The sequence below is a fragment of the Ochotona curzoniae genome, unplaced genomic scaffold (genome assembly GCF_017591425.1).
Source record: "Ochotona curzoniae isolate NIBS_2020 unplaced genomic scaffold, NIBS_Ocur_1.0 scaffold_3835, whole genome shotgun sequence".
NCBI classification, from domain to species: domain Eukaryota; kingdom Metazoa; phylum Chordata; class Mammalia; order Lagomorpha; family Ochotonidae; genus Ochotona; species Ochotona curzoniae.
The window spans coordinates 36,991,327-37,054,509 of record NW_024467114.1 but is presented as its reverse complement, the minus strand read 5'-3'; the positions used below and the strand labels follow the sequence as shown (position 1 = coordinate 37,054,509).

Below are 63,183 nucleotides of genomic sequence, written 5' to 3'. Positions count from 1 at the left end.
TAAAAAAATAATGCAGAGAGAGTGTGTGTGTGTGTGTGTAAGAGCGGTTGAGAGAGAGAGAGTATGTGAAATTTGCAACTCTATCTGAGGTACCACTTTTTTGCATGGCTTTCCTGCCCAGATGTCCATAGATTTTATATTGTCTGCTCTCAATTTACGTTTCTAATTTTTTATTGAGATTCAGGGAAAACAATAAAACTCTCAAAAATCTGGTTATAGGAATCCTTTAGCTTTTGCAGCATTGTTTTATCCTAGTTTTATCCTAGTTTTTAATATTTTTTATAACTATTTAGGACCCAAATGTTTTTTTGAATGTATTGTAAATCTTACTGGATCATTTTAGTGTGGGGAAAGTTCTTGAATTTCCATAGTACTTCTTGGTTTCAACAAACTTGTAGAGTTTTCTGGACCTTTGTACCAGGATGACCTGTAGAATATTCTAGATGGTTTGCATTTTTCTCATTGGAATTAGCCACTCCCAGTAGATTGAATGTATGTTCCCTCTAATATAGCAAAACCTTCACGCAAAATACAAAATCAATATATATTCATGTAAATGTGGATATACATATATTTGTCCTGAGAAGTTCTATAATTATGGTATCAAATATACTCTGAATGTATGTTTCAGGATCCATTTCTAATCTTGAATGAAAGATTGACGCCAAATATAACTGTTAAAAATATCTTGGCAGTAAAATGTTCGATAGTATACCATTATCTATACCTACAATTTCACAATACGCTTAAAAAGTGAATGACAGGAGACTGTTTTTGAATGATTATACTGTGGTTATACTATAGTAGAAAGATGCCATGGGAGAGGAATGAAGATATGGAAGGGGACATTCCTGAGCCTAAGTAGCTGTAACATGAAAATTAAAGATTAAACAAAGATCCATCCCTGAGACAACTCCACAATGCAAATTTATTTTTCAGTAACACTCAGTATAACTTCTCATTCATAAAAACAAGGACAATACATACCACCCAGAGATACCCTAGCATGTTGCTTATCCAAACATTCCAGAAACACAAAATTAGTGTTCATGTGGCTGAACACAACTGTGTTCAGAAGTGACTAAAACACAGCATTTCATATAGCTTTCAAAGGGACAAGCTTTGATATTCTCTTAGCGTGAAAATTTATATGACACAAAATACTTCCTTTAGTTTCAAAATTGCTTTAGAATTTGGTTTCAAAACTGATGTTTTGTGGGTTGCAAATCAATCTAGGTTTTAAGAAATGGTACAACTCCCTCAACCATATGAATGACACATGAAGTCCATTCTGCAGTGTTCATTTTAATGCTGCATAAAGATCTAAAGCTTCGTGGTAGAGAATCTACACTGAATAAATAGCTTGTGAAATCACCAATGAAATGCAACGTGAATGAAATTTGTGCCGTTTCCATGACAGACAATTCCTTTTCATCCACCTTTCTGGGGAGTGTGTCTGGTGAACACAATTTAAATTGTTCACTGTAGGCAACCATTTTGAAAATAAGCATGTTCGGTGCTCTGGGTAACAGAAGGTTGAGCACTTTTTGGAGACTCATCATAAATGGCATGTGCAGGGAACATTGTACATCCCGGATGATTTTACAGTAAAACTCAGTGCAACTGTGCTTTCATGAAGTAACGTTAAACATGTATTATCAGAGAAAACCAAGAATGTGGGTGAACCTAACATTTCAAATACACTTTGTACTTGTTTTTCTTACAGAATTCCGCCTTTTATCTGAAGTAAATTGAGACTCAAACAGGGTTTGGAATGGTGTTCAATGGAACACTTCTTGCCAACTCATATATTGAGGAAAATTAAGAAGCAAAATGCTTCTTAATTCATGTTTAGTGATAGATTGAAAATTGATGGTTTTGGGGCAAATAAGATTCCTGTACTTATTAAACTATAGACTTTACTAAGCCTTACAAATGGTACACAGAGTCCCTCATGCACCTTATTTCAGTATTTTAGCAAGATTTAAAACTTTAAGAATCCATTGGTGAACATACCAAAGGGGAAAAAAAAGAAAAGATTGATGAACTTGCTAACAGGCTGAAAATCAACTGAAATGCCTGCAGTTACCATGACTGATACATTTCACAACTAAGTTTCATTTAAATCATGTGGTATGGGTACAATTGTCAGTGTCATTTAAGGAAATCTAGCATGAAAGTAAGTAAGTTCAGTGCATTGAGAAACAAAATCTGACAGGCTCTCAAGAGGCATGTCTTAAGCTACACCTCCAGAGACAACTGCACAGCCCAAGTATTTCCCTGTGACTTTTAGTACAATTGTTCTTTAACAAAGTAAACCTGAATATGCATTACACACAGAGAACTCAGAAGGCTGGTGCACCTAAGACAGTACAGAATTATTATTATTATTATATTTTTATTATTAATATCATTAGCTATTGTTGTTACTATTATTTTTTTGCCAAAAGGCTGTGTTTTCAGAAGTAAGTTTATGGATAAACAGTTCTTTTAAAAAACATGTATTTCCTTATTTGGAAAGGCAGACTTATAGAAAGAAGTACAGACAGAAAGAAGGATCTTCTGTTTGCTGGATCTCACTGTAAGTAGGCACCATGTTTGGATCTGAGTTCATCTGAAGCTACAGGCTAGTTTTTCCAGGTATGCCCTATGTGTGCTGGGTTCCAAAGATTTCAAGGATCCTTCACTATTTCCCAGGTCAAAACAGGGAGCTGTCGAGAAGCTGAGACATGAACCAGCATCATATTTCAATTTAGCATTGTAGGTAGAACATTAGGTAGATGAGACATCCCACAACCCCACCTCCCAAATAGGTTTTCAAACACTTTGTGTCATATTAATATGGACTTGCTAAGAAGCACCGTGTTGTTGAGAGTTCATAGACAACTTCACAGCCTGGATGTTGCTTGAGACAGAAGCTGAGATCCTTGGGCCTCTCCACAAATGGAGAGACTTTGAGATAGCTCTGCCCTCACCCCCAGGCTGGCCCACTGCCAGATGCTGAAGAAACTGGGGACTAAGAAAGATAACAGAGGGGATTCTTCTCTGTCTCTTCTTGTCTTTCTGCAAATCAGTCTTTCATATAAATTTCAAAAATAAATAAATATTTGTAAAAAGATACGTTGTATTAGAGAAGCAGTTCACCTTTCCAAAACAATTTACTACAGGAAGTGCTGTGTCTCTCTCCTCATCATTGACTTCTTCTATGAGTTATGTGACATACTATGTAAAACCAACACCTGTGAGAGTGACATCCCTTCTTGAAATCCAGTTCATGTTCTGGTTGCTTCACTTCTGATCCAGCTCTCTGCTACTGTGCCTGCTGTAGCACTAGTCCTTGGCCCCTTGCATCTTTCTTTTTATGTTAAAGATTGATTTTATTTTTATTGGAAAATCAGACATTTGAAACTAAGAGAGAGAGAGGAAGACCTTCCATCAGTTGATTAATTCCATCAAGAGGCCGCAATGGCTAGAGTTACCCCAATACAAAGCCATGAGTTCTGGGCCTCTTTCTGATCTCACATGCAGTTCTGGGTCCCAAGGTATTGTTTCATCCTGTACTGCTTTCCCAGGCCACAAGTAGGGTGTTGGATGGGAAGTAGGGTGTTGGATGGGAAGCTGGGCTGCCATTCATGAAGTGGCATCCGTATGGGATCCTGACATGCAAAGTAAGGACTCTAGCTGCTGGGCTACTCTGCTGGGCCCAATCCCCTATTTCATAGTGGAAAACTTAGAATAAGATTTTGAGTCATGGCTTTTCATCCTCCCAATTCTGGCAGTGGCAGTCATTTTCATAGTGAACAGCAGTGTAGATGATCACTCTGCTCTCTCTCTCTCAGTTCACTGATAGCCCACATCATTTTTGGCATTGATTAAGTCCACTAGCCACCCATTTTTTGCAAAAGACAATTTTTCATTTTATATGGGTAAATAATATTCATCCATTGGTGGACATCTAGATTAATTGCTTATCTTAGATATTGTAAATTGAGCTACAGATGTCATTTTCTTTGTGGAAATTTGCTGGAGTGGCTTAGTTACCAACAATACCTGAATAGATTGCCCTTTGCCCGATATCCTAATAAGCAATTTGTTAAATGTGTTTATTTAATTACTTCTTTACCTTTTTATTGTTTCTGAATGATGCCCATTCTAACTATGGAGAGGTGAAAACTCATTGTGGTTTTATTTGCATTTTCCTCAGAGTTCATTCTGAGCATGTTTTTCATTTGTCTATTCAACTTCATGCTTGAGAACTACCCATCCTTTGCCTAACACTTAACTCAATGGTTTGCTTTGCTGTTTAGATTTTGAGCTCTTTAAATCGTAGTTATTGGTTTTCTGTAAGTTGCATCCTTTGTAAATTTTTCCTCCCATTCAATTGTGAATTGAAGGCCTACTTGTTTATTCTGTTCCATTAGTCATCATGGTAAGTAGCAGTGTGTTTCAATTACAATTGCCCTGTGGCAAATTTTGAAATTATTAGTGCAATTCCCATTGTATAATCTTACTTTATGTTTTATTTTTAGCTTATGATATGTTTTTGAGTAATATCACAGATACCACATGCATACAAATAAGCATCATTAGTTACTACCAAAAAATCTAGAATAAATGAATAGGTTTATTGACACATTAATCCAGCATAACTGAAGAATGGTGTCAGAGAACAACAGCTAAGATGAAAATTGAATCATTAATTTTGATGCTCCAAAAACCAAGTTTGCATACGAGATGGCTTCACTGCTAAATTCTTCCAAGCTTTCAGGGGGACTTAATCCTGACTCTGCTCAAACTCTTCATAACAGTTGAAACATACTTTGTGAGGACCCTACCCTTTTGCGGGAAACTGTAAAATGATACACCAAAGAATGATATCTATGGATCAATATCCTTGACAAACATAGATCAACCATTACCAATTAGATGCTTTGAAAATGAATCAGAACAAATCAGAAAATTGATTCATCTGAATCATGTGAGATTTATGCCTGGAATACAGGTGTATTTTAACAAACTGAAGAATAAAAGCCAGCGGGGGGTTTAAGATGGCCAAAGTAGGAGGAAAGCTGTGAGGGAGAGCCCAGTGAGAGAGGGATAGAATGCTACAGAAGCAGCAAAGAGGAACAGCAAAGAACCACAGGGAGAGGTGCGTGAAGTTCCCTTGACAGTGTGGAGCCAAAAAGATCCACACAACTCGGAAGAACAATGAGAACAAACCAAAACAAAAGGCAGGGAAGATGGCGTCCCGCTCCAGACCTGCTGAGTCACCTTTAAGAGCAGCCAACAAGAGACGCAGCTGACCCAGAGACAAGGAAACCGGGAGGGATCGTCACCGGCAAAGGTCTTCAACAGCAGCAGAGGCAGACTGCAAAAGCCTGAGGTTCGGGTGAGCCAGGGAAGCGTTAACAGCTTCTGGAGCCCGCCTTCCAGGGGCAGGCACAAAGCCCAAGCCTCTTGGGTGCTCCTTTTACCCTCCCTTCCTGCAGAGGTTCCAGCCTCTGAGAACACAGGGCAAGCGCCTTGAAACTGCCAAAACTGTGCCTTGGAAGTGGCGCACAGTAGTCCTGGGTGCTGAGAAGGCACAAAGAAAGTGCCCCAAATATTCCTGCACTGTGTGGGCCAGTGCATCTCAGTGCGCAGAAACTACCAGAGAGGGTCTAGAATCCCCCACACCCTGATACCCTGTGGGTGGGCGACACACCAGGAGGGCTCTGAACACCGTGCCAAGCTGGGCAGTCCCGCCTGCAGAAGCCACCTCCGCAGCACAGGGGCTACACCAGGAGGGCTCTGAGCACTGGGACGTGCAGTGCTGTGTGACCCTGGCATGCAGGAGCCACTATCATAGGGTGACTTGCCCACTCCTCGCCTCTCACCCCGCAGTTCTGAGCATGGGCGACCCACCAAGAGAGCTCTGAAAACTCCTGCGCCACACTGGCACTGTGCGAACCCGCTGCAAAGTCAATTTAACAGGGCGCCTGGGTCACTCCTCCACTGCAGTCCTGTGTGAGGGAGTCACACCGAGAGTGCTCTGAACACCCACACACCACGAGTGGTGGAATCACTGCACAAGAGACACGCCCAGAAAGTGCCTCACCCACAGTCCCATGTGTGGGCGACACACCAGGTGGGTTCTGAAAAACCCTGCAGTCCCTGGCATGGAGAACGCACGGAGAAAGCACATAAAACCTTCCACGTCCTGTGGATTCCCGTGCAGGGGGCACACCCAGAGAGCGCCTTCATCCCTCCACGCCCTGGGGTGCCACACCTATAGAAGAGGTGCCCAGAGTGTGCCTGGAATCCACAGGGCCCCCAAGGTGGTGCCCTACAGTCCCGGGCACTGAGGACACACCAAAGGTGCCTTGAAAATTCCCACGCTCTGCAACACCACACCAGAAAAAGTTGTGCTCCAGATGAAAGAGCCAGCACCCCACCAAATAAGGGCCAAAAGCCATTATCAATATCGGAGATGCAAGATGAAGGCATGGAAGAGTTACCAGACAAGGAATTTAAAAAAATAATGCTAAAATTTATCAGAGACGAGGAGAAGAAGCTGGAAGACTTCAGGAACCGCATAGTCTCCGAAATACAACAAATCAAAACCAAAATGGATGACTAGGAACTCAAAATTGAAAGCCTGATCAACAGAATAAATACGGCAGAGGAAAGGATCTCTGAAACAGAAGACACGCAAAATGAAGGTGCCCAGCTAGTTAAACAGCTGGAGACAAGCCTCAGCAAAACTAATAAAGTGATACAAGAAATGAAAGATCACCTTAGAAAATTGAATATTCGGATCATCAGGCTCCCCGAAGGAGTAGAAAGAGAATCAGGAATGCAAGCAGTGCTTGACGAAATTATACAGGAAAACTTCCAAAACACTTGGAACATGAATCCACCCCGCATATAGGATGGACAGAGAACTCCCAACAGACATGATCCAAAGAGATCTTCACCCAGACACACGGTGCTCAAGTTCTACTCCAACGAAGACAAAGAAAGAATCCTGAGACAAGTACGAAGTAGAGAAAAGATCATATACAGGGGAAAACCCATCAGAATCACTGCTGACTTCTCCGAAGAGACCCTACAAGCAAGGAGAGAATGGACAAAGATCTTCCAAGTCCTGAAACAAAACAACTGTCAACTAAGAATAATGTACCCAGCAAAGATCTCATTTGTATATGAGAATGAAATCAGATGCTTCCATAGCAAAGAAAAACTAGAAGAGTAGGTTTACATAAAACCAGCTCTGCAAAGTCTCCTTAGAAATGCGCTAGTCCCAGAAAAAAGGGAGGCAAACCACAAACAAAGATGGCAAATAGGAAGGTCTCCAAACTAAAGCCCACACAAAGAAGGCAATTACACAGACAACAACTCACACAAAACACAATCACATGGCAGGCCAAAATTGCAACCTCTCAGTTTTAACTCTCAACACAAATGGTCTAAATTCACCAATCAAAAGACAGAGATTAATAGAATGGATCATCAAACAAGACCCAACCATCTGTTGCCTACAAGAAACACGTCTAACCAGAAAAGATGCAAAGAAACTGAAAGTGAAGGGATGGAAAAAGATATTTCACGCCAATGGACGAGAAAAAAAAGCTGGGGTAGCTGTCCTAATTTCAGATGAGATAGATTTCAATCTAACTAACATCAAAAGAGACAGGGAAGGCGATTTTATACTGGTGAAAGGAATGATCCATCAAGAAGCAATCACCATCATTAATGTTTATGCACCAAATCTCAATGTGCCTAGTTATGTAAAGCAATTACTTACAGACTTATGGGAAGACATAGATACCCACACAATTCTTGTAGGTGATCTCAACACGCCTTTCACATCAATGGACCGGTCTATGAAACAAAAACTCAACAAAGAAACAACAGAGCTCACACAAACAATAGAACAACTGGACTTAGTAGACATATATAGAACTTTTTATCCTAAGGCCACAGACTATACATTCTTCTCAGCGGTGCATGGCACCTTCTCCAGAATCGACCACATGATAGGACATAAAGCAAATCTAAATAACTTCCAAAACATTAGTATCATACCATGTACCCTCTCAGACCACCATGGGATGAAACTGGAAATCAACAACTCAAAACTCCCCAGGAAATATAGACACTCTTGGAAGTTGAACAATATGCTATTAAACGAACAATGGGTCAGAGAAGAAATTAAAGATGAGATCAAAAAATTTATGGAAACCAATGAAAACTCTGATACAATATTCCAAAACTCTGGTACACCACCAAAGCAGTGCTACGAGGTAAATTCATCGCAATCAGAGCCCATGTCAAGGCCCAAGAAAGACGCCAAATACAGGAACTAACCACACACCTCCAGGATCTGGAAAAACAGCAGCAGAAGAGCCCCACACACAATAGGAAACAAGAAATCATCAAAACAAGGGAGGAGATAAACCAAATTGAAATAAAAAAAAAACTATACATAAAATCAACAAATCAAAAAGTTGGTTTTTTGAGAAAATAAACAAAATAGACACTCCACTGGCCCGAATGACCAAAAAAAAAAAAAACCAAGAGAAAGCGAGAATCAATAGCATTAAAGATGAAAAAGGCAACATAACAACAGACACTGCAATCATTAAGAAAATAATTAGAAATTACTACAAAGAACTGTACTCCCACAAATTTGAGGATCACCAAGAAATAGAAAAGTTCTTGGACTCCCAACAGTTACCAAAACTTAGCCCAGAGGCAACTGAAGAATTAAATAAACCCATAACCGAGGCAGAGATTGAAGCAGTCATCAGTGATCTCCCAACAAAAAAAAGCCCAGGCCCAGATGGCTTCACTACAGAATTCTACAAAACATTCCGAACAGAACTAACCCCAATCCTCTACAAGCTCTTCAAAACAATAGAGAAGGAAGCAACCCTTCCAAACTCATTCTATGAAGCCAACATCACCTTAATCCCAAAACCGGACAGAGAACCATCAGAGAAGGAAAACTACAGACCTATTTCTCTGATGAACATTGATGCTAAAATTCTCAACAAAATCCTAGCCAATAGAATTCAAAAAATCATCAGACAGATCATTCATCCGGATCAAGTAGGATTCATCCCTGGAATGCAGGGATGGTTCAACATTCGGAAATCCATAAATGTTATAAACCACATACAAAAACTGCAAAACAAGAACCACATAATAGTTTCAATAGATGCAGAAAAAGCTTTCGACAAAATCCAACACCTCTTCATGCTAAAAACTCTAGCCAAAGTAGGCATAGATGGGAAAATCCACAACATAATCAAAGCAATTTATGAAAAACCCAACGCCAGTATCATACTGAATGGAGAAAAGCTAGAACCCTTCCCACTGAGATCTGGAACAAGACAAGGAAGCCCACTATCACCACTGTTATTCAACATAGTCCTAGAGGTACTTGCAGAGGCCATAAGACAAGAAAAAGAAATCAAAGGCATACGAATAGGAAACAAAGAAGTCAAGCTTTCACTAGATGACATAATCCTATACATAGAAAAACCAGGAGACTCAATACAGAAACTACTAGAACTTATACGAGAGTTTGGCAGAGTGGCAGGGTACAAAATTAATGAACAAAAATCAACAGCCATAGTGTACGCAAATAATACCAAGATGGAAGAAGATCTAACCAACAGGATACCATTCAAAACAACAGAGAGAAGTATGAAGTATTTGGGAATAAATCTAACCAAAAGTGTAGGAGACCTATTCGAAGAAAACTACAAACTATTCAAAAAAGAAATTGAACAAGACCTCAAAAGATGGAATAACATGCCATGCTCCTGGATAGGCAAAATCAATATCATTAAAATGCCTGAACTACCACAAGCAATATATATTTTCAACGCAATTCCAATCAAATTGCCAACACATTCTTCACGGAACTGGATACAATGATTCAAAACTTCATCTGGAAGCACAAAAAAACACGAATAGCTAGAACCATCCTGAAGAATAAGAAGTTAGCAGGGGGGATCACAATCCCGGACCTCTGGACATACTATAGAGCAGTGGTTACCAAAACAGCCTGGTACTGGCACAAAGATATAAAGGAAGATCAATGGAATAGAATAGAAGCACCAAAAGGGAACCCACACAGATACAGCCAATTGATCTTTGACAAAAAGACCAATGACAGTCCAAGCAAATGGGAAGGCCTCTTTAGTAAATGTTGTTGGGACAACTGGCTGATAGCCTGTAGAAACAAAAAGACCCACATCTATTACCATACACTAAGATCCAATCTACATGGATAAAAGACCTATACCTACATCCAGAAACCTTCAAACTCTTACAAGAAAATGTAGGAAATATCCTGCAAGACCTAGGAGTAGGTCCTGACTTTCTAAGAAAGACACCAAAAGCAATAGCAGTTGAGAACAGAATAAACAAATGGGACCTCATCAAACTAAGAAGCTTCTGTACAGCAAGGGAAACAATCAACAAAGTAAAAAAGCAACCCACAGAGTGGGAGAAGATCTTTGCACACTACATAGGCGATATGGGACTAATCTCAAGGATATACAAAGAACTTCAAAACAACCAAAAAACCATGGCTGTATACAAAGAAAACCATATCCAAACACATACAGCGTGGGGAAATGTTGCAAATGTTTACACTAAGATAGAACAGGAGACAAGGATGCCCACTCCCACCCCTGCGGTAGTCTTAGGAGTTCTATTTCACTTGTAGCATCTCAATTTGATTTTCGTTCAAAATGTCAATTGCTTTACACAGTTTATCATTCATATCAGGTATGAATTTCTTTAGTTGTGTAATTTGCCTCTGTGTGCGTCTAGTAGTCATCTTCCCATCCATTTTTAAGCATTTCATCAACCTCTACATGTTCACATGTAATTCTGAAGAGTTGTGTTCCTTTGGTGGCGTCATAATGTCTTCCTTAATGTTCTGTTCATTTAATCTCAGCCTGAATGTGCACAAAATGCTGCTAGGACACAATTTGGGCAGGGTCTGGTATCTCTTATCTCTCATGTCAGGCACATTGAATGTCCAGATTCCTAGCTACATATGCTTGCTTGTACATCCACAGAATTTCCGCAGTCTTTGCACTTAGTCCTGTCACAATCTTCAAAGCCTGATGATGTACTGAGCACTAGGAGTTTGCTCTGTCAATGGAGAAAGCTGCTGTATTTCCATCTTGAGCTAGTAATGAGTGCTGCTTGTGCCCAATGGCTATGTGACCTGCTGTTGGGAGCCATACATTATAGCCATACTAAAGCAATTTTTGAATATAGATCTAGGTCAGGGGAAAGTACCAGTTAGCAAAGTTCAAGAGAAACCAAGTTTTAAGACACCCTGTGGTTTACAAGTCATCTAGCAACTCACCCAGGTCTGACCACCCTTGGTGCTCATGACAGGATGTTGGCTTGTGCCATACCTGCCAGCATTCTCTTGTGAGCATAAGGGAGCTTCGGGAAATAGCTACCCAGAAAGAGTTGTGAAACCATGACCACCTCTTGCAAGCTTAAAGGATTTTAGAGATAGCTATCCAGAAAGATCTGTGAAACTATATCCCTGACCCTATTTCCTCTTTCCGCTCACCCATAGATCCTGTTTTACAGACTGTAAGAGCTTGTGTGTGAAAATACAATTTGGTCAGCTTGATCAGACATAGTGTTTTGCTGTTTGTTCCTTGTGTCTCTTGTCCCCCATTCTCTCCTAGGTTAGCTGAGACCCCCGTTGACTGTCCTGCTGGATGGGACAACCTGCCATGAAGGTACAGGCATAGACACAAATCTCATGGGGAACACCATTTTGTTCCTCTTAGAATTCCTCAGCACACAATGAACAAATGCTACAGTTGTCACCTGCCTTCACTGATATTTAAATAGGGTTATAGCCTAATCGCTCTGGTCTTCCATTTGGTTGGCTACAGGAACCATGGGAGCCTTCCCCTATGATTTGTGAACTCCCCTTGCCCTTTCGTGGTACCATTCAGAGCCTGAAGTCACTGTGGTCCATAGGAGTCTGTGTTGAAAATGCTGCCCACAGCATTAGGATTCATATTCAGTACATAAATGCTCTTCTACCCTTCTCTATCTTCAAAATGTGACTCCTACCTGGTGTGTGTTCTCAGGTTGGTTCACAGGGAAAAATACGTCATCCACCCTCACCATGATCAGGAGACACCCTTCTCTCTGCTCTAGCGTCCATTCAAGCCTAGAATTGCTTCTTTCCACTAGATTCTATACCAGAAAATATCACTAGGAATCCTGGCCATGAATCCCTGTCCTCACCTTACTTAGCATGCAGCTTTCTCCTTGAGCCTTCTTCATGTATCTTGAAACCCACTAGGTGATTTTGATTTCAGCTGCCCTGTAGTAAGTCTTGAAGTCTGATAATTTTGTTTTCTGCTTAGTTGTTGGGGGTCTCTAGTATTTCCATATACACTTTGCAATCAATTTTTCTATGTCTGAAAAGAAAGTCATAGGTGTTTCAACTGGGATGGCACTGAATGTACAGTTTGTTCTTGACTCTACAGACATTTCTTTTCATATGAAGATAATCCCATTTTCATTAAGTCAGCATATAGTTCAAACAGAAACAAACTTGTGTATACAATAAACGTAAAGGTATATGTATGTGTTTTGGTATGATTACAGTATATTGGAGAAATGTGGAAAATAATTCATGGCAGGCTGTAACCCTGAGGGCAGCTGACAGGAAATTAAACAAACATCACAGTATTTTATGAAGCAAGGTGTACTTAGAATGACATTCTTGAAGTTAGCTTATTTTTTGTGTTTTAGCTATTGTCTATATAATTAAGAGGTGTGACACAGTTGTGGATCTCTGCTTAGGGAAAATAAAGTTACGAAGGAAGGAGGATTGGACAAACATTTCAATATCTTTTCCTCCTGTGTCCACAGGTCAAATAGTGGAAGGGTCTGTTCCTTGCTGTCAAATTACAGCAGAGGAAATATTTGGGGTGATTATTGGCCATGGAGCCCTTTATGAAGCAGCGTGTTCTGGGGGTGTAACCTCCGTGATGATGGTGATGATGATGATGATTGCTATTTTGTTTTTGATGATGCTTACATAGTTGACCAGGCCTACTTCCAGTGATGGCGCTTGGGTTGGAGGCTCAGGAGGCCATATGCTTGACAATTCTGAGATGTCATCAGCTTCTTTGCACCATGGTTGAGAAAATCATCCCAAGTTCTAGGAGCTGACCAAGTTCATCATAGACCCAGGAGCATGTTGCAAAGCTCAGTCAGGAGAACAGTCCAACCTATTCTGCTTTTCAACTACTGACTCCCTTGCTGGTCTAGATGAGCTGGCTGTCATGACCCTCATGAGCTTTTTGGCTACACTGGCATCAGCAACTGAGGATTCCCTATCCTGACACGCAAGATTGCAGTCTGAAGTCACCTCAGTTGAGAATTCTTAGTTGACTCCCCAAATTGATGGTTATATATTTTGTTGATAGTCATTTTATAAATTCATGAACATGGAAGAGTGTTTCAATTTCTTTTAGTGATTTTTTTTTTTATTTCTTGTATCTTGTGTAATTTGCGTCATGCAGAACCCTCATCTCTTTTTGTTAAATTAGTTTACAATTATTGTAAATCTGATTGACTGCTATTGTGAGTGATGCTGATAGTACAGTTTCTTTCTAGCATAGAAAGAATGATCACAAGCCTCAATTACAGGTTTGGGGAAGCAGAGGAAAGATGTAAAAGACTTTGAGTGTGACCTTGGAATTATCTCAGTTCAACAAGAATGAAACTACAAAACTGAAATCAGTGTTCAAACTATATGGGACATTATCATATGAGCAAACATGTATCTTAGGAGGTTTTTTTTTTAAATTATTGAAAGAAAATTAATTAGAAGGTCTTTTCAGTGAAAAAAATAAAAACAACTTTCCTAGTTGTAGATAGCAAGACCCACACATGCATAAGACATGCATAGAACTCCTCATAGGCATGATCAGAAAATATCTTCTCATTGACACATATGGTTGACTTCCAACATTAAAAAGATTGTCAAGTGTGCAGGAGAGAAGCAACAGATTCCATTTTGAATGTGTTAAGTCAAAGTTGAAATTTATTTCTTGTCAGAAACCCAACAATCTAGGAGAGAATGGAAAGGCATAGACAAGTTCCAAAGAGAAAGAAATTGTGAACCCTGAACAATATATACAGGAAAGCCCTCATTTATTCATAAAAGTAAAATAAAGATCTTTTCAAATAAGCAGAAAGTGAATGAATTTGCCCACACCTTTCCAGTTTTGAGCATGCTGCTTCAGGATGTAATACATAGAGAAATACAGATGGATAATTACTATAATGAAAGAATGTGCAAGTAGAAAATTCTTGTAGCAAATGAATAAAGGATATGAAAAACAACAATGAGAATGTGGAAACATAGTAGCATCAAACAGCTGTTTTATGTGTCAGCCTAACTCTCAGATCAAATTACAAGATTGTATTCATTAAGGAAAAATCATTATCTATGAGAAACACAACTCATCGACAATCAGAGACTGAATGTGTAAGGACGGAGTAGACATTCCATGGAAATGAAAAAAAAAAAATAATAAGCAGGTGCGACCATTCTACTATCACAAAAAATTGGATTTTAACACAAACATTTTCAAAAGAGACCTAAGAATGTCATTACATAATGATCAAGAAATCTATTTCACATTATGTTCTAATGATTGTGAATGTATATGCACTCAACAACAGAGCACTGGGCTATTTAAAAACAGTTGTTAATGGAGCTAACAGAACATACAAAGTTTAGTAACATAATAATGAGTGATTTCAACATCCATTTATCATTAATGGATGGATCATCTGTATAGAAAACCAATAAGCCAACACAGAGATAGCCTTCAGTATGCATCAAATGGACCTAATTGATACCTAAGAACATTTTATCTCACAGATACAGATTGCATACTTTATCAGGGTACTGTTGAACACAAGACATGGTAGGCCATGTAACAGTCAAGAAATTGTTAACAACTTTAAAAAATTATATCATATGATGTATCTTTCCAGATCATCCTGGAACCAACCTGGAAATGAACAACTTAGTACTTTAGAAAGCATTTGTAAGTGTGCCAATACGTAGCGACAGAATAACAGAATATCGATGAGTAATAGAAGAAATGAAAAAGGCACATAACAATATCCTTGAAAATGAATGAGGATGACAGAACATACAACTTTTTGACAAAGCAAAACTTGGTGTTAAGAAATACATTAATATCAATTAATGCCTTTATCAACAAATCAAAATGAGTATCATCTGAATGATCCATTTTTATATCCAAAGGGTCTATAAAAACAGAAACAGACCAAAACCGAACTTATTAGAAAGAGTACTTAAAATTAAAGGATAAATAAATAACCTGTGCAAATCAAGTTCAAATGTGTACATTAGATCATTAATGTTACAACCTGGGTTTTGAAAAGTAAACAACATTGATACACAAATGGCCGAAAAATAGGGAAAAAACACAAATCCATAAGTAAGATGAAAAAAAGACAATGTAACAATGAACACCACAGACATGCAAATAATTATCCAGCCTTATCATAAGCAACTATATGCCACCAAATTGGAACATCAAGTAGAAATGGAGTTAGGAAATAAAGCTGTGATCACATTTGCTCATTGGACAGAGACAGAGAAAAGTCAAATAGATCAAGAAGAGATAGCTGTTGAATCAGTATTAAGGATGCTTCCAAAATGAAAATCCCAACACAAGCAAAGCAATAAAGGAAAGACACATAGAGAGTCACTCTATACAATGGCCTTCCCAACTGTTCCTGAAACTTCCAGAAATGTCCAGGACTTTCCAGAATCTCCCATGGCATTTCTTAACATTTCAAAACATTCCAGGGCTTTCCAGAACATTTCAGTATCTTCCAGAGTATCTCAGAACTGTTCTTTATATTACAGAACATTATGAAGTTTATCAGAACCTTCCAGAACCTACTTCAGTTGTCATTAACTTCCCCAAACTTTCCCATTCTGCAAAGATCAGAGGTTCTCGGCTTTGGGTAAGAATGATGCCATTCTGTTTGCTTTTGGGATTTCACACAGGTAGCCCTGGAGGAACAGCTTCCAGAATGTTCTCAGGGTGGTTTGTCCCCATCAGTCAGAGCCAGTCTTCTGCCACTTTTGTCTTTAAAATATCTTGAAATAAACACGACTATCCATCACCTGTCAGTCAACATCCCCATTTGTCACAGGCTCTAGTCTCCTCAGGGTGGTCATGGTTCCCAAACCACTGCTTGTCAGACACAGAGAGATGACTAGAACCAGTTTGGTGGGTTTCTAGGTCCTGCTCAGATCCATCCCTTGATAATCAGGAAAACTGGGTGAACTTTTTTTTTTTTGATTTGCAGTTCTGGCACCCAAAACAAGCACACTAAAAGGTGTGTGAAAGGGCAAACTCCACTCACATAGATGTTGACCAAATTGATCTGCCAATATTTGTAATTTAACATTAATGATATATATAGATGAAGATATGTACCTCTTTTATCTATATTTTGATATCTATATGTACATATAGACATGTAGATATTGATACATAGATATAACATGGAAACATGGAAAATCCAGTTAACAAATATATTTTAACTTGAACATGATTTAATTTTATATCATCATAATCCAGTGTATCAAAAATTTGATCAAATTTAACATTTAAATATATATATCAATAAATATCAACATAATTCTAATATCTTTAGAATGGTTGATATATTTATTAGATAAATACATTTAAATATATACTAAAATATATGGAACATGTAAAATACAGAGTATATTCATTTACACCAATCTATAGAATGCAATATATGCAAAATAGGATTTTAACAGACATATAATTCAATTTTATATGCTGGTAAAATTTAATGTTTTAATATACATGATTAATTAATAACAATAATCCAAGACTTAAATATATATCAATTAAATCCAATCTAAAATTAGACAGTATTCAGCATATGAGTATAAAAATAAGTACAGACAGAATTTTGGAGAATCAAGATGGCAGAATAAAGTAAGAACACGTTTAAATGGACAGAAAAACATTTCATCAGGATGAAGCTGAGAGGACATATTTCAGGAAATAGGAGAGGACAGAACAACAGCAGAGAGGTACCTGGAGACTGACAGACAGAGGAAAGCAGTGAGCACAGCAGTGTGGTGTTGCAGTGACTGACACTCCAGCGGCATTCAGCTAACGGCAATCTGAACTCCATCAGCAGCCAGAACTCCACCAGCAACCAGGTGGGAAGGGACTTCCACTGGGAACTTGGGAGGTGAACCCAGACAAAGAACTGTTCATCCTGCTGGTCAATTTGATTTGACCAGGAGCCAAGACACAGCTGCAGATCTCAGATGGGCAGTGCGAGAACAGGGTGGATTTCATAGCCCAGTCAGGCCACTAGAGCTGAATTGGGTGCCATTTTGCATAAGGAGGAAGGGGCAAGGGAAAGGTTGAGCATACGCTGAGCTGGGAGTGAGCTCATTTCTGACTCAGTGAACTGCAACAAGGTGGCATTCTACAGGTTCCACCCGGAGCAGGTCTGGGTAGCCATTGGATCTTACAGCCAGTAGATCAAGAACTGTAGTGGTGGTATGTCAGGCACCATTTTGCGCACCGTAGCAATAACTTTGGGACTGTAGGGAGCAACAGTGAACTGCACATGGACTGAACTCATGAGACCCCCGCTAAGTTCTGGGGATTGCACTGGTCACACAGGAAGATAATGCCAATTGTGGCATTGTACGGGTCAAAATAGCTTAGTGTGGCACCCACGGTCCAACAGGTTCTGAAAAGATCAGCACCAACAACAACCTAATTATATGGGACATCTAGTGTCTCTCTAATCCTAGGACCTGCTCTAACCAGAAGTGGGAGAAAGGTTGCTGAGACAACAATGCAGCTTCAGCACGATATCACAGGAGGTGGAGAGTGGTGAGCCAAGAGCTGGGGCTGTGGAGACCACAGTGGAAATCTAACATAAGAACCCAGACCTGGAACTTGCTGGAGGGAGTGGCACAAGTGACTGCAAGCAAAATGTTGTGTACCAACTACAATAAGTAAAATTGCATTGTAGACCTGTGCATGGCACAGCTTAGAAACCTGCCCCAAGAAGAAGATTCTGCTAACCAGAAGTATGATGACCAAGAGCAAAAGAGACAAAGGCACAATGAATATTACTGAAAACTCCCCTGCAAAGGAGCAAACTCAGAGTTAACTGAGGAAGACATTGAGAAAATGGGTGACACAGAATCCCTAAGACTCATTTTACAGCTTCTCATCAATAATGAGAAGCTCCTGCAAGAATTCAAAGAATTTAAGGAAGCAATAAAGCAAATCAAAGCTGATATATCAGAAATTAAAGACACAGTAGAGAAAAATTAAAAGTACAGTGGGGAGTCTCCAAAATAGAATGAAGCAAGCAGAAGAGAGAATCTCAGAATTGGAAAATGTTTCCTGTCATCAGGGGGAAACAAACAAAAAGCTGGAAGCAGAACTGGATCAGGCCAAAAAAGTATTCAAGAATTGAAAGACACAATTAAGAAGCCAAATATTAGAGTTATGGAAGTAATGGTGCAGAAAGAGAAGCTGAGTTTGCAAATGTATTTAATGAAATTATCAAGGAAAATTTCATTAATCTGGAGAAATGTCGGGGTCCATTGGCCGGCAAGTCAAACCCAGACACTCGTTGTCTTTGTGGAACCTTTATTGTAGAGATGGCACAGAAAAACCGGTGCACAGCGGCTGCACAGCGGCCCCCGTGAGGCGCCGCCATGCAGCCACATTGCAAGGCGCGCAGCAGCTACATCTTGGCGAGGCTCGCTCTCTCCCTCTCTCTCTCTCTTCGAGGCACGCTCTCTCTCCCCCCTCCCCGGTTCTCTGGCTCCCTTATATATTGGGTAACCCGGCCAATCAACGTAAAGGTCACCTGTGCACGCAGCGGGCAGGCCAATCATCACACAGATCACGCGCTGTCCACGCGCCATCCACGCACCCCTGAGCCAATCACAGAAGAGTTCCTGAGACTTGTTTTTTCTACCACAGCAGGAAGCAGCAGTTCGGTGCCCATCTGTCTAGGGTGTGAGCTGCAGGCTCTCTATAGCTCCCCACAGAGAAAGAATTGGGAAACAATTTCCAGGAGGGGCACAGAACTCCCAAGAGGCTTGATCAAAAGTGATCTTCACCAAGACACATGATTATCAAGCTCTCTTCAATTGAACATAAGGAAAAGTTCCTCAAATGTGCACGTGAAAAAAAAATGAATTGACATAGAAAGGAATGCCAATTAGGCTCACAGGAGATCTCTCACAGGAAACTCTACAGGCAAGAAGAGAATGGAATGACATATTCTAGATTCTAAAATAAAAAATTGTCGGCCTAGGATAACATATCCAGCAAAGCTTTCTTTTGTCTTTGAAAATGAAATAAAATTCTTCCAGAGTAAAGAAAAGTTAAAAGAATTTGCCACTTTCAAACCTGCCCTACAAATGATACTTCAAGATGTTCTCCTGACAGAGGAATAGAACCCACCAAAACCAAAAGCAAACGGGAAGAACATCCCAGTAATATGACCTCAGAAGACTAAACCAATGACAGGAAAAAGTATCACCCGTATATATTAAACTCTGAATGTAAATGGCTTAAGCTCAATCAAACATCATAGATTAGTAGACTGGATTAAAAAACAAAAACAATCTGTTTATTGTCTGTAGGAGACACATTTCATCAAAGATCAACGGAAACTTTATCACATGGGTTTTGTTGTTTTGTGTTGGTTTCATCTTTTCAAAACTCTTTCTTCTGATTAAATCATTCAATGACTCATAAATCATACAGTGGCATCATTTTCTTCAAGAAGGTTCTTGATATTCATTTCTTCAGCTACACATTAGTTATTTAATACCATGTTGTTTAACTTCCTGGTGTTGTTAATTTCTTTTTTCTCCCCCTGATGTTGATTTTGTTTTGTGGCTCTTCATTTAAGGGGATGTATAGTAGCTGTGTAATGGAGACTGTCATATCTAGTAACATGTCATTTAACTTCATGGCATTGTAAATTCCTATTTTTTCTTTCTATTGTTGATTTTGCATCATGACTTTTCATTTAAGGGGATATACAGTAGCTGTGAAATGGAAACTAACATCCAGATGTGAGGATGTAGTGTGGCATGCATTTCTGCTTCCAGACAAAGTTGGACTTACAATGAAACTGTTTACTATCTCTTGACAAGAGGATTCAGGATTCTCTGCCATTGTCCATGCCCACAATGATGGACATATGACTGAGTACAAAAAACTATATGTTAATAATGATATAGAGAATCTAGGTGGGGGGGAGGGAATTGGGATGAGGAAAAGGGAATATGGAACTGTATCATAAAATGATATTAGTAAAATGTAAAAAAAAATAAATACAGAGAGAATTTTGAAAAATTATCTATGTGATATCACACAAAATATATTGGAATCTAGATGCAAAATTTAGTATATTTTTGATAAAAATCAATTTCCAAATTCTTATGAGATATCAATAAACTATTAATATAATTAAATATCTCTAAAAAGGGGTAATTTCAATGATCAACATCTACATAGATCTTAAATGTACACAAGCTTTAATACAAGAAAAAATTTGTTAAAGTTAAATTTATAAACATGTATTATTCACTTCATTTTTCTTTTTTGTTCTATTTTGATAATATATTTGATTAAGAAAAAGAGGATCAAGAAATACTGAAAAATGGATAAGAGCATTGTTTCCAATCTATTTTTTTCCTATATCTGGGGAAAGGGGAGAGATAAGGGGAGAAGCCAAAATTAACATTACACCCATCCAAGGATTCCAAACATTGGGAATGATTCGAGGGCACTGTTCAAGTGGTTTTGATAGACACACAGTTCTGAATTGCTGCATATTGTACAACCCAAAATAAGGGGAAATCTCTCCACGATTCACTGATCGACACATTCGAAATTAGAATTGCCGTTTACCAAGATTTCACCGACAACACAGCCTGGGTACTTACTCGATGCATTCTGCAATCTATTCTATATTATGGTAACAGCAATACTCTGCAGGTTACGATGCACTGTCATATCCTTCATGTAGCCTTACACCTTTGTCAGCCACGGCAGAATATAAAGGTCATTGTCGCTCACTCGGCTGTGCATGAAGCCAACTCGTCCAAACAGTCACGCAGCAAGCAGATGGGGCAGCCATCACCCCAGAAGAGCCAGTGTCTGCAATTGTTTCTGGACCTGTCCACAGCAGAGCCTTGGTCTGATGTGGTCACAGCACTGGTCATGAGGAAGTCAGTGTGGAGCCAGTGAGGGGAAGGCTGGGTACCCAGGGCGCAAATCAAGGTCCCAGAAAGCAGCAAATCTTTCAGAATGTTCCAGGAGAGAAAGACTCTTTCCCAATGTCCTGGAAAACAGAGAATCTTTCAGAATGTTCTGAACTACAGAGACTGTGGAAGCATGTCTGGGAAGAGAAAGACTTTCTCAGAATGTTCTTTCAGAATGTTACGCATTGTTATGGAAGTTTGGGAATATCTGAGAATGGTCTGCAAGGTCGAAAGAGGGCCATGGGGGAATCCATGATGGTCGTGACCCTGAGAATACCTGGGGTCACACCCCTGCACACACGTTTTTCTCCATGGTGCCCGCTGTGACCCTATGACCGGGACCTTTCCCCTTCTCTCAGGGTGATGCCCATAAGCCAAAGGTCAAATATTTGCACACAGGGGAGGGCAGTGCTGGTCCATCCTCAGGCTTGCTTGGCAATGGCCAACCAGGATGTTTGCAGAACATTAACCCAGCCCTACACGATTGGCAAGCCTTGTGGTCCAACCAGGATATTTGCAGAGGCTCAGCCACAGCCCACGTGATGAATGGGCGCCGGTATAAAAGGGGGCGGCTGCTTCATCAGTCTGAGTCTCAACAACTGGTGATGATGAAGATGATGACGACCAAGGCTGTGCTGCTCTTCCTCGCCCTCGTGCTGGCCGCAGTTCGGGCAGACGTGAACTCGGCAGAGGTGATCCCTGGCCCCGGGGCTGCTGGAGTGACCTTGCTTTCCCATGTGTGATGGACAGGTCTACAGTGGTCTTCGTGGACGTTGCGTGGATTGGCAGGCAGGGTGCAGGGCTGGCGGGCAGGAGGACAAAGGGACAAGTGCATTGGCTTCCCCCGCAGGTGACCGGCTCCTGGGCTACCCAGGCTGTGGCCTCAGATAACCCGTCCAAGACGGGTGATGGCGGGCCTCTGCGACCCTTCTTCCGGACGATTGACTGCGCTGGGGCCGGCTGCCAGACCATCACCCTGAGCTTCTACACCAAGTGGGCATGCTCCCGGGGCACGCTGGGAGATTGTGGGGGCGGGGGCGGGGGTAGAGAAATATCACCTGAAAGGCAGAGTGGTGAGAAGATCTGCCAGGGTCGCCAGGGAAATGTTAGTGATTGAGGTGTTGGAGGTTGATTTCCCTTGGTTGCCTTCGCGATTTCTATGGTTGATGTGCTGGAGGGAGCCACCCAGCACAGTCCCGTGGAGATCTGGGGGACTGACACCTCATGCCACACCCCAAACCCCTGCAGGGAGGCTGGCCGCTGCGTCCTGCACACAGTCGTGGGCGAGAAGGGTTCAGATGGCAACTACCAGAGCGAGTGTGAGTGACTCGGTACCCCAGGCTCAGGTCGGGTTCTGGAGTTAGGGTGGGCAGCCCCCCTGTAACCCTGTCCCCCAACTGCCGGGATTGGTCACTGTGTGCGTCCCTCACAGACTCTGGGCAGAACTACTACCACTTCCTGGTGCAGAAGCCTGGCTTCATTGTCTTCTACAACCACAACGTGGACGCCAATGGACAGGACACCCACATGACCGTGGCCCTGGGTGAGTCTGGCTACCGCCTTACCTGTGTATTCATAAACCCCACTCACATATGCAAATCTATAATCTGCGTACTCAGGTCCCTCACTTGAGTATTCAGGGCCTCAATTCACAGCTTCATTAGCACGCCCATGGTTTTTTTTGGTATACCACAAAGCCTTGATTTGACGATTCTTTCTGCTCCTTTGAACATCCATCCCACTCACCCGTGTTTTCATGACCCTCACGTGCATAGTCACAGTCTTGTTTCGATAACCATGCACTCATCTCCATATCCATGATACTTGGTTGGCATATTCACGACAGAGCATCATTGGTGAGGTTTCACCCTCTATGGCTGAGACGGGTCAGGGTTGGCGGGACCTGCAGTGACCAGTGGGTCCCCAGTAGTCTGTCATGGCTGAGGTCTGACTTACATGCTCTACCTGCACCCATTGCAGCCCAGGGTGGCCAGCTAAGTGACACACAGAGTGCGTCATATGCAGATGTCACCGACGCCAACAGCATCTCCCGAGGGAGCATCCAGCAAGTGGCATCACATGGTGAGCTGCCTTGACAAAGCCCTCCCGCACAGGGCAGGGGCTGTCAGGGGCGGGGCTGATGTGGCACACATGTCTTCCCTGCAGACACTTGCCCACAGTGACCACCTGGACAAATCCCGGTGAGTTGACACTCATGTGGGGCTGGGGCAGGTCAGTCCAGATCGGTGTGGGTGGAGCTGCTCAAAGGGGCCTTGGAGACATGTGAGCTGAGCAGCAGGTGCTGGTTGAAGGACCAACAAGTTCCTTCTGGAACGTTCCCGAAGGCAATGCCTTCCACAAGTGACAAAAACCTTTCCTAGAAAGTTCCAGAAACACATTGTAGACTGTTCCAGAAGCTGTTTCTGCCTTGAATGACAGCCAGTACCAGCATTTTCTCCTCAGTTGAGGCTCCTGCCGCCAAAGGCTTCTGGATCCATGGGCACAAAGCTCCCGCTGAACTTCTGGGAACTGCTGTCATCACATTTTTAATTTTTTCTTCTGACTCTTAGATGTTCCCACAGACGGCGGCAACCACAATACAGTGGCCACTGTGTGTTCCGCTCCTGTACCCAGTGCTCCCCATGCCCAATGTGATGGAATAAACCTGCTCCCCATGCAAATGTGTGTTCCCACATTCTTATTTGCTGGTGAAGCTAGGGAGCTGGGAAAGACGTTCTCTTCCTCATCCTTGCTTTCACCAAGATGCAGGAGGAATTGAAAGGAAGATGGGAAGCAGTTAGCTCATCCACTTTATCCCATTTCTTGTGGCTTCCCATCCTAATTGGTGGTCCAAATGGGCATAAATCCTTTTCAACCATGTAAGCATTAAGACTAAAATAAATTTATAATGAAAAATTAAACTGTACTTGTCAAAGTTATAATATGCAGATTGGTAAGATAAGATCAAAACATCTTGAGGGGTGGGGAGGAAGGTATTGCTTTAGACTGAGTTTGTAACTGAGATTTGAGGGCAAGCAAGTCACTCCTGAGTTGTCAAAATGATACAGTACAAAACTAAGAATAACACACATTCAACATGTATGGAATTCAACATTTTATCAAGGTTAAAACCCCAACATAGATAATCTATTGCTGAGCACACAGAAGAACTGGGTTGTTTAAATCACTAATGTACTGCAAAGTAACTGAAAACCTTGATGTAATTGTAACCGACAATATATTTCTCAACCAGGATTTAGGAAAAGCATGTATGATGAATGTAGTTGGCCACGTTTTCTAAAATAAACAATTTGAAAATAGGCATCTGTAACATGCTGGGCAACACAATGATCTTAGAAAAGTTGCCATAAGGGCCAGGCGGTGTGGACTAGAGGCTAAAGTCCTCGCCTTGAATGCACCCTGGGATCCCATATGAACGCCGGTTCTAATCCTGGCAGCTCCACTTCCCATCCAGCTCCCTGCTTGTGGCCTGGGAAAGCAGTTGAGGACGACCCAAAGCCTTGGGATTCTGCACCCGCGTGGGAGACCCAGAAGAAGTTCCTGGCTCCTGGCTTCGGATTGGCATAGCATTGGCCGTTGCACTCACTTGGGGAGTAAATCATTGGACGGAAGATCTTCCTCTCTGTCTCTTCTCCTCTCTGTATATCTGACTTTGTAATAAAAATAAATAAATATTTTAAAACAAAGAAAATTGGCCACAAAAAGAATTTTGCTAATCAAAGTTCCAGTGACCAAGGGCAAAAAGAAGACACATAAGCACAAGGCATAAGGTTACTGACACGTTCTCTGCAGAGAAGCAAATTCCTATGTCAACCTCAGAGTTAACTGAGGAAGACATGAAAGAACTGCCAGATAAAGATTAAAAAAAAAGTTATAAATCTTCTTTAAAACAACATGACACACATACAGGAGTTTGAGGAATATGTTACCCAGAAAGTAGCAACATGGAAACAAAACCACACCGAATTGTTAAGAATGAAGTTCAGGACACAGGAAAGTAAAGAGTCAGTGGAGAGACTCAATAAGGGAATGAGCGAGGCAGAAGAAAGAATCTCACAATTGGAGGATGTTTCTTGCCATAATTTGGATATAATACAAGTGCTGGAAGAACTGAGCTAAGCCAATTAAAGCATTGAAAAATTAAGGAATACTGTGAAAATATTGAATGTAAGATTTTGAGGAGTGCTAAAAAGCACAAAAAGAGAAGCTGGGTTAAAGAGGTGTTCAGTGTTATGATGAATGGAAAATTGTCTGATACAGATAAAGTAGTGGGAAATAAACTAGAAGAGGGCCAAAGAACTTCCATTAGATTTGACCAAAAGCAGTCCTTGCTCTGACACGTGATACTCAGGTTCTCATTGGCCAAACATAAAGCAACGATTCTTGAACATGCATGTGAAAAATCAGATCCCTTGTAAGAGGAGTCCAATCAGACTCACAGCTGACCTCTCAAGGAAAACTCTGGGCCAGAAGCAAATGGAGTGACATATTCCAGATTCTAATAGGAAAAAGTTGTCAGCCCAAAAAAATTTATCCAGCAAATCTTTCCTTTGCTTTCAAAAATGAAAGAAAATTCATCCACAGCAAACAAAATCTCAAAGTCTGCACATCAACTATCTTGTATGTAAAACCTGCTCTACAAAAGTAACTAAAGATATCCTCCTGACAGAGAAAAAGAATGGTACCTCCAAAATTCAATGGAATATGTGAACAATGGCCCAGTAACTGATTAGAGAAGACTAAACAAAAGAACAATGCAATGCAACAATGAATTCTGAATGTAAATGGATTAAACTCATCACCCAAATTTCATACATAGTGGACTGTATCAGAAAGCAAAAGGCATCTATGTGTTGCCCATAGGAAACAAATCTCACCAACAAAAATTTATGGAAACTGATGGTGAAAGGATGTGAAAGAATATTCTGGGCTAATGGAAAGGGAAAAGGAGCTGGTGCCACCATTCTTATTTCAGATAACATAGAATTTTACATGAAAAGCACTAAAACAGTTGAAGTAGGACACCACATCACGATCCAAGGAATCAATCATAAAGAAGAAATCACCATAATAAATGTGTATGCACCAAATGCCAGAACACCTAGCTATGTGACAAAAATATGAATGGATTTAAAGTGAAAAATTGACTTTGATACAATAATAGTGGGATATGTTAACACCCCATTAACTTCAGTTGAAAGGTCTATGAGACAGAATATCAGTAACGCAACAACAGAACTTACGCAGACAATAGAATAAATGAACTTAATATTTACAGAACTGATCATCGTGCAAACACTTCATATAAAATCAGTATGCATTATACATTGTATATTTATAAACTAATATCTATGCCTTATATATTTATATACATGTATATCTATTCTATTTAGCTATGTATTCATATATGTATTTATACTTATATTAAATTATATTTTAATCATAGATGCACAGTTTAATAATAATTAATTTATTAATGTGCAGTATATCCTATATATTATAGTATATTAAATATCTTATTAATATTCTTAATATAATATTATCAATATAGATATGTATATGCTAAATATAAGATAATAGTTTATGCAGTATATGTGATATGCATTATTATATATTCATTTAGGAATATAAAATATAACAAATGTAATAATATTGACATAATTGATTATATTAATGCATTTATGTATAGATAAACTATATATTTTAGATTTATATTCCCTAATATTATATTTATTTAAAATTCATATAAATATAATATAGATTATATAAACATATTTATAGAAATCAGTATGATGCATTGATTAATATATGTTAATTGTTAGATTTATATCTTCATGGTAAATATGAATAAAGTGAATAAAATTTAAATATATATATAATTGATACAAAAATATGTGGTAATTTAATGAAATATAATTAAGAAGATAAACATAACATATTTTGTATGAGTTTATAAATGTATAATATTGATAAAGTTATGTATAAATATAAACTATATATATTCATATAACATATAAGGATATGCAAGTATATATATATTATTTTTCTTTATTGTATATATAATATAATTATGAATATATAAAATTATATCTATATTAAATATTTAAAACATGCATGTTATATATGTATAATCAGTATGATTGATCAAGTTATAGGCCACCCTAAGTAGGCTAGCTTTGGCAAAGTTAAAATATCAAAATCACACAAGCTTCTCAGATTATCATGATGTAAAACTGGAAACCAGCAAGTCAAAATGCTCAACAAGATTTGCAAATACATGGAGATTATAGAGTATTTTGTTAAATGAACAGTGTGTTATGGAAGAAATCAGAGAGGAAACAAAAAATTGCTTGAAACAAATCAAGGCATCAATACACCATATCAAAACTTATGGGACACAATCAAGGCCTCTAGGTGGTGGTTTTGCAAGTGAGGGCATTCATACCTATGGCAATTTCTTCAGAAACCAGTTGAAATATCTGGCTTTCTTGCACAAGCAGATGAATACCAACCCCTCCTGCTACCAGACTCCCAGCTACATCTTCTGGTTGATGGTGAGGCATGCTAGCCCACAAGACTAAGAGGGGCCAGGCTACTCTTGAGCACTCCACATGTTCGATGGCATCCTACCACACTATGCCAAGGCAGATGATGATTCCTGCAGCCCTCAAGCTGTGCACCTGAAACCCATGAGGGATTTTGCCTATCTGAGACACCTCTCTCATAAAGTTGGCTGGAAGTACTAGACTGTGAGAGCCACACTAAAGCAGAAGAGAAAGGAGAAGGCTAAGATGAATTATTGCAAGAAGAATCAGCTCATGAGGCTATGGAAACAGGTCGAAAAGAACGTGGAGCAGAAAAATCAGCAAATTCACAGAAGTCCTTAAGACCCACCACCTCCTGGCTTGAAACCAATAACGACTTTGCTGCTTATGCTTGGCCTAACCTGACCTTCCTTCACCAGACCTGGGGCCAGAGTTTCTCAGTTGCTGCTCCTGCTGGGCTTTCTGTATGTGGCTGGCCAGGGGCCAACTCAGGCTCATCCTATGAAAGGTTCACTGAAAGGGGTGAGCTTGAGCATGCATTGCAGGGGCATCACATTTTGACTTGGTGCCTGGGGCCCAGCTTCCCATCTCATCCCTTACTCCACAGCTGGAATAATTTGAGTGACAGCCCGAGGCTCTATGAGCCTGGTACTACACAAGGGGATTTATTGGAAGGTGGACAGATGGTGGGTCACAGGTGTTGCCTCACGACTTCCTGTGTTTTGTGAACAGAAACAAAAGAAATTATATCTAAAAAAGAGAAGGTAATTTAATCAATACTATGCCAAGAACTTAAAAAACACCAAATATAAAGAGTATCCATAGATGAAGGAGCTAGGAAGACAACAACAAAGCAAACTCAAGGTTATCTTGAAAAAGAAATAACCACAAAACATAAGGAAATAAATTAAATAGAGACAAAAAAAACACTTCCTAAGAGCAATGAATCAAAGCACTGAATCTTTGTGCAAATTAACAAAATAGATAGCCACTAGCCAAATTAATCAAAAAAGAAAGAAAAGGGAAGGAAAGGGAAGGGAAAGGAAGGGAAGGGAAAGGAAGGGAAGGGAAAGGAAGGGAAGGGAAGGGAAGGGAAGAGAAGGGAAGAGAAGGGAAGGGAGGGGAAGGGAAGGAAAGGAAGAGAAAGGAAGGGATTTGGATGGAGGGGCCCAACCCATAGACTAGTGGCTAAATCCTCACTTTGTATCTACCACCAGGATCCCCATAAGGGCACTCTTTTCATTAAGTTCCTTGGCTGTGGCCTGTTAAAGCAGTAGAGGGTGGCCCAAAGCCTTAGGACCTTGCACCTGTGAGGGGGAAAGCCAGAAGAAGCTCCTGGGTTTGAATTGGCTTAGCACTGCCATTGTGCCCCTTTGAGGAGTGAACTAAGTAGATGGAAGATCTTTCTCTCTGTATATCTGTCTTTCCAACAAAAAGTAATAAATCTTTTTTAAAGGAGAGACAATACATGAATCAATAAGATCAGAGATGAAAAAGGAAATATAACAACAGATTAGTTGAACATATATAGAACAATCAGGAACTATTACAAGCAAATATGTGCAAAGAAATCAAGAGATCTAGAAGAAATGGATAGATTTTGGGTATCTTCTACCTCAGCCAATGAGTCCACCTGATGTTCTAATAGAGACTCCAAAGACTCCAAATATTCCCAATCCAGGTCCACTTATTTACTTAATGTCTTAAAATTCTGAACCTCTGTTTTTAAGGCAGCATTCCCTATGGCCATCAACCCTGCCATTCTCAAAAACAAACAAACAAAAGCACTGGAATCACCACTGGAATAGCTCTTTTGGTCCTGACAGTGGCAGATGGCAGAAGGAGCTGTTCAGAGAGATGTCTCTGGTATTTCCATATACACTTTGCAATCAATTTTTCTATGTCTGAAAAGAAAGTCATAGGTGTTTCAACTGGGATGGCACTGAATGTACAGTTTGTTCTTGACTCTACAGACAATTCTTTTCATATGAAGATGATCCCATTTTCATTAAATCAGTTTATAGTTCAAACAGAAAGAAACTTGTGCATAAAATAAACATAAAGGTGTATGTGTATGTTTTGGCATGATTACAGTATATTGGAGAAATGCAGAAAAATAATTCATGGCAGGCTGTAACCCTGAGGGCAGCTGACAGGAAATTAAACAAACATCACAGTATTTTATGAAGCAAGGTGTACTTAGAATGACATTCTTGAAGTTAGCTTATTTTTTGTGCTTTACCTATTGTCTATATAATTAAGAGGTGTGACACAGTTGTGATTCTCTAATTTGGGAGGGTCTAGGTATGGAAGAAGGAGGATGTTACAAATATTTTATTATATTTTTCCTCCTGTGTCCACTGATCAAGTAGTGGAAGGGTCTGTTCCTTGCAGTCAAACTACATCAGAGGAGGTAGTAGGGGTGATTATTGGCCATGGAGCCCTTGATGTAGAGAAAATTGTTCTGGAGGTGTAACCTCAGTGTTCATTTTGTTTCATTTTTGATGATGCTTACATAGTTGAATAGGCTGGCTCCTTGTGGCTGGGTTTGTGTTGGAGACTCTAGTGGCCATGTGCTTGATAATTCTGAGACATCATCAGCTTTAATGTCTTTAAACAAAGTTGCAATTTCTTTCTTGTCAAAAACACCACAGTCTAGGAGAGAATGGAAAGACATAGACAGGTTCCGAAAAGAAAGAAATTGTGAACCCTAAACAGTATGTACAAGAAAGCCCTCATTTATTCATAAAGGTGAAATACAGATCTTTTGAAACAGGCAGAAAATGAAATAAATTGCCCACATCTTTTCAGTTTTGTGCATGGTGCTTCAGGATGTAATACACAGAGAAATATAGACAGATAATTACTACAATGAAAGAATGTGAAGATGGAAAAATCTTGTACCAAATAATAAAGGATATTAAAAAATGAAAATACTGGAAAATGGTAGGAGCAAGAAGCTACTTTTCAATGGTGACTCAATATCAATGGCCTAACTCTCAAGTCCAATTATAAGATTTATTCATTAAGAAAAAATAATTATCTATGAGAAACAACAACCATCGTAATGAAAACAAAAAAAGCAGGTGTAGCCAATTTACTATCATAAAAATTGGAGTTTAACACCAAATGTATTAAGCAACCTAAGACTGTCATTACATAATGACTTAGAGATGTATTCCACAGGAAGTTGCAATGAATATGAATGTATATGCACTAAACAACAGAGCACTTGACTATGTAAAACAATTGTTAATGGATCTAAGGGGATATACAACTTTAATAACATAATAATGAGTGATTTCAACACCCAGCTATAATTAATAGACTGATCTCTGTACGTATCTCTGTATTATCTGTACGTATAATCATTAAGCAAACATAGAGATGCCCTACACTATGCATCAAAGGGAACTAACTGATATGATGATGCAATCCCACAGATGGCAGGTTGCATGCTTTATCAGTATACTGTAGAATGTACAATATGCCAGGCCATTAAACCATCAAGCAATTGTTAACAACCCAAAAATATTAAATCGTAAGTTGTATCTTTCTTGACAACTTAGTATTTTAGAATGCATTTGTAATTGTACATGGTGACAGAATACAGAATATCAATAGGTAATAAAAGAAATGAAAAGGCAAAAAAGTGTTCTTGGAAATGAATGAGGATGACAGTACATAATAAATCTTTTTGGACAACCAAAAATTGGTGCTAAGAAAGACATTCATATCAATTAATTTCTGTATCAACAAGTCAAAATGATTATCAATGAAATGATCTGCCAGTACATCTAAAGGATCTGTAAACACAGAAACAGACCAAATCCAAACTTACTAGAAAGAAAGAAATACTTAAAATTAGAGGAGAAATAAATAACATGCGCAAATCAAGCTCAAATATGAAAAATAAAATCATTAATTTTATGAGCTGGACTTTCAAAAATAAACAACATTGATACACACATGGTCTTTAAAAAAGGGAAAAGAACCAAACCCTTAAGAGATGAAAAAGACAATGTAACAATGAACACCAGGGGTTACCATAAACAACTACATACCAACAAATTGGAAAATCAAGTAGAAGTGGAAAGATTTTGGAAATACATCTGTACCCACATTTAGTCATTTGAGAGAGATACACAAAAGTTGAAAAGACCAACAAGAGATAGTTATTGAATCAGTATTAAGGATGCTTCCAAAATGAAAACCCCAACACAAGCAAGGCAATAAAGGAAAGACACACAGACAGCATGATACTCCAAGGAAAAAGTTTACCATGCATTTTCCACTAAGATTTCCACACATCAATGATATTCAGTCTGGGCCTGCAAATTCTAACCAGAGCCATTAGGCAAGAAAAGCAATCAAGGGGTATATATTGGAAAAGACAAAGTCAAGCTATCCCTGTTTGAACATGACATACTTTTCTATGTAGGGGAACAAAAGATTTTACTTGAGAGAGTCATATGAAAAAACACACAAAAGAAATTGATAGCAGAGTGATGTAAAATAAACACACAAGATCAGTAGCAATTATAAAAACAAACAATTCCAACATTGAGTAGGAATTCCTGTGATCAGTCTCTTCCACAATAGCTCTGGAAAATATTTAATTGCTTTGGAATAAATCGAACTAAGATGTGAGGCAGCTCTGATGAAAATCACGAAATTGTCAAAAAGAAATAGTATAAGACGTGAAAGCACGTCTTATTAGCAGATAAAATATTTATGGATTAGCAGATAAAATATCACCAAAATGTCCACATGAACTAAAAAACTTGCATATTCAAGCTTATTTTACTACCAGTACCTATTACATTCTTCTCAGATTTAGAAAATAAACATGATGCTAAAATGCATATAAAAATGCAAGATATTCTGAATATCTGCAGCCATCTTCAACAACAAAACAAGCCTAAAAGTATCATGATAGTGAACTTCAAGACATACTGCAGAGCAGTTGTAATCCAAACAGCCTGATACTGTCATAATCCAGACCAGTAAGTCTGTAGAACAGAAAATAAAAAACGGAAGAGAAGCTACACATTTATAAACAAATAATCCTTGAAAGCAAACCAGAATCTATCCAGAAGAAAGGACCACCTACAAATGTTGCTGGAAAAAAAAAATGCATCATGAGTGTTTGCAAAGTGTGAAACAAGATGCTCACCTTATGCCTTGCATAAAAATCAATTCTGGGACTGGCGCAATAGCCTAGCAGCTAAAGCCCTTGCCTTGAATGCTCCAGGATCCCATATGCCTGCCAGTTCTAATCCTGGCAGCCCTGCTTCCTGTCTAACTCTCCCTGCTTGTGGCCTGAGAAAGCAGTCTAAGATGGCCAAAAACCTTGGGACCCTGCCCCCACGTGGGAGACCCGGAAGAGGCACCTGGCTTCTAATTGATTCAACTTCAGCTGTAGTGGCCACTTGGGAATTGAACCATTGGACAGAAGATCTTCCTCTCTGTCTCTTCTTCTCTCTGTTTATCTGGCTTTCTAATAAAATCTAATAAATCTTTTAATTTTTTTTCCTTTTAGATGCATTATTGTATTCTCTGCATATAAGTACTGTGCTTAAATTTCACCCAAAGGAAAAAAAAATCATAATAAATGTTAGTATGAAATAGTAATTGTGATATTAAAAACTTTTTAATCTGATATCATAATTAACTGTGGTATTATATACCAATAATTATGTCATAATCAAGTTTACAACATGAAATAATTACTGTGTCATATACTTAATTTTGATGTCAAAAACAAAGCAATATATCATGATGAATTGTAAAATCACAATTATAAAAATAAGTGAATTTAGATTTGTGATAGTTTTTGATGTTGTAAAACCATTACCTTTGTCATAAATATTTTCTTCATAGCTATTTGAAAAATAATAAGCTTTTTTGCTGATATTTTAAACCTACCAGTATAATGTTATAATCAATTGTGAAGTTATTAAATTGATTGCATCACCATAAAGTTATCATGGTGACATCAGGTTCAATTTTGACATCGTGAATTGCTATCATGTGATCCTAAAAAATGTTGTGATGTCATCATGGGTTTGTGGTTAGCTGCAATTACACATGATATAATCAATTTATTGTATTGTCCTAAACCTAACATTTTTCATAATTGTGGTCATTAACTCTCATATTTTAACTGATCCTAAAATAACTATTGTAATTTCAGATTCCATTTTGAATTCATAAGAATTACTGTGACATATTAAGCCTACCTTTTTGCTGCTGTAATAAATTATGACATAAATAAAAATTGTGATGCCATATTTATTCATGATATTATAAATCCTGTATTGTGATAAAGAACTTTATAATATTATAAGCCTACCACTGTGATTTCATAAATAATTGCAAATTCATAGACACTGTGAAGGAATAAAAGTAGCTTTTTGACATTATAACCAATATTGAAGCTATAAAAGTTTCATAATTTTATATACCTACAAAAGTAATAACAATCATTTTGAAATTATGAATCATATACTAAAGCCATAAGCAACCATTTTTATCTCACAACCAAATGTGTAGTCATAAAACTATTCTGACCTTACATTTCCATCTTGGCATCATTTTCTTTTATTAAGATTTATTTATTTTTATTGGAAACACTGGTTTACAAAGAGAAGCGAAGACAGAGGGAAAGATCTTCCACTCACTGTTTCACTTCCCAAGTGGCCACAATGACCAAGGCTAAGTTGATCAGGAGCCAGTGGCCAGAAGCTTCTTACAGGTCTCCCACAGGGGTGCAGGGTCATGAAGATTTGGGCCATTCTGTCTGCTTTCTCAGGACACAAGCAGGAAGCTGGACGGGAAATGGAGCAGCCAGGACATGAACCAGCACACACATAGGATCCCAGCAAGGGGAAGGCGAGAATTCAACCAATATTCCATCACATCAGGTATTCTTATTTTCTTTTTTTTTTCAATTATTGCTATGGAAGTGATTGTAACATCATAAACAAAATGCTGCTTTTTTCATAATGAATTTATGTATCATAAACCATATTATGGAATATCATGATTGGATTTCACATCACTGTCAATTGGTATGTCATAAACCAACATTGTGATATCATAATCAATTGCTATGTGATGTTATAATGAATTGTAATGGCATGAAAAAGCATTTATGATGATATAAACCAACTACTTTAATCTCAAATTCAACTTACCATCATGAACACACATAAACCATTTTGGTGTCATAAATTTCTCGTCTGATGTCATAAACAGCTGTGTTATTACAAACCATTGCTCTTCTAAAATATTGTTGTTATAACCACATTGTAGTATTGAAATGCTATAAAAATATTTTGATGTCATAATTATTGCTACCCATAATCCACCACTGAGACACCAGAAATCTACCATTGTGCTTTCCTAATGAATTTTGCTGTTGTAAATTTCCAGGTGTTGTGGTAATTTGGGGAGTGAGTCACCAAATGGAAGAGCTCTCTTTCTCTCTCTCTCATTTATTTCTTAAAAATTAATAATTTCTCAAAATTACAATCTTTTTGTTGTGATGTCATAATCTGCATTATCATAAAAACATTGTAACAATCAACTGGCAAGTTTAAACCATGATTCTCCTGTCAAAAAACTAACATGATTTTATATGCAATTTTGATGGTTATAGCAACTATTGAATTATCATATTCAAGTTAGATGTCATAAATCACCAATGTATAAGAAACCTTGAGCCTGGCAGTGTGGCCTTGAACGCACCCTGGGATCCCATATGGGCGCCGGTTCTAATCCCGGCAGCTCCACTTCCCATCCAGATCCCTGCTTGTGGCCAGGAAAAGCAGTTGAGGACGGCTCAAAGCTTTGGGACCCTGCACCCTTGTGGGAGACTTGGAAGAAGTTCCTGGCTCCTGGCTTCGGATCGGCGCAGCATTGGCTGTTGCGCTCACTTAGGAAGTGAATCATCGGACGGAAGATCTTCCTCTCTGTCTCTCCTCTCTGTATATCTGACTTTGTCATAAAAATAAGTAAATCTTTAAGAAACCTTTATGATAGCACAATGAATTTCCATGTGATAAAGCAGTATTCTTAGGTAAACCAATTGTGACAAGATAAAACAAACATTGTGGCTTCATAATAAACTGTGAAGTCATAAACAACATTATATTGACATATGAAGCATTGTAATGATGTAATCAATTGAAAGATCAAAAATCATTATTTTGACATCATATACTTGTCATTATGATATCAAAATTAATTGTGGGACTGGACTGTGGCTTCACAGGCTAGTCACTGACCGTAAGTGCTGGCATCCTATGTGTGCCAGTTAATGTCCCAGATTTTTCTGTTCTGAGTTTGCTCCCTGGTCTGGGGAACAGTGGAAAATGGACTAAGTTCTTAGTCCTTCGCACCCATATGAGGGACCTGGAAGAGGCTCCTGATACCGCTTTGATCTGGCTCAGCTCCAGCGTTTCCGTGTATTTGGGAAGTGAACTAACAGATGCAATATCTCCCCTTCTCTGTCACTCCTTTCTTTGAATCTACCTTCCCAATGAAAGCAAACGGACCTTTAATAATTATTATGATGTCAAAAACAATCTGTTCAATTTCACAATAAATGTTGAGGTCAAAGATCTACATATTATCAAAAATGTGAAACTATAATAATAAGGCACAGATGAACCACATTTCTGATATCACAAAACTACTTTTATTCCACCATTTTCAATTGTGATGTCTAACAGATACCACTGTGCCACCAAAATCATTCTGATGTCAAAAACCAGCACCATATTCCATATGATGTATCGTAATCTTTTAAAATAACATAACATTATCTTTTAATGTTGTTCTGAACAGATTTGGGTTAACCTATGGTTTTCATATTACAAATATTCTATTGTTATCCATTAAGAATATGAGATATCACAAAACAATGATTATGTTTATTAACCAATTTTAACATCATAATTACTGTAAAATTATAGTCAATTGCTTTGGTATAAATCACAAATCTTTTATTATAACATAGTATTTAGGTGTAATAATCAGTTTTGATGGCATCAACCATTGTGCCATCATAAAATTGTTGATATTATAAACCTATCTTAAGCATGTTCAATTTGCATGCTATATCATTCTGACATTATATTCCTACCACTGGGATATCAAAATCAATTATGATGTCTTAAACCAAATATTGTGATATCATAATCAATTTTAGTAATATTAATCAAGACTACATTTTAATAAAAACTCTGTGAAGCCATAATCAACTAGTAAGTAATAACCCAAGGTTCTGATATTATAGGCCTGCCATTGTGGTTCAATTAAAAAAATGCATACTCAAAAAATCTCTCACAAAATGCTAAGACTACCATTGTGTCATCGTAATGAATTGCTGCAAGAATTTATGATTTAATGGAGCTCAAAATCTCAACAGCAAAGCAAACCACTGAGTTAAGCATTAGGTAAAGCATGAAGTTGAATAGACAAATGAAAAACATGCTCAGGATCATGAACTCTGAGGAAAATGCAAACAAAACCACAATGAGTTTTCACTTCTCCATAGTTAGATTGGCTATCATTCAGTAATAATAAATAAATAAATAAATAAATAAATAAATAAATACACGAATAAATACTAAAAATGAGGATATGGGGGAAAGAACACCCTAATCTGGTATTGTTGGTAAGAGAGCAACTCCAGTAAATTCCACAAAGAAAATGAAATCTGGGAGCCAGGCACGGTGGCGCAAGTGGTTAAGGTCCTCGCCTTGCACGCCCGGGATTCCACATGGGCGCCGGTTCTATCCTGGCAGCCCCGCTTCCCTTCCAGCTCTCTGCCTGTGGCCCAGGAAAGCAGTTGAGGATGCCCCAAGGCTTTGGGACCCTGCACCCGCTTGGGAGACCCGGAAGAGGCTCCTGGCTTCGGATTGGCATAGCATCGGCCGTTTCGCTCGCTTAGGGAGTGAATCATCATCAGATGGAAGATCTTCCTCTCTGTCTCTCCTCTCTGTATATCCGCCTTTCCAATAAAAAAAATAATAAAAATAAATCTTAAAAAAAAAACAGAAAATGAAATCTGTAGCTCAATTCACAATGTCTAAGATAAGCACTTAACCTAGATGGCCATCAATGGGTGAATATTAATTTAGCCATATAAAATGAGATCCTGTCTTGCAAAACATGGATGCAATAGCAAGTCATGTTGCTTGGTGAACTAAATCATTGCCAAAAATGATTTGGGATATCAGAGATTCCTGAAAAACTCCTATGAGGCCAGCACCATTTTAATTCAAATCACAGAATTTATATAACAGAGAAAGATAACAGCTAATCAAGCTATCACAAATACCTGAACAAAATGGGGTTTATATAGTGCCATGTTTAAAGTCTCTTAAACTCATCACATATTCTGTGTATTTCCCTCTTATCACTTGTATCATTTGTGACTGCTTTATCCTATTTTTCAGCTACTTCTTCATTTTGTTGTGTGCTTGCTTTGGAGTCTAGAAGCTTCTTCTCTTCATGTGCTTTCATTTTTCTATTTTGTTTAGATTGCTGGTGCTAATGGGATCTTGTCCTTGAATGTTTTTTGCCTGCAATGATGTCTTGTGTTGTTTCTTTTCCCCAGGGTTAAACTTGGTTCACATGTCAAAGTTAATTTGTTGCAGAAGTGGGGATTTATTTTCTGGGAATTCATTTTTTTCTGTTTGTGATGTCTTGATTTTTTTTTAATTAAAAATGAAAACATGTTGTGAAAATTAGGGGTAAAATAAGGAATAACGAGGGTGAGCGTGCAGTGTAGACAGGAAGAATGGATCAATGTTAGGTATCAATATTCTAAACACACATCATTAAATACATGAAATTTGTTCACTTTGCATCAATAAATGATTAGAGAAGTGTTTATTACAACATAGTGATGATTCTCAAAGCACAGTCCATTGATGACCCTGATGTTGCTTTATGACATCACAATAATAGGATTATTAGCATAAGAGTCTTGAGACATCCCCACATTGCATTCCGGGTACAGTGAACATGCTATTTTCACAAGCCTATTCCTCAAAGGACACTGATACCTAGCTGCCTTTGGCACACTTGGTTCACCATAAACTTGGTTGAAAAAGGAGTTATGAGTTATGATATCTCCAAGTCTTTTAGTTACTATACAGCCTGTTTAGTAATTTCCACTCCCCATTTCTTCAGTGTGCTCACCAATGAGTTATCTAATGTTGAAACATTAAATCTGGCTGAAATGTAAAAATTATACAAATACAGAATGCTCCCTGATTTATTTGTAAGGTTTTGTGCTATCACTCCTGCATCCCTGCTATGATTCAGTGACCTCTGGATGACCACTAGAGCTGAATCTTCCAACCTTGGCCGTGAGTTGCTCTACTCCTTTGGGTTCCCTCCAAACTCTCCCGCTTCAACTTCTCTTGGGATGTTTCCATGATCTGTGGAATAACTCTTAAGGATGGGAGAAACTGATGGGTGCATAGGCAGATAGAGACGGGAGGCGGAGCTGTGGTTGGTGGTAGGTGGGGGAAGGAGTACTTCCTGTCAGAGTGGTGTCCTTTCCTGTCTGGCGGAAGTAAGGGTGGGGACAGAACTGGTTGGAGCTGGTGGCCTGTGTCACCAGAAAAGGCAAAGGAGTGATGCCCGGGAAACTTCCTGTCAGCGAGAAGGCAAGTTAAGTGACATTTCTTCAAAGGGAAGTGGGGGTGAAACACTTCCTGTAGGAGCAGGAACACTTCTTGTATTGGTACCAGAGGATGGAGATACCTTCTATCTGGGTGGGGAGCCATCCTGTAGGGAGGCAGTGGTGTGCAGATAATTTCTGTTTCGGTGAGAGGGTCAAGGAGACTTCCTGTCAGGTGATAGGGTCAAGGAGACTGTCTGAGGAGGCAATACTACTTCCGGTCCAAATGGTGGGGAAGAGCACTTTCTGTCAATCCTTTTCTGAGTCTCTTTAGCAGGGATCAGAACCACGCACTGCATCAGGACACAGAGTTCATCCACAGGTGTCATAACAGGTGGGAGGCAGTCAGCTGGGCAAGTACTAGCTATGACAGCAGCTGTACATTACCAAAAGTCTGAATCATCCCAGGTGACCACTCTAAAGCAACAAGACCACCTGAGATTGACATTTGGGCCTTGTGCACAGTCTGTGTGAGCTTGTCTAGGTATGAAAACTTACCCATATCACCCATCAAAGCTCTACATCAATTCTGACCTCACCTTCCGCAGGATGACACCGAACGCCACAGGTGGGCATTGCAGCAGCCCTCATTGCCACATACTGCAAGCAGTATGAGAACCGCTATTATATTGAGTGCTTTGCTGCTCTTCTTCAACAACGCGGTATTTGGCGCCCCCTAGTGTAAGCATGATGTGTGCTTGTGGCTGACAGCAGTAGCATTTTGCCCACGACTACAATACCCACAGCAATGACGATATGCCTGTCAAAACAACACAGGTCATGGCCCCATTTGTGGCATCAACTTGAACACTAAAACAGAATATTACACCGGTCACCATCCCAATAAGCTATGATAACAATGAGAGGCAAGGCAACTGACCAACTGGCTGACACCCCTTTTCAGATGCAGACCTGATCAGCACATTCAGAGTTTATATAGGGGCAGTTGACAATGCTTGCATAGTGTAACAATAGAGGAGGTGTTGGGCGTCCCATGCCTATTTTGGCTGCGCATCCTGTGTCCGTCTTCCCTCCAGTTTGGCAGTCGAAATAAGAAAGCTCAGACCTGAATTTCTGGGAACTGGGAACTGGGAACTGTTCGTGCTTATGGTCACATAGGAACCTCAGCCTGCAAACCTACAGACCGTCTCAGGTAGTTTCATAGCCGAGCATGCATAGCAGGAGTTAAAAGCGAGAGGTATTACAGTTAGCAATGAACTATTTTTTACACCATTTTGATTTCAATTTTACATCATCACAACAGCCGTGTGAGGCGTGGTGCCAAACAGCTGGTCAAAGTAGATTTTATGCTACAATCAGGTTTTTTTCATTACCTCTGAAATCTATTTTGGGCTTCTCATTACTGTTTGGCATATAGTTACACTAAGTCTTGTCTTGTTATTGTGTAATCTTTTTTAAAAAATATTTATTTATTTATTTGAAACACAGAATTGAGAGAGAGAGAGATACAAGTATGGATGTCTGCTTTCCATTGCACTACCAAAATTACTGCCTCTCCAGAATTGGGAAGTTCCAATGACAGGAGCAAAGATTCTATTCTAGGTTTAACAATATGGACCTGCTGGTTCACTCCCCAAATGGCTGTAATGCCCAGAACTGAGACAAAACAAATCTAGAAGCCAGGTACTTCTTCCAGGTTTCCTGTGTGGGTGTTGAGTCCCAAGGCTATGGGCCATCCTGCTTTGCTTTCCCATGTCAGAAACAGGGAGTTGGATGGGATATGGAGCAGGTGGGATAGAAACCAGCATCTATATGGGATCCCAGCACTTGCGAAATAAACGCTTTATTCATTGATCCATCACACTGTGCCCTACAGCTTTAATTCTTGCTAAAACACTGAAATGAACCCAAGCAGAATGGATTCTGTGGATTATTTGTAAAGTTTGTAAGTTTCATCAATATGCAAAATAAAAAATGTTCCATCTCTTCTTAATACATCAGTTTTCAACCTAAATCTAAAGCAATTTTCAAAAACCCTTACTTCTTATCAAGCCCATATTATACAAATGTGGGGGGAAAAAAACCTGAAAATCTACTTTGTGGGACCAGTGGGAGGTCTCAGCTACCTAATCCTCTACTTATAATTGCTAAGCTGCAAAATAGATGCTGGTTCAAGTGTCAGCCTCTCCACAGATCGGTTTTGACCTGGGAAACACTGAAGGATCCCTTCAAGTCTTGGAACCCGCACACATACAGCATACCTGAGAAAATGTCCTACCTAGCTTGCAGCTTCAGATTAGCTCATCTCCAGGTGCAGTGATAGTTTGTGGAGTGAGCCAGCAAACAGAGGATCCTTCTTTCTGTCTGTACTTCTTTGTGTAAGTCTGCCTTTCCAAATAAAGAAATGCATGGTTTTTTTTATTACTTTTTTAAAAATTGTTGTTAACATTGTATTATGTGATACAGTTTTATAGCACTGGGATTCCCCCCACCCCTCCTACTACCCTCCCCCCATAGTGGATTCCTCCACCTTGCTGCATAACCACAGTTCAAGTTCAGTTGAGATTCCTTCATTGCAAACATATACCTAGCATAAAGTCCAGCATCTTATTGTCCAGATAAGTTCAGTGGCTTCTTGGGGAGACCTTCTCTGGTCTGAAGGTAGAGCTAACAGAGTAAAGTCAGTTAAAAGCCCCAACTAAACATCCGCAACAATATACAACATTATGGAATTAATTGACATAGTATTGAGTAGACAATATGTTAAAAATAATGCAAGTTCAATTCTTCAAAACATCTGGGTTGAGACAGTATCAATGACAGGTTCAAAAAATAACAAACAAACAAACAAAAATTACAGGTTAAATCAAGGCAAACATGTGGTATCTAATCTTTTGGGATTCACTCATTTCCCTTAGCATTTTAGTTTCCAGTTGGGCCCATTTAGCCACAAAGAACTGCATTTTATTTTTTTTAATAGCTGAGTAGTATTCCATGGAGTAGATGAACCAAAGCTTTCTTATCCAGTCTTCTGCTGATGGGCATTTCGGTTGCTTACATGTTTTTGCAATTACTGATTGTACTGCTATGAACATGGGGTGCATGTTGGTTTGTCGTGAAACAGGTGTTTTGGATATATTCCTAGGAGTGCTATTGCTGGGTCATATGGTATGCAGATTTTGAGTTGTTTGAGTGTCCTCCAGACTGATTTGCATAAAGGTTGTACTGATCTGCAGCTCCACCAGCAGTGGGAGTAGGGTTCCCTTTTCCCCTCATCCTCGCCAACAAGTGTCGTTGGTGTTCTTTTTTATGTGTGCCAATCTTACTGGTGTTAGGTGGTACCTCATCGATGTCTTAATTTGGATTTCCCTTATTGCCAGGGAACTGAAGCATTTTTTCATATGTTTGTTTGCCATTTGGGCTTGTTTCTTTGTGAAATGTTTGCCGATTTCCCGTGCCCATTTCTTGAGTGGCTTGTTTGTTTTGTTTTTTTGGTTGTTTTGGAGTTCTTTGTATATCCTGGAGATTAGCCCTCTATCTCCTACATAGTGCACAAAGATCTAATGCATGTTTTTTTAAAAAGAGCTGTTTATCCATACACTTATCTCCGAAAACACAGGCATTTGGCAAAAAAATAGTAATAACAACAGATAATGATATCAATAATAAAATAATAATAATTCTGCAGTGTTGAAACATATTAGGTGTACCAGCCTTCTGAGTTCTCTGTGTGTAATGTGTATTCAGGTTTACTTTGTTAAAAAAAATTATACTGAAAATCACAGGGAAATATTTGGGGCTGTGTGGTTTTCTCTGGAGGTGTAGCTTAAGACAAGGCTCTTGAGAACCTGTAAGATTTTGTTTTATAATACACTGAACTTACTTATTTTCTCACTAGATTTCTTTAGACAACAATGACAATTGCATCCATACCACATGATTTAAGTGAAACTTAGTTGTGAAATGTATCAGTCATGGTAACTGCAGGCATGTCAGTTGGTTTTAAGCCCATTAGCAATTTCAGCAACATTTTTTAAGTGTGTTCAAAATGGATTATTAAATGATTAAATCTTGCTAAAACACTGAAATAAAGTGCAGAAGGGACTCTGTATACCAAGTAAGGCTTAGTAAAGTCTATCATTTGATAAGGACAGAAGTCTTATTTGCCCACAAAACATCAATTTTCAATCTATACTTAAACAATTTTTAAGAAGCATTTTGTATCTTAGAAATCCTCAATACATGATTTGGCAAACTTGTTATTGAGCACCTTTTAAATTCCTGTTTGTTTTTCAATTTACTTCAGAAAAAAAAGAGGAGTTTTGTAAGTATAACAAGTACAATGTGTCTTTGAAATGTTAGGTTCACCCACATTCTTGGTTTTCTCTGATAATACATGTTTAACGTTACTTCATGAAAGCACAGTTGCACTGAATTTTACTGTAAAATCATCCGGGATGTACAATGTTCCCTGCACATGCCATTTATGATGAGTCTCCAAAAAGTGCTCAACCTTCTGTTACCCAGAGCACTGAACATGCTTCTTTTCAAAATGGTTGCCTACAGTGAACAATTTAAATTGTGTTCACCAGACACACTCCCCAGAAAGGTGGATGAAAAGGAATTGTCTGTCATGGAAACTGCACAAATTTCATTCACGTTGCTGTTCGTTGGTGATTTCACAACCTATTTCTTCAGTGTGGATTCTCTACCATGAAGCTTTAAATCTTCGTACAGCATTAAAATGAACACTGCAGAAGGACTTCATGTGTCATTCATATGGTTGAGGGAGTTGTACCGTTTCTTAAGTCCCAGATTGATTTACTACCCACAAAACATCAGTTTGGAAACCAATTCTAAAGCAATCTCCAAAAAGGCAGCATTTTGCATCACATACATTCTCACTATATGAATATAGCAAAGCTTGTTCACTTGAAAACAGATATGAAATGCTGTGTTTTAGTCATTTCTGAAAACAGATGTATTCGGCCAGATGAACACAAATATTGTGTTTCCGGAAAGTTGGGAAAGCAACATCCTAGGGTTTCTCTGGGTGATATGTATTATCTTTGTTTTTATGAATGAGCAGTTATACTGAGTATTATTGCAAAATATGTTAGTGTTGTGGAGTTTTCTCAGGAGATGGGTTTTCTCTAATCTTTAATTTTCATGTAACAGTTCATTAGGCTCAGAAATTTCCCCTTCCATATCCATATTCCTTTCCCACCATTACTTTCTCCTATGTTATAACAATAGTGTAGTCCTTCAAAAACAATCTCAGGTCCATCACTCACTGTTTCAGTGTATTGTGAAGTTGTAGGCATAGAGAATGGCAGAATGTCAAGCATCCTATTGCCCAGATATGTTTCACAGTTTCTTTTGGAGTCCATCTTTTATTCAGAAGTAGATATGCATACTGCAATGTATTTTCCCAGTATTTTTGATTCCATAATTATACAATTACTCCAGATAAATACATGTATATCCACATCTTCATAAAAATCCAGTGATTTTATATTTTGCATGAAGATTATCTCATATTGGAGAGAATGTATATTTGACCTTGTGGGATTCACTAAAACCACTGAACAGAAAGACCTGTAGTTGGAACCATTTTGTTGCAAATGACAGGTTTCATTCTTTTTAATGGCTGAGTAGCATCCCCTGGAGTAGATGTTCTACAATATCTACAATATCTTTATCTACTTCTCTTTTGGCAGTCATTTGGGTTGTTTCCATGTGTTTGATATTATGCAATGTGCTGCTGTAAATACAACATTAAAGGTCACTTTCTCATAATCATGTTTTATTTAATTTGAATATATTGCCCAAAATGATTTGATATGATCACACAGTCAATATCCACAGTGCTTTTGCTAGTCTACACTCTGGCCAACAGTGATATAAGATGTCTTTCTCCCAACATCAGTGCAAGCACCTCTTACAAAATTTTTGAATCTAGCCCAATCTCATGGAAGTTACATGAAATTTCAAAACCTCAATGTGGTTTTTGAGTTTCCACAGTAGCTAGGGAGCCTTAACATCCTTTTATATGTCTATTGGACATTTATACTTGCTCTTTTCAAACACATCTGTTTATTTCCTGCTCCTGTTTATTACATTGAATGGTATACTGTCATTGACTTTCTGAAGCTGTTTGTAAATCCAGGATATTAGTCCCCTATCAGTTGTGTAGTGTACATAGATTTTCTCCAATCCTTTTCTTTGCTGTACAGAAGCTTTTTAGTTTGATGTAGTCCTATTTGTGTATTTTGAATTTGGTTGCCTGTGCTTTTGATGACATTTCTAAGAAGTCTTTAAAAACCATTACATTTGTTGAGTGCTTCCTATATCTTCCACTAGAACTTTGATGGTTTCTGGATTTAGACTTAGGTGCTTGTGTTAGTTATTTAATGCACTTAAAGTTTTTACATTGCTTATGTTATTACATGCAGCTAATTCCCACAGGCTAGTTCTTTTGCCGTGAGCAAAATCACCAAATGCAAGGATTCCGGGCCTTGGGGTTGGGGGTGACTGGCAGGCCTCAAGTGGTGGTGGCTCTGGGGGGCACCCCTGCCAGGCCAGATCCGAGAATGGGGACTCAGCAGGTCATGATCACTGCTGAAAGGCAGTGGCTGAGTCCTTGGCTTTGGGTGGCCAGTACACCGAATGATGTCAGGTTTTGCCTTCCCAGCGGCGAGCTCTGCGGATTTTAGGATATGAAATTGCTGCTTAGGGACTCCTATGAATAATGCTAGCTTTAGTGTATGTGAGAGATTCATTCTGGGTGAGTCCCTGTTACAGGTTTCTGGAACTTTCACGTAAGGGTGGGCACTGAGACCTGATGGTTTGGAGGGGAGTGTCCATAAGATCTATTTGAGCCAGACTGAATCACCAGCAAAATTAGGAATCCTGAGAAGGGCTATTAGCATAGCGCATCACTGACTGCTACACGCCGGTCCACACAAAAGTTATGGATAAGGGCCTGTCTAGTAGGGCACCATTACTTGACTGCATGGTGGAGCAGTAGACTGGTCACATTCGGCAGGGTCAAGACACCAGCACATGAAAGAATTTGGTCCAGGCATAAACTCTATGGAGAAAGTGTGGGCCTAACTCTGAAAATACAAGTCCTGCAGGTTAGTATGTAGGTTGGGGTGGCGAGGGGCTAAGCTAGGAGTGACCATGGCACCTACCATCACTTATGGGAAATGGAACCAATGGAATTCTGGGTAGGTCAAGGCAGCATCACCCAAAAGAGCATCCTAAAACAGGATGTGGAGAGGGTTGAGCTGCAACTGGAAGGGGCGGACTGAGCAGGGCCAAACAAATTTCAACTCTCAAAAAAAAAAAAAAAAAGAATAGAAATCAGGATGGAGCACATGTCATTCTAACCCTGGCTCTTACAATAACTGGTCCATAGGAGGCAGGGATACTATGTCATAGCATTGAAGGCAAAGGCTGAGACAGGTGAGGGAAACACCTGTGGGCCTCATGTGAGCTAGATCGGGGAAGGGCCTGAATGGGCTGACTGTTCTGAATGGTGCAAGCAAAATTAGAGTGGGCAAGGGTTGGTAGGACTTTGCCACATCATCAGATGGCAGGGACCCGCATCTAATACAGGGACCGGGGCTAATACTGTTAAATTGAATGCTAGAACCACCTGGAGAGTGCGCGATCCAGAAGTTGTAGTGGCCTAGTAGGGAGATAGTGGGCACCTCCCTCGTGGCTAACCACTCCCACTTGAGAACACGAAATCCAGGATAGGGGCAGGAGTTGGTAAACAGAAAGGCACCTGCCAGTAGGCTCATTGGGTTGAACTAGGCTTTAATGCCCATTGACAAGTACCAGAGCCTAATGGGAGGTGGGACAGACTGAACAAGCCTATAGTACATACTAGTATGCATGGGAACTAGGGAAGGGAGCAGGCTTGGTGGGGGTTATGGGGAGTCATCCCAACTAGGCTGCAGCTCCCAGTGGTGTGTGTGAGGACTGAGTATGAAGTGGGTAGGATAGAGCTAGACCACAATACCCATTGGTCTAAGTGGATGACAGGGCTGGAAACAGAACTGACCCAGCAGAGACCGGTCACATTAAGCAGGGCCATGCCATCGACAAACATGCTAGAGAACCATATCCGGGGGAAGATTCTGTGGGGGATGTATGGGACAAACCCTATGGAAAATCTAGCCCCACAGGTTACTTCAAGAGATTTAGTGGTGATGAACTAAACTAGGTGTGACCAAGGAGCCTGCCTTCAATCACAGATTAAAGATCCAACAACAGTCTGGACTGGTCAAGGCAGCAGCACCCGAATGTGCATCCTGTATAGGGTGTGGGGTGGGCCGGGCTGCTACTTTCTCCTATTTTGTTTTCTGATATAAGTCTTCAACAACATTGATTACTACATGATATAGTCTTCACGACAAGGTTTATATCTATATTCCTGATTTACTAAATAATGTGTTTCCTAATAACAGTGTTGTAGAATTAAGTTCTGTATTTAACTGTGTCTTACAGGTGACAATCAAGGCGAAGAAATGTCAGGCAGTTAATAGGTTTGTCAAGTGTATTGTGTTAGAGATCTTACATTTTCTACACTCAACAGTAAAGATGCTGCCACATTTCCCCTGCCAGGCTCTGCTCTGAGATCCCCTCCAGTCTTTCAGAAGACACAGTCTCAGCATCTTCCTGATTCAGCATGAACAGCTTGCATGGTAGTTTCCACACTGTGAAGGAGCAGAGTCAGTTCTGGATGACTCTGATCATTATTCTAACAATTTTCTTGACATAATTTATAGAACATGATGTATGTCCATTTGTGTACATGCTGGTGATTTTAACAGAGCTGCAGGCTGTGCACCCATTTGCACCATGTAGCTGTAGAACATTCCCAGAACACCTCAAGGACCTTCTGCCTATTAACACTTAATTTTCAGTCCTAGCCCATACTGCAGATACAAATGCCTGCCTTTCATACGTGTCCACAAACTAGTTTCCCAGAGTTCCATGTCTTCATTGCTCACTTGTTTGCTAGTGAGTGTTAGAGCATCGTTCCTTCCTGTGGGATGTAGTGTGATCCACAGTATGAAAAGAACACATGCTTATCTGTGCTTTCATTGACAGACACCTGATGACTTCTGCATGCTGGTTTTATTAGTAATGCAGTTGTGAACATTCTAGACATATTTTTAACAGAGAATATGTGTCAATCTATCATTGACAGAAACAATTGCACATGGTATCAAGTGTAGTGTTTCAACCGATGTAAAGAATAGTTGCATGTCAACCACCACTGACACCTTTTTTTAAAGATTTATATATATATATTTTAATTGGTAAATCAGATATATAGAGAGGAGGAAAGACAGAAAGAAAGATCTTTTGTCTGCTGATCCACTCCCCAAGTGGTGGTAATAGGCCAGAGCTGAGATAATCAGAAGCCAGGAGCCAGGAACCTCCTCCTGGTTTCCCACACTGGTGCAGGGTCCCAAGGCTTTGGGCCATCCTGCACTGTTTCCTAGGCTACAAGCAAGGAGCTAGATGGGAAGTGGGGCCATCTTCACACTGACCTGATGCATGCAAGGTGAGGACTTAAGCCGCTAGACTACCTTGCTGGGCCCCACAAACATATTTCTCATTTGTGTTGGAATATTCAGTTTTCTTGGCTTTCTCTTCTGAGCAGCACTTCAAATTCCCTGTTTTTCAGCAATTTCCTTCTCTGTATTGCAGAACCTTTTTGGGTACTCCTCACAAATGGGTCCATCTTGTACCCTTCTCACCCATCTCCCTGCTTTTTCGTCATTACTTCCTTTACCTTTCTTACGTCCAGGAATTGCAATTCCACTCTACATTTGGATGAAGCCAGCTTTCCAGGATTTAACTCAACGTTTTGATGATTTTTCTTATCTTCTTTTGATTTGATTTATAATTTTTACTAACATTTTTGGTCAGATGCTGCAAATTTACTGGAATTTTCAAATTTATAAAGTAAAGGCCTACATCAGAAGGATACAAGCTTCCTGCCAAGATTCGTGTGGATTTTTTTTTTTCAGCATTGTTTCCTGTTGTTTGTATTCCGAGGTTGCTTGTTCTCTGGGCTTACTTATGTCTTCCGTGTAGATGTTTAGGTGTCCACAGTCACTCAGGGATGAGCAGATAGAAAGAGCCTCCTCTTCTCTTTGCAGAGCTAACACTGGCTCTCACGTGTGAGACCTATGTGAATGCCGTGACAGGAGAGATTTTTCTTTTCGGGATTCTGCATGCCTAACTTCCTGCTTTCCATATATCAACCCGCAACATCTCTGGCCATGTTAGCCATTCACAGAGCCCAGGGTCTGAGATTTGGGGAAATCTGCTTCTCAGAGCCATAGCTTTATTTGACCTTTCTTTCAATACTTTTTCTTTTCCATTCCATTCCCGTCTCTTCCCTTCCCCTGCTTCCTTTCCCTCTCTACCCACCTTTCTCTCCCTTTCTTTTCCTCCTCTCCACTCACCTCTTTTCCCCTACTCTCCTCTCTTCCTCTTTTCCTTTTCCTTGTCTCTTCTTTTTTTTTTTTTTTTAAGACTGAGATAGGGGAAGGCATGGAATTATCTTCTCTGCACTAGTTAATTCCCAAAATGGCTGTGACAGTTAGGACTGAACCAAACAGAAGACTGGATCCCGAAACTCTATCTGGATTGCCCATAGGGACAGCAGCAGACCAGGACTGTGCAATGCTTTCCACTGGTTTCCCAGTTACAGGAGCAGGGAGCTGGACTGGAAGTAGATCAGTCTGGACTTGAACCTGCAGTCAGATATGATGTCAGAGGTGCATACGGTAGGTAAGCCGGTTGTGTCACAGTGCAGGCTTGGTGTTGTTATATTTTCACCTGAGGGTTTCAATTTGTTTCTTGAACCATGGTGAGCAGGAGGAGCTTAGCTTTTCTCTATTGCCACAGCTGTGAATGAACAATTAGTGAACAGCAGAAATTTGGCTATACACAGGGCCTGACTATGTTGGTTTTGATTTTTTTAAAAGAGTATTTTGTTGAAAAGGCAGATCATATTTATGAGAGAATAAAAGATGGAGAGAGAAATCTTCCACCCACTGGTTCACTCCCCAGAAGACTACAACAACCAGAGCTGAGCCAATCCAAAACCGTTAGCCAGAAGCCAGAAATTTATTTCAGATCTCCCACATGGTTGTAGGTTCTCAGGGTTTTGGTTCAATCTCTATTGTATTCCCAGGTCATACGCAGGGAGCTGGATAGGAAGCAGAGCAGCCAGGACATGAACTGATACCCATATGGAATTCTGGCACCTGTAAGATGAACATTGAATCATTGAACCAATGCACTAGGTCCTGGTTTTGTTTTAAAAGAATGATTTAGGGAAGTCTTTCAGCTGGGCATGAAGTGGACTCCATTGGGTAACACCAAGTTTGGATTGTTAACAATCTCTTTGTTATTTCATTGGTACAAGTTATCTCGTGGTTCTTTAGGATCTGTTCAGTCAAGAGTGTATACTTGTATGGGCATCTAATTCTAATTTCTGCTTTTAGACACATCTGAGTTGATGTCTTTAAAAAGTTGTGTGCTAGCTAACATGATTGCACTTAGGCACCTGTCAGGTGAGTGAACAATTTTGGGGAAATAAAAGAGAGGATATGGATACTGGTCTTCATACTTGGGGCATCAGAGTGATGGCCTGTCATTGTTGTGCTAACGCAGACCCCAGGAGGTAGCAGGCTAAGCCTTGGGTGCTTGCATTACTAACATCCCATCCCTAGGGGATATGAGGGTGGAGTTGTTAACGCTAGGCTCCCACTTCAGGCTGTTGAAGGTGTTTTTGTTGAAGTTGGGGGAGTGTGTGGATCAGTGGATGACTGACCAACTGAACTCACAGAATATTCTTCCGTCATCTAATGACATCTAATGACTTACCACGAGTGTGGGCTGCTTGCTGGTGTTTTCTGGTTTGCTCTTTCCACTGATGATTGGTATCAGGATATGTGAACAGGACAAAGACAAGATAGACCAGGAATTCACAGAGAAGCTTATCCAGAGACAAATCTGTGAGTAGCAGACACGTGTTGCATGGACTGGTAACTTATACAGCATGGATACTTTGGTCTGTGCAAGCATTAGGTGGACCTGAGCTTGTTTATTTTATGAGTTCTGGTGGTGAAATTCTGAACTCTTTTTTTTTTTTTTTTTTTTGGTACACAATGGTGAACAAAAGTCCCACAAAAGCTTTTATTTTTTTTTAATCTCTTTTATCATTTTATGACAGAGTTTAATAAGCACTGGAGTCATCCCTCCCCAACCCTAAGTTCCCTCCCCTCCATAGTGACCTCCCCTCCAGTTTCACAATGGGTGTCTTTTCTGGGTTTTTTTTGTTTGTTTTTGGTTTTTTGGTTTTTTATACCTCACTAGGTGGGACACAAAGATTAGTTACACCTCACTAGGGTATTGGGGATTTCTCTGCACACCCCTCCAAAAAAAATGTTCTGAACCTAAACTGATGACACATGTCTTGCTAGAGTTATAAGCCAGTTCAGACCATCCGAAAAATAACTAAGTTCAGCAAAATCATGCTTCAACACTATAAACAGCTAAATACTAAAATGAAAATAGACGAGACAACTAAATAGTAATCGATAGCCATTTTGAGGTGTATGGAACCGGGTTGAATATAAACCAAAAAATGAAATGTCTATGAAGAAGTCACAGGATGTAGTTAAGAACCTGCATTTTCCTATTAACATATTGTTAATCAATACCATGTCAATTAATGCCATAATGTTGTAAATTGTTGTTGATGTTATGTCGGGGCTTTTAATTGATTGGGATGATACTTTGCCGGCTTTACCTTCAGATCAGAGATGGTCTCGCCAAGAAATCATTGAACTCACTAGGATAATAAGATGCTGGACTTTATGCTTGGTAAATACTTCCAATGAAAAAACCTCAACTGAATTTGAACTGTGATAATGCAACAAGGTGGAGTAATCCACATGAGGAGAGGGTTCGGGGGCAGGGGGAGGAAATCCCAGTGCCCATAACACTGTGTCTCATAATGCAATGCAATTAATAATAACAATAATAATAAATGAAATTCTGAACTCTTAATCTAGTGGTATGGTTGGGAAAGTTTGGAGCTAAAGGCTGCATGATAGGGCAATTAAAGATGGTATCACTTCTGCTCATCATTGTGCTCAAATTCATGCGAACAAGAAATGAAATGAAAGTGAGGGTGTATTTCACTAGGTTGGTTGAGGAGAAACTGGCAGAATTAGAAGAAACTGAATGGAGAGTGGGTCAGATATCTTGGGTGAGAGTTGAGCTGTGCTAGTTAGAGCATAGCTGGTTGTCCTCCCCACCCCCAGGGACAAAGCACACTGTGAGATCAAGACAGCCACAGTTACCTTGTGGTCCTCTTGCACAGTGTGCCACAGAGACAAAGGGGAATACATAAAATGAGGTGTCTGAGCACTTGGGGTTATGACAGACTGGTGTAAGTTCCCATTTAGTGAGAATTCTCCCATGACTTCACATCAATCCTGCAGAGCTCAGAGACACATACTCATGTGACAGCGCTGATCTTTACAACTGCATCCTGGATTTCAGCAGCAGTGTTCAATGTGAAAGTGTAGAATCTATCAAGATGAGGAGGTTTGTGAACTCAGAAACCTTCTGTGCTTATTTGCAAAGCCAAGAGGAGCTCTTTCTGGCAACGGTAGAGTGTGCTGATTTACAGTCTCCCTTAAAAGTCAGAGCTACTTTCTGCTGTGAATGTGTTCTGGATTGCTCATTAACGCTGTATCTAGAGCTTGCTGGGTACACTCGCATTAATCCCTGACTCATACTTTCACTATGGGGGACTACCCTATGAAGGAGACATGGCCATTAGATAGCTGCTCATGATGCATACAAGTCGAAGGGTGAAATCTTTCATTGTTCTTGTCCTTCAAATTGTGTTGCCTCATTCAGACTTGGACACAGGTCTCATAGCTAGACATGAACTTGACCAGTTGCTCCTATGTCATTCTGTTTCTTTCTGTTCTCACAACCTCCACTACAGCTGATCCTGAGAGAGACAGGAGTACAGTAGAAAGATGCTTTCTTATAGGAGTTTCAGTGCCTATACTTTTTAAGACAGTATTTCTCTCATGATTTAAAAATGAATCTTGGTTTGGCCATGGGATTTGGACAAAAGCAGCTCCCTGCAGTGTGGCAGCTGGGGGTGGGGAGGGTGTGCCCTGGCCAGGCCAGACCCAGTGCTGGGAACTTAGGCCAAGGTCATTGCAGAAAGGCAGTGACTGAGTCCTAGGCTTTTGGCACCCAGTGCACCAAGTGGTTCCAGGCTCTACCTGCTGGCCACCTGGGCACAAGCTCTGGGGTTTTTAGGATATGTAATTGCTGCCTAGGCACACCCATGGATAAGGTCAGTGTGAATGTAGGAGAGGGATGAATTCTGGGTGATTCCCAGCAATGGGGTCATGGAACTTTGTGGCAAGCATGGGGACTGAGACCTGGTGGTTTGAAGGGGAGAATCCATAAGATCTATTTGGGCCAGACTGATTCATCAGCCAAAATGGGAATCCTGACGTGGGCTCTTAGCATAGAGCATCACTGACTGCCACACACCAGTCCACACGAAAGCTATGGATGGGGGCTTGTCTGGAAGGGCTAGATCAATACCTGACTGAGTGGTGGAACAGCGGGCAGGTCACACTTGGCAGGGTCAAGGCACTAACCAGCATGAAGAACACCAGGTCTAGTGGTAGATTCTGTGGGGGAAGTGTGGATCCAACCCTGTGGAAATGCAGGTCCCATTCGTTAGCTCGTGAGCTGGGGTGGTGATGGGCTGAGTTAAGTGTGACCATGGAACCTGCCATCACTTACGGGTAAAGGAAACGACAACAGCCTGGGCAGGTCAAGGCAGCAGCACCCGAAAGTGCATCTAAAACTGGATGTGGGGTGGGCTGAGCTGTTACTGAAAGGGGGTGGAACGGCAAGGCTTAGCAAACTTCAACTCACAAGGAAGAACATAATTCAGGATGGAGCACAATTCATGCCGAACTAAGTTCTTACACCAACTCGTCTGCATGAGCCAGGGATATTAGGCCACAGCATTGAAGTAAAGGCTGAGACAGGTGAAGGGATAAGCCAACTGGGTCAAAGCAATCACTTGCACATGCATAATCTAGGGCTGGGAATAGGCTCGGTTGGTGAGCTGTGAGAGTACACTCTTGCTGTGTTGGAGTTCTCCCTGGTGAGTGTGGGGGCCAAGTGGGGACTGTGTTCTGGTCTGGATATGGCTGCAATTTCCCTTGGCACAAGTGTGAACTGGGGCTGGATGCACCTAACCGGGCTAGATGCCAGCACCGTCTCGTGCTCTGGAGAACCTGGGTAGATGTAAGATGGACTAGGCTAAATCTCTTCCCTTACTGAGCCATATGTGAGAAGTGTCTGGGTTTGGACAAGCCTTGGCTGTGCTGAACCATCCAACAGTAAGAACCAGAATGGATTGAGGAACAGCAAAGAGGGCTGGCCCATGGACCCACCAGTACATGCAAGATCTGGCATAGAGAGAGGTTATCATGGAGGAGCTTGGGAAACTCCTCTGTTGGGACACAGTCCCTGCAGGTGAGCGCAAGAACCATGATAGGGAGCAACCCAATCAGGCCAGGGAAAGATACCCACTGGCATGCATTCGGCATAGGACAGGGGCAGTCCAGGCTGAACCAGTTCACATCACTTGCTGGCAAATCTGAGCACCAGAATAGAGTATGGGTCAGCCAGATTTGGTCATGACACAAACCAATGCATATTAGGGAATGCCAAGGTGAAGTGAGCCATACCAGATGTAACTGCAATACCCAAACAGCATACATGAGAGCCAGAGAGGGAGGGGGCAAAGCTGGGGGAATGTGGAGGGCTCCCCTGCTTGACAACCATTCTCACTGGAGAGCGTGAATTGGGATTGGGGGAGATAAGATCAGGCAGTGCTGCAACACCCGAGGGCCTCATGTGAGCTAGATCAGGGAAAAGCCAGGTTGGGCTGACTATTCCAAAGGGCGCATTAAAAAATCAGAGTGAGAGTTGGTTGGGCTTAGCTGCAGCATCAGTTGGCAGAGGCTGGCACTGGGGGCTAATTTTGTTAAGTAAAACTTCAGAACCACCTGGAGAGTGCATAATCCAGGAGTGGGAGTGGACTAGTAAGGAAATAGTGGGCACCTCACTTTTGGGTTACCACTCCCACTAGAGAGCACAAAAACCAGGACAGAGGCAGGGGTGGCTAGACAGAAACACACCCGCCAGTATGTGTGTGGGCTGGATAGAAGGGTTGGCTGGGTTGAACTGGGTTTCAGTGCCCATTGACATGTACGACAGCTAAATAGGATTGGGACAGACTGTGTACTTTCTGGTAAGCATGGGAACCAGGGTAGGGGCCAGGCCTGGTGAAGGTTATGGGGAGTTGTTCCAACAAGGCTGCAGCTCCCACTGGTTTGAGTGAAGGCTGAGTATGAAGTGGAAAGGATCGGGCTGGACTGCAACACCGAATGGTTCACATGGAAGACAGGGTTAGAAGCAGAACTGACCCAGCAATTGAAACGACCAGCATGTGCATAAGCTGATTGTGGCAACAGACTGTGCCGGACCCTGTAATGGCAAGCAGACACAGAATCAGGTCTGGGATCACCTCAAACGAAGTTTCTTTGGAGATCCTTCCAACTGAACTGCTGATCTCAGAACCCCAACCATGAAAAGACTATGTCAGCCAGTGGATTCTGAATAGATGTCATTGCGATTGGAACAGAGAGATTGGCAGCAATTCAGAACTGTTGAACTATCAAAGCTGCTTGAGCAGGACCCTCGGAGCTTGCCTCACATTGGGGACCTGGGATGGGAGGGAGGCTGAATGGGGGTTTTCCCTTCCTTTCTCCCTGTCCAGAGATACAGGGAAAAAATGATGATACTAATGTGAAAATAATGGTAATACCCACTTTCCTGTAGCCCTTGACCCTTTGTGCCCTAAGAGGCTAAGTAAGATAATCAAATAAATAAATAAGTAAAGTAAAATGAAAAAAAAAAGTATAAAAAAATTCGAAAGAATTTTTGAATACTTTAAAAAAAAAAACAGTGAAAGCTAGGTAGGCAGGAACTTTTTCTCACTGAAATTCATATTCTAGCTCCTGGGATGGGTCTTTTGTAAACCTCTTTTCAGGAATAAATGACCCAATTAAGTTGTTTGCCACAAAAAACGAATCTTTATTGTTAAGGCTTTATACTACTGGCACACCTTTTGTCGGAACACAGCCCGCAGGAAAGCTGGGACAGCAGAGGCCTGTGGGACCCTGTTGAGAAGAGGCTCCAGGAAGGAGTAGGAGGAAGGCCTCTCACCCAGTGTGCTCCTGCCCCCAGTGAGTCCTTGGATGTGTTTTCGTGCTTTCCCTGAAGATAGGCAGACATCTGTGCTCCATCTAGTTAATCAAGGACGGGCAGTACTATCTATTCCCTGTTTCAGTAACTCTGACCAATCACCTTGTTACCTTGTTTGTTGTCTCTGTGTTCTTAGGGATGATCTAATTCTCAGTTATGTCTGAATCATTGTTTCATGAAATGTATAAAAACTGAGACCCTGGAAATAAATTTTGTCAGTTGCCAAAAGAGCACTGTCCCCCCATTTCTTCAGGTCGCATCTCCTCCCCAGGAACCCGCAAGGTAAACTTGCACCTTTCTTTTCTTTCTTTAGGCCCAGCATTTTTCCAGTGATGAATTTCCTGGCATCCCAACATGGTCACATCCAAGTTCACCCCTCTGCAGTTGGCCAAAATCGTCCAGATCCCTGGCCTGTGCATTATACTGCACCCTCTACTCCACGGTTTCCTGGATTTAAGCGCTACTGTTGTTTTACTTATTTATTAACAATTTATGTATTTTTAATAGAAAGGCAGATCTAGGGCCTGGCGTGGTGGCGCAAGTGGTTAAAGGTCCTCGCCTTGCACGCCCAGGATCCCATATGGGCACCGGTTCTAATCCCGGCAGCCCTGCTTCCCTTCCAGCTCCCTGCCTGTGGCCTGGGAAAGCAATCAAGGACGGCCCAAAGCTTTGGGAACCTGCACCCGCGTGGGAGACCCGGAAGAGGCTCCTGGCTTCGGATTGGCATAGCATCGACCCGTTGCGCTCACTTGGGGAGTGAATCATCGGACGGAAGATCTTCCTCTCTGTCTCTCCTCTCTGTATATCCGCCTTTCCAATGAAAAAATAATAAAAATAAATCTTTAAAAAAAAAAAAAAAGAAAGGCAGATCTACAGAGAGAAAGATTCTCCATGTGCTGTTTTACTCCCTAAATGGCTACAATGACTGGAGCTGAGCCAATCCAAAGCCAAGAGCCAAGTACCTCCCCCAGCTCTCCCACATGGGTGCAGGATTCCAAAACTGGGGCCATCTTCTTATGCTTTCCCAGGGAAAGCACAAACAGGAAGTTGAGTGGGAAGTGGAACAGCCAGGACACAAACCAGCATCTATATTGAATGATGGCACTTAAAGATGAAGGTTAGTGTGTTGAGCTTATGGTGTCAATCCTGCTGAATTTTTTTATGTTCTATTTCTTCTTTTTGAATCATTTGGGTTTCACAGAATAATTGGTCTTGGGATGGAGTTGTTCTGATGTCATCTTAGAGATCTTAGTTAGGGCAAGCAGGCCTTGCAGGTGGTACCTGAATGGTCTAATTGTTGGCCTAATCATGTAAGAGTTCAGAAATTACTTCTAAACCCTATTGTCTTTCTATTTCTAGCTTAGAGTGACCACAGACTTGACTGCTTGCTATAGAATTTGGCCTGGCTTATTCTTGAATTTGCTTTACTTTCCACCCTTTACAGACATGCTTGGGTTCTTCTTTCGGTTACAAAACTCGGTGTCTTGTCTTCCATTATGCACTTGGGTGTGCTGCTCATCCTTGTACAGAGGTAGCAATGGATGTAGCCCAGCTTGTAGTGTGTGCTCTGAATTCAGAGCCAGTATCCACAGGATGCTGTCTGAAATCACAGCCTCCTAGTTAGGGAGCACCCTAAGGCCCTCTACTGGGTTGTTGCCAAGACACTGAACTGGCAGCCCCAGCCCCAGCCTCATGCATACTGACAGGTTGAGCAGTCTAGTTTGGGCTTGAGCTTTAATGGGGCGAATCCAGTACACCAGCTTCACTTGCATTCCCTCCTGTGTTACTCCCTGCTGCTATAGCACAGAACGTGCTGGCCTCTGGTATTGGCCAACCAATGTGCTTTCAACCTGCGTGATACTGGCACCTTACAGACTGCACACATGAATAATACCACGTAGGGTATGTTATCTTGTGCTTGGTTTATTTCATGTAGCACAGGGACCACCAGTTCCTTCTATTTTATTATAAATCACAAGGTTTCATACTTTTTTATGGCTGAGTAAGATTCCTTGGTGCCTGCTTAGTACATTTTTTTTTTTCCCATCACTTTTACTGGATGGACTTATTGGTTGCATTCAATTCTTAACTACTGTGAACAGGACCATAGTCCATGTGGGGGTCAGATGTCTGTTCCTGCCCTTGGATGCATGCCCATTGATAGATTGCTGGATTGGTAGGTAAGTCTAGATTGGGCTTATTCGATAACTTTCTTACTGTCTTCCATAGTGGCTTTACCAACTTATGTTCAAACACAGGGAATGTTTGTCTTTTCTCCACAGATCATCACTAATACTTTTTATCTTTTGTTTAACTTCAGTGAGATGAGAGCCCCTGCACAGTAGTCACCCTACCGTCAGCAGCACTAGCAGCACAGCAGTCCCATGTAGTGGCTAGCACTGAATTCAAAGTCCTTGATGAATCGCACTACTCCCTGGTGCTGGGTAGTAATGAATGAAGGGCAGGTTGCTTTGAAGATCAGAAATCTCACCATAAAGAAGATTTTCCCTTGTTGCTGTTTATAAGGTAGGCAGTCATGATTCATTTGTCTTCAAGATTAGTCTCACCCAATTACCAACTAGGGCAGAGGAAGAAAAGGTCAAACAGTGACACAGTCTAAAGTAGCAGCAGTAGCCTCCCTGGCATTGGGCATCACTGGAACCAAGACTGAGAGAGAAACTAGGCTGATGAAAGTACAGCCATGAACCAGGGAGAGAGGCAGCTGAGATGTGGCTGGCTGTGGATACTGAGGCAGGATCACAGCCCATGGCTAAGCTCACTGCAGGCACCTGCTAAAGTGCCCAGCTATCATCCTGGATTGAGAATGAATAGGGAACAAAGAGAACTGAAAGGGAACAGCAAAATCTGCCCACAAACCTGAGGAGGACACAATGTAAAGACAGAACCTGCTTGAAGATAAAACCTGCAGAACTGAAAGACAATGGGAATGTTACAAAACAAAGAAAGCAAAAATAGAAGAAGACATTAAAAGACAGAGAACTTTACCATGTTCCTGGTGTGGCACTGGAGATTAAGCTGAGGGCACATCAATGGCCGTATCTCCTATCACTACAACGTCCGTGGTGGCAGCTGGTGGCAGCTGAGTTGCCCTCAGCTTAGCTGATTCACAGCTCCATCTCCACTTCTTCTCCTGTCAGGATCACCATTGGGTCCTGCTCAGTTTCTGGAGCATGGCTGTCCCCAGCTCAGCCTCATCAAAGCTCGCATATTTGGAGGGACCTTTGCCTCTAGTAAAGCTAGAGATGGAAGATCAGAGCTCTGGTACCAGGGAGTGCCCTGGACTCATATCAGCTGTGTACCGGATATATCCTGCAGGCTGCCTGGATTCTACTTGTACCATCACCAACACCAAGTTCCTCATGGCCAGTGGGGGATTTGTTGGTGCTGCTGGGAGAGACTGATGGTGTTTTCTCAGCTGTAGCCTAGTGTGTCCTTTGTTCAACCCCACACAGGTCATCCAGTGCAGGCAGCTGGTTCCTGCCTAGCAAAATGGCAGTCCCTAACACACTGCGCGTTTATCCTGAGCCTAGGAAAAACAAGCAGAGATGCACCTGCACTGCAGTGTCAGGGGCCCACAGTGGGATTTCCTCAGGCATAGGCCTTGGCATACCAGGATATAACACAGGACACTTTCTTGAATGTCTAGTCCCAGCATATTGGCTCAGAGCTAGCTTTGGAATGTGGGCATTGGTTGCTGGGATACTTCTGTGAGGTCATCCTCAGGTGGTGAAGTCATTTACATTGACCCCTAAGCTGACCTTCCTCCTCACACCAGACTTTGCTCTTCTCCACCACTATACCATGTACAATGTTGTCTACAGTTGTTCTAGCATGACAGGTGTTGGCAAGGCAAGCTTAGCGCTGGACTGTGCCTGTTAAAGTGTGGGTAAAATGTTAAAATGATAGAATGGAATGCTGTTGTTGGGTAGTGTGAGGTTCCTTTGTGCAGAAAAAACTGCTACTTTGCTAGGCCAGGAGGCGCCTAGACTTTGGGAGGATTCCGTTTTAGTGATAAGTCTGTGCTTTGCTGTCCTGCAACTTTGTGAACCCAGGTGCAGGAGGGCAAGGGTACAACTCTTCTCTGGTCCCAGGAACAGGAGGAAGATAAGGGTGTGAGAAGGGGATGAACCATAAAGATAAAAGGTACGGGACCAGAACAGATTGCCTGCTCCTGGAGGCCATAAAAAATTAACATGTCTAAAGTTGTTACTTTGATGTATTTCCTAGCCCAAAAGGGCCTATATAATCTTCTGTCTTGGGCTGTTCAGGGTCTGACCACCCTTCTTGGCTGGCCTGTGTGCCCCAAGCATGATCTGACCCCAGCATGCTGGCGCAATAAACTGTTTTCTGTTTTTATTACCAGCGAGACTCTTTGTGGTTCTCTGGGGGTTGACTAGCTCGCACCCTGATGTCCGGGGGTCTTTAGCCCAGACTCTAACATGCCGAGGATGGGAGGAGCCAGAGCTGGGCTCAGACCTGCACCCTTCTCTTTGCAGTCTTCTGGCACTGCAGAGGTCACTGTTGCTCTCAGGACATCATCAGTCTTCTATCTGCTCCCCAGTGATGGCACACATATAGATTCATCATTCTCCATTGTGTCAAGGCACCCTGAGGCCTGCTGTTACCTGTAGCTAATGTAGAACTTGGAGTATTTGAAATGCCTTGAAATGCTGGAACTGACTTGGTGTTGCAGGCAGAGGAGCACCACTCCCAGGCCACACTCAGCTACTCCCAAAGACTCTAATAGGCCTGGAATTCTCAAGCTCTAATAGGAGTGGAAATTTCTCAGAGCCATGTGTAGGTATTTTCTTTTATTTTCTTTCCTATTTTCTGTGTTTCCTTTCCTTTCCTCTCTTATTTTTCAAAAGTTTATTTTTAAAAAAGGAAAATAGCGAGAGACAAAATGACTTCTCTTTTAACCACTGGTTCACTCCTCAAATGGTTCTGACAGCCAGGACTGAACTAAGCGGAAGTCACAATACTGGAACTCTATCTGGAAATCCGACCCGCATAGCGGAAGACCAGGCATGTGTGGATCCGTCACCACTGCTTTCTCACTTATATTAGCAGGGAGCTGTCCTGGAAGTGGATTAGCCAGGGCTTGGACCACAGGTGTCAAATTCCTGGGTATTATATGGTGGCCTAACCGGATATGCTGCAATGCAGGCCTCAGGGAACTGCTTTAACTCCCCACCTTGCATGTGGCTTAGCACTGGGGGACAGGGGAGAACAAGATGAGAGGCCTCAGAACACTCCTAACCAGAGCGCTGGGTTTCATGTCACTGCCCTTTGCTCATTTGCAAGTCTGAGACCATTTATTTGGGGTCAGAGTCCCCTGTCTTCAATCGATTGAAAGCTAGAATTAATTTCATCTTTCATGTTTCACTATAATGTGGGGTTAGTCTCTACCAGTTTCTAATGTTGAGATCTGAGATTTTTATTCTCTTGGTCCCAACACTCACTGGTATGTCTTCTCTCTTGGGAACAAAAAAAAAAAAAACAAAAAAAAACTTTCCAAGCTCAAAAATGACTTTATCTATCTATACAATTTTTTAAAATAAAAATCCTATATATTCTTAACTTTTTAAAAAAGATTTATTTTTATTATTTTGTTATTGGAAAGGTGGATGTACAGAGAGGAGAGACAGAGAGGAAGATCTTCCATCCGATGATTCACTCCCCAAGTGAGCGCAACGGGTCGATACTATGCCAATCCGAAGCCAGGAGCCTCTTCCGGGTCTCCCACGCGGGCGCAGGTTCCCAAAGCTTTGGGCCGTCCTCGACTGCTTTCCCAGGCCACAGGCAGGGAGCTGGAAGGGAAGCAGGGCTGCTGGGATTAGAACCGGTGCGGGCCCTATATTCTTAACTTTTTACAAGTTATGAACAGCAGCTGGTTTCCAACAGCCTACCCATGTAAGATGTCTCTTCTTTTCCTGGCAGTTACTGTTAACGCCTGAGATGATGCAAGCATCCCCAGCGTTGGCCCACTGTGTGTGTGATTTCCAGGAGAACAAAGCCTACAGCAAAGGGGAAGGGGTCTTTGCTCGCAAGGTAAGCGGCTGCTGCCTGGGGTTTCCGTTGGAGGC

General features: G+C 40.8%; 1 protein-coding gene and 1 pseudogene across 1 annotated transcript; both read left to right on the top strand.

The window, feature by feature from the left end:
* Positions 1 to 21,957: 21,957 nt before the first annotated feature.
* On the top strand, positions 21,958 to 25,299 carry LOC121145790 (female-specific lacrimal gland protein-like). Its single transcript, XM_040964904.1, has 6 exons — positions 21,958 to 22,107; positions 22,266 to 22,408; positions 22,664 to 22,734; positions 22,848 to 22,958; positions 23,396 to 23,497; positions 25,229 to 25,299. The coding sequence occupies exons 1-6, from the start codon at positions 21,958 to 21,960 to the stop codon at positions 25,297 to 25,299; spliced, it is 648 nt and encodes a 215-aa protein (XP_040820838.1).
* Positions 25,300 to 27,873: 2,574 nt separating this feature from the next.
* On the top strand, positions 27,874 to 28,345 carry LOC121145789 (annotated as a pseudogene).
* The last annotated feature ends 34,838 nt before the right edge of the window (positions 28,346 to 63,183 follow it).

What these genes read in the sequence shown, in the direction of transcription:
- LOC121145790 (XM_040964904.1), top strand. Translation starts at nt 21,958, where the DNA reads ATGAATGGGCGCCGGTATAAAAGGGGGCGGCTGCTTCATCAGTCTGAG. An exon ending in CAGACGTGAACTCGGCAGAG is followed by an intron (nt 22,108 to 22,265) that starts GTGATCCCTGGC and finishes CTTCCCCCGCAG; the next exon opens with GTGACCGGCTCCTGGGCTAC. An exon ending in ACCCTGAGCTTCTACACCAA is followed by an intron (nt 22,409 to 22,663) that starts GTGGGCATGCTC and finishes AAACCCCTGCAG; the next exon opens with GGAGGCTGGCCGCTGCGTCC.